Source organism: Palaemon carinicauda, chromosome 4 (assembly GCF_036898095.1).
Source record: "Palaemon carinicauda isolate YSFRI2023 chromosome 4, ASM3689809v2, whole genome shotgun sequence".
In the NCBI taxonomy this organism is placed as follows: domain Eukaryota; kingdom Metazoa; phylum Arthropoda; class Malacostraca; order Decapoda; family Palaemonidae; genus Palaemon; species Palaemon carinicauda.
Genome location: NC_090728.1, coordinates 50,039,013 through 50,111,101, shown reverse-complemented (window position 1 = coordinate 50,111,101; position 72,089 = coordinate 50,039,013). Strand labels below are relative to the sequence as shown.

At 36.3% G+C, this 72,089-nt stretch overlaps 2 protein-coding genes across 3 annotated transcripts; both read left to right on the top strand.

Annotated features, from left to right (window-relative positions):
- The first annotated feature begins 7,796 nt into the window (after positions 1 to 7,796).
- On the top strand, positions 7,797 to 22,605 carry LOC137639065 (techylectin-5A-like). 2 transcript variants are annotated; one of them, XM_068371385.1, is made up of 9 exons: positions 7,797 to 7,883; positions 9,116 to 9,225; positions 10,889 to 11,016; positions 12,073 to 12,120; positions 12,951 to 13,022; positions 14,746 to 14,936; positions 16,952 to 17,078; positions 18,511 to 18,620; positions 22,029 to 22,605. In XM_068371385.1, exons 2-9 carry the CDS (start codon positions 9,127 to 9,129, stop codon positions 22,295 to 22,297), a joined length of 1,044 nt encoding a protein of 347 aa, XP_068227486.1. In that variant the 5' UTR covers positions 7,797 to 7,883; positions 9,116 to 9,126; the 3' UTR covers positions 22,298 to 22,605. The 2 variants fall into 2 exon arrangements, with proteins under 2 accessions (XP_068227486.1, XP_068227487.1); XM_068371386.1 differs by having other exon boundaries at positions 7,883 to 7,945.
- Positions 22,606 to 32,034: 9,429 nt separating this feature from the next.
- LOC137639067 (microfibril-associated glycoprotein 4-like) lies at positions 32,035 to 38,568 on the top strand. The gene is made up of 9 exons (XM_068371387.1): positions 32,035 to 32,072; positions 33,331 to 33,427; positions 33,527 to 33,657; positions 34,144 to 34,191; positions 35,599 to 35,670; positions 36,833 to 37,014; positions 37,574 to 37,700; positions 37,924 to 38,039; positions 38,174 to 38,568. The coding sequence occupies exons 2-9, from the start codon at positions 33,341 to 33,343 to the stop codon at positions 38,407 to 38,409; spliced, it is 999 nt and encodes a 332-aa protein (XP_068227488.1). The 5' UTR covers positions 32,035 to 32,072; positions 33,331 to 33,340; the 3' UTR covers positions 38,410 to 38,568.
- Positions 38,569 to 72,089: the final 33,521 nt, after the last annotated feature.

The window sequence follows — 72,089 nt, the reverse complement described above, 5'->3', positions numbered from 1 at the left end:
TCGGGTTTCGAATTCTCTTTATCTCTTCTGTTTCTTGTTCTCTGTTCCTTTCTGAGGTTGTGCTCGAGATGGATATTCGTTGCATGGCTGCTCTTGAGTGGTTTGGGTTTTTGGTTGTGATGGTTGAGGAACTAATTGCATATTTGGCTCTCGGTTATCCATGACTAGTTGTTTTGCTTGAATAATTGTTATGGTAAATGTGTCAGCTGTATACTTGGTTGTTCCATAGAAATTGGTTCTTGATTAAAGGCATTTTCATCCGTACTTAGTCCATACTCTCTTTCTGTTTTACCTTAGAAGCGGCTCCTGAAAGGATTACGGAAAGTTTAATGAAAGGGCTACTGCGTATGAGTATCTCCCGAAGGTTACTGATCTCCATTTCGGGAATGCGCAGGCCATTACTGGATTCAACATTTTTTTAAATCTCTAAAAACAAGGTGTGATTTCATACATTGGCAAGGGTATTTAGAGTTTAGGAATAAAGTGACCAATGTGGGCGATACTGTCGCCTTGCTGACCTAGGTCAGAAGGTAATCTTTAAAGGGAGTGGTTAAATTCTGTTTCTCCTACTGATTGCCATGGCATAAGAGCTTTGGACTTTTTCTCTGAATCAAGATGTGAGCAAATCATAAGTGAAGCTACTCACAGGTCCGATAAATGCTTGGATATAGTATACACTGACTTCCTTGGCTATATAACAAGGTTGGTTCTCATACCTCAATTACCTCCACCAACGAAGTGGTAAGGAGGTTATGTTTTACCACCGTTAGTGTGTGTGTTTGTTTGTGAACAGCTTCCTAACCCCAATTCTAATTGTAGAGTATTGAAATGCAGGGATTAATTGTTATGTAAAAAGCTAGTAATGATTAAATTTTGGAAGGTCAAGGTCAAAGGTCACGGTCAAGCAAAATGTCCAATTCACATAATCAGCCATAAATTTAGATATTGTCACAGACTTCAAACTTGGTTCATATTTGAGTGTATGCGAATCCACGCTAATTAACACATGTTAAGTCGAAGGTCAAGGTCGAGCAAAAGGTCAAATTTCAGTCATCAATAATACGGCCACAACTTTGATCGTAAACTACTGAAACTTGAAGGGATTTTAAACTGCTATGTAAAGAGCTGGAAATTATTAAATTTTGGAATGTCAAACGTCAAGGTTAAGGATGAGCAAAACGTCTGTATCACATAATCAGCCATGAGTTTGGACATCTTTGTCACAGAAACTTGAAACTTGGTTCATACTTGAGTGCACGAAAATCCATGCCAACGAGAAATAAGCTGCCGTGGCGGAGGTCTGCACTCTATTGAGTCTGGTCTGGATAGATTGCCTTACCGTGTGTAAGACATGGGCTCTTGCCGTTGGGCAGCACGTAAATCTACTGAGTTGTTGTTGTTGGAGTATTATAGCCAACTCTTGTTGTTGGCACGGGCCTTTCCCTTGGTCGGCCCGTAGGGTCTACTGAGTGCCCCTCTAGTTTCTTTAGCATTGAAGACTGAGCAGCTTGTCTCTGGTGTGTCATACCTATGTAAGATTTATAGAAAATCTCAAGAAGATTGGAATGGCATTTTGAGTGATCTCTTAAACTCAAATTGGTCCCAATTGCAAAATAGTGTTGAACCTGTTGTTCTTCTGAATGAAAAACTGGTCAGTATAATTGATAGACGTATCCCGTCTCATGTGCTAAAGTACTGAGTAAAAGACAAACCTTGGTTTAACGATGAGTGTAGATGTGCTTATTTCGAGAAGCGGGAGACCTATCATCTTTGGAAGGGTAACAGATCAGATTTGACTTGGAATAACTATACTCAGCTAAAGAGCATTTGCTCAGAGTTTATGCCTCAACTGAAAAGGAATACAATTTAACTATAAAAAAAAAAAAACATTTTCTGGTACAAAAAGTGTTGAACCCAGGAACATGAGTGATGAGCTACCCTTAAATCTACACTCTGGTGTAGGTGTGACAGTTCATCCTTTACTTAAACCAGATGGCTCTGTCACTCACTGTCCAAAGGAAAAGGCAACCCTTTTGGCAGATGTGTTTGACAGTAAGCAGAGTAATGAGAAACTCGAACTACCCCCTTCCTGTTTTCATGAGGCTAAACTAACTAGTTTAGCTTTTCACTCTCGTGAAATTAAGGCTCTCTTGGTGGACCTTGATGCTCATGAAGGTGTAGACCCAAATGGTATTTTCCTTTTTTTTTTCTTTTTCTTATGGAGACTACAGATTTCTTAGCTCGAAATTTATTTGTTATTTTCTACAAATTAGCAAGAAAAGGTTTCTTTTGCACTTGTTGGAAATTGGTAATGTTACCTTATTATGTGAATGTGTTTGTAGTATCTCAAGTCCAGCTGATTACAGCCCAATTTTAATATTATTATTATTATTATTATCATTATTATTATTATTATTATTATTATTATTAGCTAAGATGCAACGCTAGTTGTAAAAGGCCAAGGAATAAAATAGCCCAGTGAGGAAAGGAAACAAGGAAATAAATAAACCACAAAAGAAGCAAAGAACAATAAAAAATACTTAGGAACAGTAATAACATTAAAACAGATATTCCATATAGGAAATATGAAAAGAGACTTATCTAAGGTTTTCTAATATCTTTTGGCAAAACGCCTAAATAGGTTTGCTGAAGGCAATCATCTGTTACCTAGTTTGGAATTTTGCTTTCGTAAAGGCCTTGGAGCATGTGATACTATTCTTACAATCTCCAATACTGTACAGAAATTAATTGATTGTGGTCAGGAAGTTCGTATGATTGGCCTTGATTTTAGTGCTCCCTTTGACACTGTTAATCATGAGGCCCTTGTTTTCAAACTCAAACAGTTGGGAGTGAGTGAGTCTTTTCTTAGCACCATTACTGTATTTTTAAGTCATAGATTGCGAATAGTTGTTGTTGATGGGCACCATACTGAGTATAAAAATGTAATATCTGGTGCTTCTCAGGGTAATGTTCTTGGCTTATTACTTTTCATATTGATCTATATACATATGACATGTGATTTGGCCTAGAAAACACGTTCGTTACAGATGCAGATGATGCTTCTCTCTTTGCAGATCTGTGGTTGCTGAATCCATTAATAAAGATCTAGTTAAAATTAGTGCATGGGGCAAATTATGAGGCATGAAGTTGAACCCTTACAAAACTCAAAGTATGATTGCAAGTAGCTCGAGAGCAGTGGCTCCTCAACATCCGGATCTCAACATTGACAATGTTTCTTTAACTCTGTATGACTCTTATAGAATTTTAGTTGTGATTCCTGATACCAAATTTACTTTTTAGAAACACATTGAGCCTGTCTCTTATTCAATTGCACAAAAAATGGCTCATTGAGAAAGTTTTTTTTCAAGATTTTCGGTGATCAACCTATTCTAAAGAAGTGTTTTAATTCTTTAATTCTGCCTTGTTTCGAGTATTGTTCTCCAGTATGGTCTTCAGCTGGCGAATCTCACCTTAATATGTTGGACAGAAACTTACGGTCTATTAGATTTCTTATTCTTGAACTAGATATCAATCTCTGTCACCGTCGTTCAGTTAGTTCATTATGCATGTTGCATAAGATTTTTCCTAATTCTGACCATCATTGGCATTCAAATCTTCCCGTAATACTAGATATGCAGTAAATTCTAATAGTGAATAGTCAATACTTTACAGTATTCTAGAAGTTTTATTCCTGCTGTGACCAAGTTTTGGAATGATCTTCCTAATCAGGTAGCTGAATTGGTGGAATTTCAAAAGTTCAAACTTGCATTAAGGGTTTTTATGTTGAACAGGCTGACATAAGACTTTTTATAGTCTATATATGAAAGATCTATTTTATTTATTGTTAATGTTTCTTAAAATATTTCATTTCAATTGTTTATTGCTTCTCTTGTAGTGTATTTATTGCCTTATTTCCTTTCCTTACTGGGCTATTTTTTTTCCTGTTGGGGCCCTTAGGCTTAAACCATCCTACTTTTCCAACTAGTGTTGTAGCTTAGCTATTAATTATAATAATAATATACTAACTATGAAGAAAGACTCATGTAAGCCTGTTCATCATAAAAAAAAACATTCACTGCAAAATTAAACTTCTGAAGTTCCACCGATTCATCGGCCCCATTAAGAAGATCATTCCACAATCTGGTAACTTCTAGAATACTGTGTAGTATTGAATCATATGATGGAAAAGACCAGACTGTTAGAACTAACAGCATCCTAATACCATGTACCATAATATACAGTCTGGGAAGATCCGAATGCAAAGGATGGTCAGAATTAAGAAAAATATTATGCAAAATACTTACAGAACTAATTAAACTACGCTACCAGAGATTAATATCTACTCGAGGAATAAGAAATTTAATAAACACCAAGTTTTTCTCAAACAGATTGAGGAGAGTCAGCAGCTGAAAACCAGACAGATCAATAATCGAAACAGGGTAGAATGAAAGAATTAAAATCTTAAAAGACTTTCTCAATAAGAGATATTTTGTGAAACTGAAGAAGAGACAGACCCAGTGTGTTTCTCAAAAGTAAATTTGCAATCAAGAATCACACCTAATTTTAAGAGCTGCACATAGTTGAAGAAACATTATCAATGCAGAGATCCGGATATTAAGGAGCCACTGTCCTCAATCTACTTACAATCATACTTTGAGTTTTGTTAAGGTTCAACATCATGCCTCATAATTTGCACCATGCACTAATTTTAGCTACATCTCTATTAAGGGATTCATCAGTGGCAGATCTACATTTAGGAGATGGATCTGATGCAAAGAGAGAAGATTCATTTGCATATGCAACGAGCTTGTTTTCTAGGCCAAACAACATAATTATGTATATATTCTATGAAAAGTAATGGGCCAAGAACACTACCCTGAGGAACACCAGAAAAATTTCTATACTCACTATGGTCCCCATCAACATTTATTTGTAATCTATTACTTAAAATTTTAATAATGATGTTTAAATTCAAAAGAAAGGGCCTCATGATTAACACGATCAAAGGCAGCACTAAAATCAAGACCAATCATACGAATTTCCTGATCACAATCAAGGGAATTCTGCACAGCACTGGAAATTGTAAAGAGTATCACATGCTACAAGGCCTTTGGAAAAAAAATTGTAAGCCAAGGAACAGATTATTACCTTCAGCATCCCTATATATAAATTTTCACAAAAGATGTTTAAAATCTTTAAATAACGTAAGAGTTATGGAAATTGGCCAGTAATCTGCAGGGCTACAGCTACCACAAATACATTTACCTAATAGGGTAGCATTGCCAATTCTCCAAAAAGTGCAAAATGAACCTCTTGATAACTTGTGGAAAATAACAGAAAACTTAGGAACTAAGAAATCAGTGGCCAAAGGAAAAATACCACTCGGGTTTACACCTCCATACGCATTAAGATCCATCAAGAGTTTGTAAATTTACAAGACCAAAAACCTAAACTAGTTAGTTTAGCCTCAGAAAAACAGGAATGAGGAAAATCGTTTCTCATTACTCTGCTTACTGTCAAACATATCAGGCAAATGGCTTGCTTTTTCATTTGGACAGTGAGTGATAGAGCTATCGGGTGTACGTAAAGGAGGAACTGTTAAGTCTACACGAAAGAGTGAAGATTTAATGGTAGCCCACCACTTATGTTCCTGTGTTGTACCAGAAAGGGTTTCTTTTTTGGGAAAGTTGTATTCCTTTTCCGTTGAAGCATAAACGCTTTGAGCAACAGCTACAAGCTGAGTATAGTCATTCCACATCAAATCCACTATGTTGTCCTTCCAAAGATGATAAGCCTCCTGTTTCTCCGAATAAGCACGTCTACAATCATCGCTGAACCGGGGTTTGTCTTTCACTCGTTATCCGAACACACAAGCAGGAATACGCCTATTATGTTGACCAGATTCTCAATCAAATGAACAGGAGGTTAGGCAGTATTATACAAATGTGACTAAATCAAGTTTAAAAGATCATTCAAAATGTCATTCCAGCCTGCTTGAGATTTTTATATAAATCTTACAAGAGTATGACACATCAGGGACAGGTTGCCCAGTCTTCACAACTAATGATATTAAGGCATGGTCAGATGTCCCAACTGAAGAACCAACTTTACTTGTTATAACACCAGGGAAGTCATTCTATACTAGGTCCAAGCAGTTACAAGACCTATGAGTAGTTTCACTTTTATGATTTGCTCACAGCCCAATTCAGAGGCAAAGTCCAAAGCCATGGCGATCAGTAGGAGAATAAGAATTTAATCACTCCCTGTGGTGAGTTTTGAAATAACCAACAATCATATAAGAAGCCTTACTATCATATTGTATCTTAGCCATAATGGTAAGAAGACAATCAAAGATAGAACTAGAACAGGCACTCGGTAGAGCACATACCTTCGCCAATGCCACGTTTGTTACCATTTGGCACTAGTTTCAAGCAAATCAGATAGAAATTGACCACAATATATCGTAAAGACGTTTTTGACCTTTTTGTGACCTTGGACTTTGACCCAATCAGTTCCCAAATCTAATACAATTGTCCTTGGATCATGACCAATCATCCCACCAAATTTCATGAGATTTGGTCAATTTTTTGAGTTATGCGAATCACAAACAAACTTACATTCAAACAGTCGGTAACAAACATACAAACATAAACTACAACGGGCACTCGATAGAGCACATACCTTCACTAACGCCACATCTCAAGATAGGCAATTGAATTATGCACGTTTTGGCACTAGTTTCATGTGAATTGGATAAAAAAAATTACCACGTAGCAAAAAGAAGTTTTCTATCTTTTCGTGACCTTGACCTTTGACCCAATCATTCTCCAAATCTAATAAAATTCTCCTGGGTCATGAGATTTGGTCAAATTGATTTTTGAGTTATGCGAATCACAAACAAACAAACATACAAACATACACGTCTAACAAAACATAACCTTCGCAGGAACCAAGTTTGCGAAGGTAATCCTCCGAATTGTATTATTATCATTATTATTATTATTATTATTTGTTAAGCTACAATCCTAGTTGAAAAAGCAGGATGCTATAAGCCCAGTGGCTCCAACAGGGAAAGTAGCCCAGTGAGGATAGGAAACAAGGAAAAATAAAATATTTTGAGAAATGTAACATTAAAATAAATATCTCATATATAAACTATAAAAAACTTTAACAAAACAAGAGGAAGAGAAATAAGATAAAATAGCGTGCCCAAGTGTACCCTCAAGCAAGAGAACTCAACCCCGAGATAATGACGGTTGAACGAAAAAAATTATATTTCAGGGTAAAGGCTGATAAACATAAACGTTTTAAATAAAGATTATAAATGATTTAATCTTATTTCAAATTCAACAGATCCACCGTTTAGCCATTTGATCATTTTGCAAGTTTCTTTTCATTTGCAAGCACGAGTTGAAATATTATTAAGCTGTCTTAAGTAAAACCAGGTAAGTTATTTTCAAAAAAATATCTAATTGTGAACCGGAATAATAAATATACATCCGCATATGTTAATGGTGCCACATAAATAATAATCAACCAGTCAAATCCACATATGTTTACTATCAACATTGCTATTCAAGAATCTATTTGGCATAAAATAATCAAAGAAATCCGTTAAACTTTAGGGTCTCATTACACCCCACTGACCTTTACGATCACACCAAATTGCGGCTTTTACTACCGTCATATTTCAGACATGACATTAAAATAAGTTTTCTGCAAAATTTCATGCTACTTCTATAAAATATTATTCTGATGAATTTAGTATTTCAGACTGACCTTTACTTTATGTTGATTTAATCTCTCGTCATTAGCGTCTTTGAAACATATATATGATCATTCAGCTACGTCGCTTCAGTAGATTGAATACCTCATCTCCATAGGTAAGAGTGGTCAGCCTTCGCTCTGGTAAAGGCATTTTCTACTATTCCTAGAGTCTTAAGTCGTAAGTGTAAAGAATTAGATTGTACAATTACATGTTTTCCTTCAAATATCTTTAAACTGAGCTCTTAGATATTCCCATCACATGATTTCCTTCAAATACATTTACATTTAAAGTGAGCTGTGAATTAGGTCTTTACAGACATGAGCAGGAAGTTTTTATAAAAGTTTCCATCCTTAAGCCTTAATTATTCTGTGGATTTCTGCCACCTTAACCTCTTTTGCACTTGCTCAAACTATGTGACTCTTCCGGATTCATTCCGTCTAAGATTTAATATACAAGCTTGTTCTATCAGTCCTACAGGAAGTTTTTATAGGAGTTTACATCCTTATGGATTTATTATTTAGAAAACTTCAGCCACTTTTCCTCTTTTGTACTTGCCTAAACTAGGCCTGTCTGAATCTTCCGAACTTATTCCGTCTGAATTTCAATACGCAAGCTTGTTCTGACAATCGTAGCCTACAGGAAGTTTTTTTATAGAAGTCTCCATCCTTGTGGATTTATTATTCAGAAAACTTCAGCCATTTTCCCCTCTTTCCTACTTGCTCAAACTAGTCCTATCTGACTCATCTGGACTTATTTCGCCTAAATTTCAATACGCAAGCTTGTTCTGTCAATCCTACAGTTCCCCAATTGTTATGTAGGATGGAAGGCCCTCCCAGTACCCTGTCATGCACTTATTCTGGATTGTCTATGGCCTCGGCACCCAAAAGAAACCTTGTATTTGGTCACTGACAAGAACTTTTCCCGAGAGTGAGGCACCTTGGAAAACTCTGTCCTCGTGATATGTTACCCTAAATGAGAGGCAATGTGTACGTTGTTTACAGGTTACAGATCACTCGTGGAACTTTAAAATGTGAGAGAGAGAGAGAGAGAGAGAGAGAGAGAGAGAGAGAGAGAGAGAGAGAGAGAGAGAGAGAGAGAGAGAGATAATGTTGGGGGGAAAAGTCTAAAAATGTTAAGCAAAACAAACACAAAAGACATGTCCGATTTTAAGGTAACTTTCATCTTCGAATTCTACTGATCCAAGGGTAGCATTTAACTACAGAATAAACCTTAAAATATTTCAAAATACTGTACAGTCTTTTCTCAGACCTTTAAAATATATGTCACCATACAGAAGCCTTCTCTGGGAACTTCATGGTTTTAAAAACGATTTATTTTTTTCCGCAGCAAACGCAACCATGGCCGGAGGTTTTCACGTCTTCGTAGTGGTGTCTCTGATAATGGGCGGATTTTCATCGCTCATACAAACAGACATTCAGGGAGGAGCTAATCGTCAAGTGAGTGTACTTTCAAACCAATTATATAAATTTCTTTTTTTCAGAGCAAACTAAAGTCTATAGTGTGTTAAAAATATAATAAAAGTCCACTTCTGTGGAGTCAAGTTGCGAAGGTTATGTTTAGATAGGCGTGTATTGTTTGTATGTCTGTTTGTATGTTTGTGATTCGCATAACTCGAAAACTATCTGACCGAATCTCATGAAATTTAGTTGGATGATTGGCCTTGATCCAAGGATAATTTGATTAGACTTTGGTAGTGATTGGATAAAAATCAAGGCCAGGATCACGAAAAGTTAAAAAAAACACATTTTCTACATATTATGGCCAATTTTTATCTGATTTGCATGAAACTAAAGCCAAACAGTGCACAATTCAATTAACTATCTTGTGATATACAATATGATATAGGCGAAGGTATGCGCTCTACCAAGTGTCCTTATTCTAGTTGACAATACTTTAACGGCTCTGACAGTTTTAACGCCACAGCTTGACAATGCAGTAGAACAGACGTGGGTCCAAAAAGTATATAGCTAATAACAGATCCCTATTATCACAGGAACATGATAGGCCACTTACTGATGACTTCAAACGTGAATACTTCATGGTTTTTAAACCAAGGTTCAATACAAATTTGCATGCATCGAGAAATTATGTAACCTAGCAAATGTAAATCTCATTTTGCAGGATTTTTTTTTTTTTTTGGGGGGGGGGCGCATTTGAGCTAAAACTCTGAGACCTGTAGCATAATATTCCTCCAGTTTTTTTCACGGTATTCTCATCTAGCTTATCATTATTTGCGTACTTCTGTCGTTTATAAATGCTAAGCAATTTCTTCAAAACAAATTGTAAAACGTTCAGCTGGACTCCACGAGGCACTAAAATAGTTAGAAGACCCAGGCCTACATGGCTGAGGACTAAGAAGCGCGATGTAGGAGATGATGAATGGAGAAGTATTGAATTAAAAGCTCAAGATAAAGACGACTCGCGAAATCTAACAGAGGCCCTTTGCGTCAATAGGCGTAGGAGGAGATGATGATGATGATGATCATGAAAATTAGCATTTATGATAACTAAGACCTAGAAAGATTTATTGCTAACAAAAATATAAATCCAAACTAAGTCTGTTGATCAGCTCTTCAGCAAACATAAATTAAAATGTCAAAAAACAGTAAAAACGTAAAGTATGAAATGTTAGTTGAGCTGAACATATTTTTATGGCATGATTGCTCTTTGTACTGTCTTTTAAAACATAATTTAAATATATGGACGTTATTTATCACGTGATAAATAGCCATTTAATAAGTATATTTGGTTGATTTGATTACCAGGTAAGTGGAAAGATCTTAATACGTGATGAAATAGGAAAAAAATACGTAATATCACCATGATTTAAAAAAAAAAAAAAAAAAAAAAAAAAAAAAAAAACGTAATATCACCATGATTATAAAAAAAACGTAATATCACCATGATTTACAAAAAAAATGAAGTATGATTTTTATATAAGATTATAAATTAAAAAGAAGCTATTGGCGACTCGGCAAATCTCGTATGAAAAGAACTTTGTTTCCCACACTAAAAGTTGCGACTAATACAAACCCTTTGTTAATAATAACGTTTATTTCTATATATTAATTTCTATCATCTTCTCCCCCATCACCACAGGAGGAGTACGCAGCCGCCCTAGCTAATTCACAATCCCAGCAGGAGGAATTGCAAGTACTCAGGAATCAAATCCAGCAACTGCAGGAGCGAAACCAGCGCCTTCTCAGCTCCGGTTCAGAAGCCAACAGATAGGCCTACCAACACAGATATCTATGGGCTTACCAAAAAATTATCGTAATCAATAAGTTAGCATGTAGAATAATACCCCTTTTAGGAACAAGTTTGTTCACTATTGAGATACTACCGCTAAAGTTATTGGGGCCTTTGAGTAGCTAGATAGTACTATATTGGACCCCTCTCTGGCTATGGCTCATTTCTCCCTTGCTTACACATACACCGAATAGTCTGGCCTATTCTTTATACATTCTCCTCTTTCTTCATACACCTGATAACAATAAGATAATCAAAAAAAGTTTTTTTCACTTGAGAGGTTAACTACTGCACTAATTTTGTTCAGTGGCCACTTTCCTCTTGGTAAGGGTAAAAGAGAATCTTTAGCTATGGTAAGCAGCTCTTCTAGCAGAAGGACACTCCAAAATCAAATCATTGTTCCCTAATCTTAGGTAGTGCCATAGCCTCTGTACCATGGTCTACCACTGTCTTGGAGTAGAATTCTCTTACTTGAGGGTACACTCGGGCACAATATTCTATCTTGTTTCTCTACCTCTTTTTTTTAACATTTTATAATTTATATATGAAAAATCTATTTTAAACATTGTTATATTCTATCTTATCTGTTCATTACTTCTCTTATAACTTATTTTTTCGTTGTTTCCTTTCCTCACTGGAGTATTTTTCGCAGTTGGAGCCTTGGGCTTATAGCATCATGCTTTTCCTACTAGGGTTGTAGCTTACCTAATAATAATAATAATAATAATAATAATAATAACAATAATAATAATAATAATAATAATAATAATAATAATAATAATAATAATAATAATAATAGAGCAAGAAGATTTTCTTATAAAAAATCAGTGACGATTACTTTATTAAATGGTGTGGTGGCTTTAACATGTCCAACAAATGACCTGATTTTTCTTCTAATTTTAATAAGACAGACAATCAATGGAACTGAGCCAGTTGAGAAGACTGAAACCCAACAAATATCCATAAAATCATTATTATCAATTAATCTTGTATACTACGCCAAAACTGATTTTGTTATCCTTTCTACCCAACAGGAAACTAGCTGTTGTTGAGAGGCAGACGAGAAATGGAACCTTATTAAGGTAATTCCTTTAGACCTATATATGATAGTCTACGTGAAAAACAATAAAAAGTCTCCTTAAGAGAAAAAAAATTAAAATTATTCAATACATCTCTACATACAATGTTGCTCATGCGCATAAGCATTAGTCTTAAATTTTATATTTTCCTATATCTGGTATTAGAATGCTTTAGATATACATTAAGTAAATTTCATTGCCAGACAATGCAACATTAATAGTTATAACGAGACTAATGATTTTCACACAGTACGGTACGATGTAGATGTATATATATATATATATATATATATATATATATATATATATATATATATATATATATATATATATATTACTTATCAGTCACAAAACTGCACGTGACAGATAATAAAGTGTAAAATCCACAGGAAACAGGAAAGGAAAAGACCAGATACCAAGCGCTTTCGTTTATTACGTACACTTCTTCAGGGTACAAAGTGTAAGTAATACACGAAAGCGCTTGGTACACCCTGGTCTTTTCCTTTCCTGTTTCCTGTGGATTTTACACTTTAATATATATATATATATATATATATATATATATATATATATATATATATATATATATATATATATATACTATTGAGACATTCTAAAAAAATAAACGGGGAAGATTATTATGGGCCTAAGCAAGAAAGAGATTGACTGCAACAGTTTGTTATGAAACGAAAATGCTGAGGTTGAATATAAAGATTTATTTCTATATACTATGAATATATATATATATATATATATATATATATATATATATATATATATATATATATATATATATATATATATAAAACTACTTTTCTTTTTTTCTATTTCAGGCCTACAGACTGCACCGACCTTCTCATATCTGGCGTGACCGATAGCGGTGTATATCAGATTTATCCTTTCCTGTAAGTGATAAATTTCAACTGTTAACGTGAACAAGGTCGCATGACAAATGTTCTTTTTTTTATCATGATTTCATATTCATCCATTTCTCTTTCTAACTTTTCACTTCTAATTTACTGGGAAATTATGGCGTTATTTTTTTTTTTTTTATCAAATATTCATCTTGCAAATTGCCATTTATCATTCAGCACGTAGTTTGTACATTATTTATCATAGATATCCAACTTGTAGTAGTCCTATGTAAGATCATAGTCTTACTCTCAGCAGTTTACATCTTTATATCTTGCCCTTCTTTCACAAAGTTAAAGAAGGGCACACTATTCTATCTTATTCCTCTTCCTCTTGTCTTGTTCAAGTTTCTATAGTTTATATAGGAAATATTTACTTTAATGTTGTTACTGTTCTTAAAATATTTTATTTTTCCTTGTTTCCTTTCCTCACTGGGCTATTTTCCTTATTGGGGACCCTGGGCTTATAGCATCCTGCTTTCCCACCTAGGCTTGTAGCTTAGCAATAATAATAATAATAATAATAATACGTTTGTAAGTTTCCATCTTAATACGATTTGATTGTTTCATTTGACACTCTTCTCTTTATTTCATAGCGGGATAGAACAAATGTCAGTGCATATTCTCTACGATACTTCATAGTTTAATATACAGTTCTCATCAAAATTGCTTCTTAACTTGCAAGTGATGGGGGGAAGTCGTTTAGCCTTTTATTGAACAATATCATCCTAACAAAGGAGACTTTTAAAAGTCTAAAGATGGGTGCAGTGCAAAAGTCTTATTTTGTCCTTTATACGAATCATTGCAACCGGATACAGTTTATCATGTACCACACAAAAGGCTAAAAAACATGTTGGAAACAGATTACAGAATTATCAAATCATTAATAAATGTATGAAGTTTTGTTTTGTACTTTTAATTACGTTAGTCATTTAATTTCTTACACACAGTCAATAGTGTTTGTTTCAAAGTGACAACAATGAACAAGTTATGATCAAAATATTAATTCAGAATGAAAAGTTGAAATGATAACGCATAACATTATCACGGAAAAGAAACTAGTCTCTCTCTCTCTCTCTCTCTCTCTCTCTCTCTCTCTCTCTCTCTCTCTCTCTCTCTCTCTCATACGGATATTAATATCTTGTCACTGTAAATGAAATGATAACGCATAACATTATCATAGAAAAGGAACTACTCTCTCTCTCTCTCTCTCTCTCTCTCTCTCTCTCTCTCTCTCTCTCTCTCTCTCTCTCTCTCTCTCTCTCATACGGATATTAATATCTTGTCACTGTAAATGAAATGATAACGCATAACATTATCATAGAAAAGGAACTACTCTCTCTCTCTCTCTCTCTCTCTCTCTCTCTCTCTCTCTCTCTCTCTCTCTCTCTCTCTCTCTCTCTCTCTCTCATACGGATATTAATATCTTGTCTCTGTAGATGAAATGATAACGCATAACATTATCATAAAAAAGGAACTACTCTCTCTCTCTCTCTCTCTCTCTCTCTCTCTCTCTCTCTCTCTCTCTCTCTCTCTCTCTCTCTCTCTCTCTCTCTCATAAGGATATTAAAATCTTGTCTCTGTAGATGAAATGATAACACATAACATTATCATAAAAAAGGAACTACACTCTCTCTCTCTCTCTCTCTCTCTCTCTCTCTCTCTCTCTCTCTCTCTCTCTCTCTCTCTCTCTCTCATTAATATCTTTCCTCGGTAGATGTTCCTGCACATCAGGCATCGACGTCTATTGCGACATGGAAACCGATGGAGGTGGATGGACAGTCATCCTAAACAGAGCAGCAGTTCCAGATTTGCAAACCTCCCGTATATCCGGGCAACTGAACTTCAATCAATCTTGGGAAGAATACAAAGCTGGTTTTGGTTCTGTTTATGGAGAATACTACCTTGGTAAGTATCTGGAGAGAACATATACTTTGATTGGATGGTGGTGAAGATAATTCATGACAAATCGGAAAAGGACGCCTGTTTTATCAAGCATTGGATTGGATATCTATGAAATTAGTCTATGTCGCCCAGCGCTTAGGGCTCGGCCAGACCAAGCGCGGCTAGCGGCGAGGCTAGCGGCAAGAGGTTATGGCGGCAAATTGAAACCTTAGGTATCTTATGTAGGTGGCCAGATAGGAGGCGCGAGGCTTGTATCTTATGTAGGTGGCCAGATAGGAGGCGCGAGGTTTCCCGCGCCTCCTATCTGGCCACCTACATAAGACACCTAAGGTTTCAATTTGCCGCCATAACCTCTTGCCGCTAACCTCGCCGCTAGCCGCGCTTGGTCTGGCCGGGCCCTGAGACAAATGACGCGATTTAGCGTCGGGGTGCAAGCGATGAAATATTTCTGAGATGTTAAGTACCAAGATGGAAGAAAGGAAGCGAGGGGGGGGGGGGTTAAAATAGAAGGATATAAAGTATAAGAATAGGAAGTATGAACAGCTAAGGGCACACAAAGGGACACGGCAAATGCCCTAAGGCCTAAGATATGCGTTCAGTTCACCGTGTGAGTTAGGCCTACGCTTATGCACTCCCTTAAGTTGTTTTCATTTAGCGATGTGCGAATTCATTGTGCAGTAGCGCTCATTAACTTGAAGGATTACAACATATCTTACCTGTATAATAAATTCCCCAACAATGTAATATCAGAATCTAAATCAATAACAGTACATTTCATAAGCAAAATGTAATTTTTGTCCAGTAACACGTTTACGATAATATAGGAACTTATCTGGGGACACAAATTTATGAAGAGTTCCAATTAATGGAACTTTAGTTCCTTTTGTTTATAATGTGTCAAGAGTTAAACTTGAGTGTTTTCTGAATGTATTTATCGTAGAATTCGAACATTTAAATGTTCCATGCAAAAGAAAGAGGACACTAGTCTATATCTAGATATTTAGGTACATTTTTTAAGTTTTCGTAAGGATTAATATCCTTTTACAATCGATTCTTACTACGGTAATAACTTGATAATAATAAAAAAACAATAAAGCTGTTGAACTGTTTTCACTTCAAATATTTCGAGCAGAAGATATTCCTTACTAAGAACTTTAAAGTGTAACTTATTTACTATACTAAAAAGAAGATAAAAACTATAAACATTGCTTAAAATTTGCATAAGTACTCAAAGAAATGAAATAACTGAATGATACTAATAATTATAAATATTTCGAGCAGAAGATATTCCTTACCAAGAAACTTTAAAATGTAACTTATTTCCAATACTAATAAAAAAGATAAAAAAAATAAACATTTCTTAAATTTTTTATAAGTACTCAAAGAAATTAAATAACTGAATGATAATAATAATTATAAATATTTCGAGCAGAAGATATTCCTTACTAAGAAACTTTAAAATGTAACTTTTTGCAATACTAAAAACAAAAAAAAGATAACAACAATAAACATTTCTTAAAATTTTCATAAGTACTCAAAGAAATTAAACAACTGAATGATAATAATAATTATAAATATTTTGAGCAGAAGATACTCTTTACTAAGAAACTTTAAAATGTAACTTATTTCCAATACTAAAAAAAAAGAAGATAAAAACTATAAACATTTCTTAAATTTTTCATAAGTACTCAAAGAAATTAAATAACTGAATGATACTAATAATTATAAATATTTCGAGCAGAAGATATTCCTTACCAAGAAACTTTAAAATGTATCTTATTTCCAATACTAAAATAAAAAAGATAAAAACTATAAGCATTGCTTGATTTTTTCATAAGTACTCAAAGAAATTAAATGACTGAATAATAATAATAATTATAAATATTTCGAGCAGAAGATATTCCTTACTAAGAAACTTTAAAATGCAACTTATTTCCATTACTAAAAAAAAAAGATAAAAACTATAAACATTACTCAAAGAAATTAAATGACTGATAATATTAATCATCCTTTTCTAGGAAATGAATATATTCACCGTATAACGAACAGTCGGGACTACACTTTCCGAATGGATATGCATCGTGTGAATGGCGAATTGAAAACACTTTCGTACGACAACTTCAGAGTGCAAAATGAACAAGCCAGGTAAACACAGTCGTTGTTAAAGGTATTAATTCTTTTTTAGTTATGCTTCTATAAGTTAATACCGCCGCCAACGAAGTTGGAAGGAGGTTATGTTTTACCATCTGTTCGAATGCTTGTTTGTGAACACCTTCCTGGCCGCATTTCTAATCGTTGAGTAATGAAGGTTGCAGGGATTAACTGTTATGTAAAAATCTGGAAATGATTAGATTTTGGACGGTCAAGGTCAAAGGTCAAGGTCACGACCAGGCAAAATGTCTAATTCACGTAATCAGCCATAAGTTTGTCACGGAGACGTCAAATTTGGTTCATATTTGTGTATGAAAATCTACGCTACGCCAATCAATACAAGTCAAGATCAAAGGCCAAGGTCAAGGTCGAGCAAAAGGTCGAAAAATAAGCTACTGCGGCAGAGGTCTGCGCTCTACTTTTTTTAAGTGTTCTTTGGCAGTCGTAAGATTAATAATTGTGTATCCCAACGTATCTTTCACCTGCTCAAGACGTAATTTGAAATTTGACATCAACTGAAAAGTGAAAATTCAGATGTATCTCAGATTTCTTGTTATCGATTTAGTTTAACATCAGCATAGGCCTATCTTCCAAATTAAACAAGCTACTCAGAAAAATTAGATTGTACATTGGTACTTTTTAAGCCTCGCCTAAACTTACGACCATCAGATTCCATATCGTAATGAAGAAGAAGAGGGAATGAAGGATCATTGGTACCGTGAATGAATCTAGACGTTAAAACCAATGGAAATTCGTTATATCACTGTAACTCATATTGATTTTGGTTCTGGGCATTAAATTGTCTAGGTTCTTTATTGAAAATGTTACAATAGGATCAAAATGATGTTCAAAATAACAATTATTGTCGTTAATAAGAAATAAAGAGAACAGCCAATTTTAGTAGATAACTCTAACAGAAACCCAACGACGAACGTTGCAGGAAGCCATAAATGAGAACATTATTCTAACAATATTCAAGGCAAAAGATCCAGACAAGCAAATGTGCCTGAGAACATAGACCTATGTCTAGTTTCCAAGTAAACGTTTTTGGGCTTCCCATGTCCTGCTAAATTCATGTAGCCTTGTAGGCTTAAAGTCTTTATTTTACAGAATCACATCTAATAATTGTACAGCAGAATTAATGAATCATCATTTTGTCAAGCCGGTTGCTTTTGAAAATATAGCTATCCTTTCTGTTGAACTCCCGTCATCTTTAAGGCTGGTGGTTCTTAACGTATATATTTTTTTTTCAATTGCTAATAAAATGCTTATCAGGATTTGCTTCTCAGTATCAAAGTTATATCAGTTGATATACGAATGTATATAAATGTGTTCTAAGGCCAAATCACCAATATGCAAATGTATCTTATTTATTTTGATGTTTTCTGCATATCAAATGTTCGAATTAATTTCTGTATTCCTTCAGGTATCGGCTTTCACTGGGGAACAGACAAAGTGAAAGCTCTACAACTTATGACTGTTACATATACAACAGGAATAGAGATTTCTCTACATACGACAGGGACTTTGACGCATGTAAGTTCTTCTATATGTACGTAGTAGGTTGGACATGGCACCAGCCACCCGTTGAGATACTACCGCTAGAGAGTTATGGGCCCTTCGACTGGCCAGACGGTACTACATTGGATCCTTCTCTCTGCTTACGGTTCATTTTTCCCTTTGCCTACACATATACCGAATTGTCTAGCCTATTCTTTAAATATTCTCCTCTGTCCTCATACACCTGACAACACTGAGATTACCAAACAATTGTTTTTCTCTCAAGGGGTTAACTACTGCAATGTAATTGTTTAGTGGCCACTTTCCTCTTGGTAAGGGTAAAAGAGACTCTTTAGCTATGGTAAGCAGCTCTTCTAGGAGAAGGACACTCCAAAATCAAACCATTGTTCTCTAGTCTTGGATAGCGCCTTAGCCTCTGTACCATGGACTTTCACTGTCTTGGATTAGAATTCTCTTGCTTGAGGGTACACTCGGACACACTATTCTATCTTACTTCTCTTCCTCTTGTTTTGTTAATTTTTTTGTAGTTTATTTAGGAATATTTATTGTAATGTTGTTACTAATCTTGAAATATTTCATTTTTCCTTGTTTCCTTTCCTCACTAGGCTATTTTACTTGTTGGAGCCCCTGATTTTCCAATTAGGTCATCTAAGGCACCGGAGGAAGCAGCAGGGCCTACCGGAACTGCGTCACAATCGCTCGCCATTCATTCCTATTTCTAGCACGCTCTCCTGCCTCTCTCACATCTATCCTCCTATCACCCAGAGCTTTCTTCACTCCATTCATCCACCCAAACCTTGGCCTTCCTATTGTACTTCTCCCATCAACTCTTGCATTCATCACCTTCTTTAGCAGACAGCCATTTTCCATTCTCTCAACATGGCCAAACCACCTCAACACATTCATATCCACTCTAGCTGCTAACTCATTTCTTACACCCGTTCTCACCCTCACTACTTCGTTCCTAACCCTATCTACTCGAGATACACTAGCCATACTCCTTTGACACTTCATCTCAAACACATTCAATTTGTGTCTCTCCGTCACTTTCATTCCCCACAACTCCGATCCATACATCACAGTTGGTACAATCACTTCCTCATACAGAACTCTCTTTACATTCATGCCCAACCCTCTATTTTTTACTACTCCCTTAACTGCCCCCAACACTTTGCATCATTCATTCACTCCCTGACGTACATCTGCTTCCACTCCACAATTTGCTACAACAACAGACCCCAACTACTTAAACTGATCTACCTCCTCAAGTAACTCTCCATTGAACATGACATTCAACCTCACACCACCTTCCCTTCTCGTACATCTCATAACCTTACTCTTACCCACATTAACTCTCAACTTCCTTCTCTCACACACCCTTCCAAATTCTGTCACTAATCGGCCAAGCTTCTCTACTACGTCTGAAACCAGACGTAAAGTAATAAAGATGATGACAAGTCTGATGAATTCCAAAAGGTATTGACAAATTTCCAATTAAATTGTAAAAGATGATATAATCAAGAACACAGCTTTTGATGATACCCGATATTCAAAGATTTCCTTATTTTCTTTGTAATTCAGCAGCGTTATAGAAATGGAATTAAACATATACATTGCCACAACAGGTGTCACAAAAAGTGTCTCCACAAATGAAATATTAACTCAGCGAAGATTATAGGCCGAACTGCCAGTTAGAAGGGTTTCCCTGTGGGCTGCTGGTTACAAAATGGTGCCCTGTTTTGAGATTGGCGCTACTCTTGTTTTATATAGGTACTCTAGTCTCTACCATTGCCCGTGCAGTTTTCTCTATATATACGGGAGACATTTTCTATAAGACTCAGAAAGTTCAGGGCGAAGTATATCATGTGATAAGTAAAGTTAGTGCGTTGGCAAATTACAAGAAATTTTCAGTCTTGTCTAGGATGCAATGACACCTTTGATTTACAAATCATTACATGGTTTTAATCTTAACATAACATTTAATGTTTCAAAATAAACCTTTATCACAAGTCTTATAACATAAAATATATAAATTTGATCTACTATACATATAACATACAAATATAAATATGTATATAGATAGATAAGTGGGAATGATAATTGAACTTGACGCTGAATCATGTGCTCTTGAAAACTGGAGCTCCGTCATGGGTATGAAAAAAAAAAGACAACCGGAGAAACTTTTAAAGATGGAAAATTACTATTTGATGTACATTGGAGTGTCAATGTTGAAAAAAAAAAAGAAAAAACTTCATGTAATACAAGTCTGAGGCTAATTTTACTCTGACGTTATATACAAGGCAGGAGCGAAAAGCCATTACCCTAATAGTATTTCTTCGACTAGTCCTGACAAACCGTAAGTCTTATGTTAGGCCCAGCCATGAATTAACACATGTCCTCTTTATGGGGCAACAAGGGGAGGGTGAGATTGTAAATATTAGCTAGCCAAGGCCAAAGGCTAGGAGTATATAGTTAGCCTAAGCCAAGACCAGGTAAGACCGGCATGCAATAAAGCGAATGTCTAACCTAGAATTATACCGCAATTGTAAAAGTATATATTAAACACACTTCAACAAGGCTAGCTAAGCAATTCATATAAAATACAGATTAATTTGAAAACGAGCTTCAGGCTTCATGCGGCGCCTGTGAGATAAAAATGGACGCATTGCGCAAAAAACAAGGGAGAGATGCGAAAATCTCCACCAAAAAAGGGTAAGGTACACAACTTAACAGATGAAGCAGAAGCAGAAGCATCCATTATTCCAATAATGCAATACAACTTGCAAAACAAGCAGAAAACTCCCAAAGCAACGCAATCAAGATGGCGCTGCAAGTAGGAACGGTAAACCAGCTAACATGTTTACAGTAACACATTGGGATCGGAGTTGTAACGGCTCTCCCACGTATCCAATCCAATTCCATATCCTTTGAGACAAGGATAGCCGTGGTTGTTTTAAACATGTCCCTGTTACATACACGATATCTTTCGGGATATTCGCTCCAGGGGTAAGAACCCTGTGATACCTCTACATGTAAAATTCTCAGGAATATCACTCGCAGGAAATAGCCCAAGTGGAAAGCTGCCTAGAAGAACTTCCATCATGACGACATGGCTATCTCGCCCAAAAATAGATTTTTCCTATGTCCAAATCCCTTTTCTATTTATTTCACACAAGTCGGCAATGAAAAGCATTTAGCTAAATAGTATTTCTTGACTAGTCCTAAAAAACAGCAAGTCTTAAGTTAGGCCCAGCCATGAATTAACACATATCCTCCCTTAGAACCTTTTTTACTTGACGTTTCAAACAAGTCAGCAACGCAAAGCACTTAGCCTAATGATATATATATCTTCGACTAGACATAAAAAACCGTAATTCTTAGGTTATGCCCAGCCACGAATTAACATGTCCTTTTCTCTTACAGCCACCACCAAAAACTGCGCCTCAAATCTTGGCGGTGGATTCTGGTATTACGACTGCAGCAGGCTTCCCTACTCTCCAACAGGTCCTATCGAGAATGGCTACATGAATATCTCTTGTTACTACAGCTATGAGAATTATGAATTAACTAAACTCCAGATCAAGATCCGACCCTCGCTCTGCGACGCCACCTATAAGAAGATCACCGTGGCTACCAACTGTGCCAGTGGCACTAGCCGAGGCTGCAGGGCTTCTTCATCTGTCCTTCCTTAAATACTACCATTTTATTTTTCAATTTATTCACCCCCAGGAAGGAAATATATAAGTATGCATATACAGAAATGCTCCATTCAGCTAAATCACTAAGGCTGTTTATATTCTACCATATATTGTCCTTTATATTTTGTTCTTTCCCATTTAACATTGATTGGAAGGCAGATTAAATTGCATCATATTTCAAAAAATGTTAATTTGATTGGATTGAAATTTGGAAAGTTTAAGATTATATATTTGATGTAATTTATCTATTGTGTAACTAAATTTCACAAATTTGTGTTTTCTTGAATAAAATTATATATCCAGTCAATCTTTGATTAATAATTTACATAATAACCACAATCAATAATTGCATAGAGGTATATCATAGGAGAGTGATTGAAAATATGTGTTTAGAGAGAAAACTGTGTTAATGATGGTATATGGGAGAACTGATATTTGCAAACCGAACAGGATTTAGTGACTGGGTAAGAGTTTAAAAGTTTAAAGGCCACTCATGAATGGCAGAGGCAAGGGACGGACAGTGACATCACCCTAGCAAGCAGAAAAATGCCCTAGAGACTGAACATATATAATCAGTTCCCAAGCCGTCTCTCCACCCAAGCTAGGACCAAGGAGGGTCAAGCAATGGCTGCTGATGACTCAGCAGATAGCCCTATAGGCTACCCCAAACACACCATCCTTAGCTCACAAGGATGGTGAGGTTGCAGTGACCAAAGGAACTAACGAGTTCATCAGTCAGGAACGTTACCACATCGGCCACCACAACCCAAGTGCGCTCTTATCTAGGTAATTTGATTATTCCGGGATAGTAATAATAACTATATGGGTTTGCATAAAACAAAACTGAAAAAATACCTCTAATAGTTATATTACTTTCGAATGCCAGACATCACAATACTTCAACCAGCTAATAGGAGCTATGAAAGCTCAGTTGTTATAAATGACCAGGAATCCATTTATATTAACATTATAGGTTTGGCATAAAACTTGCCCCCACACATAGGCCTCGACAGAAACTAGGAGTTGCGGTGGCCTATTTGGTAACGTCCAGAGTGGTAATCGCCAAACTTGGGTTCGAGTCCCGCTCAAACTTATTAGTTCTTTTAGTGGCTGTAACCTCCCCATCCTTGAGAGCTAAGGAAGGGGGGGAGCCCATAGGTCTACCTCCTGAGTCATCAGCAATCATTGCCTGGCCCTCCCTGGTCCTAGCTTGGGCGCTAATCATATGTATATATGGTCAGTCTCTATGGCATTGTCCTACTTGCCAGAGCAATGTCACTGTCCCTTGCCTCTGCCATTCATGAGTGGCCATTAAACCTTAAAACCTTTAAGCTCTAGATTCTAACAGCACACTAAGGTTAGAAGGATCTTCATCACTCTAAATCAATGCAGACTAAGATGCTAAAGGTATAATGAGTTTCTGTCATGAACATAGAAACGACATTTGTAACAATAAAGCTTCGAATATCAAGGATTCAAGTTACATCTTTATATCTGCTCAACGTCTATAAGTTGTACCAATTTTCCAAGACAGGAGATAATAAATTCCTTAAGCCTCTATGATACCTCATATACGGTGATAGATCAACTGCAAGACTGTAATATTATAAATGTATAAAACTTGTTCGCCTCTTTGATGTCCCACAGGAATACAAAATACAGGAGAGGGGGTTCCCAGCCCCCTTGTCCCGTCCCTTTTAAGTCACCTCTTAAGACACGCAGGGATACGTTGGGGCTATTCAAGGCCAATATAGAGGGGCTATTCTAATCGTTGTTATGACCCCCAAGGCTGAATCCCTCGTCAGGATTGGAGGAGCGGAGAGAGGAAATGTCCCCTTTTGATCATTTGTTTGATATCAGCTACCCAATAAAATTGGGGGAAGTGCCTTGGTAAATAGATAGATAAATAGATAAAACTTGTTCGTCCTACTGCGTGGGATTTAATCAACGACGTCAACTTATCTTTTAAAACAGAATGTTTATAGTTTTGAAATAATTATTATTACTAGACAAGCTACAGTCCTGGTTAGAAAAGCTTGATGCTATAAGCGCAAGGGCTCCAACAGGAAAAAGTGCCCAGTGAGGAAAGGAAATAAAGAAATAAATAAACTGAATGAGAAGTAAAGAATAATCAATATAAAAAGTTTAAAGAATAGCAGCAGCATTTAAATAGATATTTCATAGCATAAACTATAAAGAGAGTTTTATGTCAGTTATGTCAGCCTGTTCAACATAATATTCCCTGTAAGTTTGAACTTTTAAAGCTCTTAAGATTCACCCGCCTGATTAGGAAGATCGTTCTACAATCTAGTCATAGCTAGAATAAAATTTCTACAATACCAAGTAGTATTGAGCCTTATGGTGAAGGGATGACCATTAGAATTAACTGCATATCTAGTATTATGGGCAGTATGGTACTGTCTGGGAAGATCTGAATGCAAAAGATGGTCAGAATTCATGAAAATCTTATGCAACATACATAAAGTAATAACTAAACGATGGTGTCAGATTAATATCTACCTCAGGAATAAGAAATTTAATAGACCTCACGTTCTTGTCCAACAAATTAAGATGAGAATCGGCACCTGAAGATCAAACAGAGCAACACTAGAAACAAGGCAAAATGAAAGAATTAAAACACTTCTTCAGAATAGAATGACCACCGAAAAGCTTGAAAGACTTTCTTAATAAACCATTTTTGTGCAATTGAAGAAGAAATAGACCCGGTATGTTTCTCAAAAGTAAATTTTCTATCAGGAATCACACGTACAATTTCAAAAGCACTAGAAGAGTTGGAAGACCCAGGCCTACATGGCTGAGGACTAAGAAGCGTGAAGTAGGAGACGATGAAAGGCGAGGTACTGATCTAAAAGCTCAAGATAGAGACGACTGGCGAAATCTAACCAAGTACCCTTGTGTCAATAGGCGTAGGAGGAGATTAGGATGATGATGATAGTTACAAAAAAAAATTGTCAATGCTATGATTTTGATGTTGAGGAGCCAATACCCTCGACCTACTTACAATCATACTTTGAGTTTTGTTAGGGTTCAACTTCATGACCCATAATTTGTACCGTGTACTAATTTTAGCTAGATCTCCATTAAGGGATTCACCAATCCAAGATCTACATTTAGGAGATGGAATTGAAGCAAAGAGAGTAGCATCATCTGCACATGCAACAAGTTTGTTATCTAAGCCAAACCACATAGCATGCGTATATAGTATGAAACGTAATGGGCCATGAACACTACCCTGAGGAACACCAGCTATATTTATGAGTTCATTTCTATTAATAATGTGAACCAACGTTTACACCAACTCCGCCCTTTCCAAAACTTAATTATATAAAGAAAAACAAAATAAAGGTTTTTTTATTTAGTACCAACGATATACAGAAGCTAGACTTCAGAAACATTAGATGCAAGAAAATTCTACAGAATGAATCACAGCCCGTTTAAAGGCCACTTATGAATGGCAGAGGCAAGGGACAGTGACATTGCCCTATCGAGCAGGACAATGACCTAGAGACTGAACATATATACATATGATCAGCGCCCAAGCCCCCTCTCCACCCATGTTAGGACCAAGGAGGGCCAGGCAATGGCTGCTGATGACTCAGCAGATAGACCTATAGGCTCCCCCAAAATCCCCATCCTTAACTCACAAGGATGGTAAGGTTGCAGCAACCAAAGAAACTAACGAATTTGAGCGGGACTAGAATCCCAGCCTGGCGTTCACCAGTCAGGGACGTTACCACATCGGCCATCACAACACTACAGATGAGCCTAAAGGAAAATTTGTTGCCCATAAAAAACTTTAGTAAGCTGTATTATTATTATTATTATTATTATTATTATTATTATTATTATTATTACTTGCTAAGCCACAACCCTAGAACGAAAAGCAGGATGCTATAAGCCCAGGGGCCCCAACAGGGAAAATAGCCCAATCAGGAAAGGAAACAATTAAAAAATAAAATATTCTAAGAACTAATCTATATAAATGACCACATGGAGACCAGCTGGCACACCTTTTCACTAGTCATTTCCGAAGGACCAATAAGCTTGCTTTGATTTTGGTCGGCTATATCCAAGGGCCTGTGTACTTAGCGCATGAAAAGAAGGCTTCACTATTAATCACATCATTATTTACACGGGGGCAAAGGCAAATACTCCATTTGCCAGTAATGAATGGCCAACCCTGCCAATTACAAAATAATCACAGTGCTAATCTCACTTGGAAATATTTAGACCTTAAGTTCACTTGGATTAATATTGAGGTAGTGAGTCATTAATGTTATCCTAGGTTAGTGAGAGGCGGTGTCAACCCCCCCCCCCCCCCACACACACAGGTTTTACTCTCTCTCTCTCTCTCTCTCTCTCTCTCTCTCTCTCTCTCTCTCTCTCTCTCTCTCTCTCTCTCTCTCCCTCTCTCTCTCATATATATATATATATATATATATATATATATATATATATATATATATATATACTGTATATATATATATATATATATATATATACTGTATATATATATATATATATATATATATATATATATATATATATATATATATAATATACTGTATATATATATATATATATATATATATATATATATATATATATATATATCAATATCTTGACTCTCTTAAAAGAACAATAGGGAAGGATAAGGAAGTATTACTGTATTTTACACGCCCTGTTTCTAGTGATGGTCACTCTATATGACCCTTCTTACTATAACGCCACATCATTTTTTTTTTGCCAATATATTATTATTATTGTTATTATTATTATTTCTAGCTAGGCTACCATCCAGTTTTGAAAAACAGGATGCTATAAGCTAAAAGTCTCCAACATGGAAAAATAGCCCAATGAGGAGAGGAATAAATAAATTATAAATTACAAGTAATGAACAATTAATAGAAAATAATCTAAGAATTGCAACTAAAATACATCTTTCATATATAAACTATAAAGAAAGACTTAATTCGTTGCAAGTTTGAACTTTGGATGTTCCGCCTGATTACGAATGCTATGCTATTTTCACACCTCATCATACTGAACTAAATGCATAAGATCTATAGCTAGTTAAATAGCTTTTACAGCTGAATAATGTTCAAAGGAACATTACTTCTTGTAATCTATCATTTATTTATTCCTCTCCTCATTGGGCTATTTTTCCATGTTGGAGACTTTTGGCTTATAGCAACCTGTTTTTCAAAATAGGGTGGTAGCTTAGCTAGAAATAATAATAATAATAATAATAATAATAATAATAATAATAATAATAATAAGAATAATAATCCTCATTGGGCTATTTTTGCATGTTGGAGACTTTAGGCTTATAGCATCCTGTTTTTCAAAATAGGGTGGTAGCTTAGCTAGAAATAATAATAATAATAATAATAATAATAATAATAATAATAAGAATAATAATAATAATAATAATCCTCATTGGGCTATTTTTGCATGTTGGAGACTTTTGGTTTATAGCATCCTGTTTTTCAAAATAGGGTGGTAGCTTAGCTAGAAATAATGATAATAATAATAATAATAATAATATATTGGCAAAAAAATTATGTGGCGTTACAGTAAGAAGGGTCATATATAAGTAAAATCTTCCTGAATTAGAATTGTATGAGGGTTCTTTATTCGTGAGTAAAACTAATAAATAAACAAGAGGGAAGCAGATAGGTTACCTAAAAGCCAAATTCACAGAGGGGATTGAATAATGAGAAGACACTATGGAACAGTTATTTCATTAAGCTCGAATAGAAGCATTTAATAAAAAATAAATAATTAGGAGAATGGTACTTGAAGATTTGAGACCATGGTCTTGCATTAGCAAAAAAAAAAAAAAAAAAAAAAAAACATTTCATTGAGGTTGAATAGATATATTTAATAATAAAAAGAAATAATTAGGAGAATGGTACTCGAAGATTGGAGACCATGGTCTTGCATTTGCCAAAAAAAAAAAAAAAAAAAAAAAAAAAAATTCATTGAGGTTGAATAGAAATATTTGATAAAAATTAATATTAAGTAGAATGGTACTCAAAGATTGAAGACCATGGTCTTGCATTTGCAAAAAAAAAAAAAAAAAAAAAAAAAAAAAAAAGGAATAACATATGTTGCCAAAAAAAGTTACAAAGTACGGAGTCGTTAACCGAGTAGTAGGCTTGGCATTGTGAATGAAAATAAAAATATATTTAAACTGTAACTGACGTGCTTACATTTGCTTTTAATGTTTAGAACATCCTTGAAAATATAGGTTTAGACTTCAAAATTGTGACTATACGATGAAAATCCTTCAAATAGCAGCATTTTCCAGATTTTTGGCGGACATCTTGAAAAAGCGGCCATATTGGAAAGATATCAAATGGGTCTCTATCACATTTCAAAAGGTACATCTCAAGCTAACTTTGTGCAAAATTTGGTGCTTTTAACCAAATTTGAACGATTTTTGCTGAACCTACAGTGTTCGCAAATACGGAGACGCGGGGGTGTTTCAGAGAAAAAGAAAATAAATGAAAGAGCTCGAGGGTATTCAGTACAAGATAATTAGAGAAATGTTTGAACAAGTTGCATCTATACCTTATTGGGGGTTAATAGCGGAAACATACATAAGGCCCGTTGAGAATAGAATTAAGTTTACAACGAAGAGGCTTTTTCATAACCCTATTACATCAGAAAATAAAAAATTAGTTGGGAGAGGTAGTGGAAGACCAAATTAGGAAACCGTATGGGAAATGCTTGGGAAAATGTCTTTTACAAATATACAAAAATTATGATAATGAAATCGAAGAGAAAAAAGTATAGAAAGCAGGAACTCAAGAAAGAAATAACAGATAAAGTGGCAAATGAAATTCAAGGGAAAGTAAAAAATAAAGCAGAAATTACCAAGTTGAGGTTTGTAAATGGTAATGGTAGAAGAGATTACATAGGTGAACTTAACAATCTGTCATAAAGACAAGGTTGAATAAAATCAACTGAAACGAAAATTAAAGAAAGAGGAATTTTTAAAAATGATATGCTTTGTGAGTTCTACAAAATGAGGCAGATGATAAAACAGAGCAATTGTTAGCTGCAGAAAATTAAGAAAAATTAAGAAGCAGTAGCATAGAATTGAGGAAATCAAAATCGCCAGCCAAAGGAAGTTGCCCATTTTATTAGCCCTGGCAATGGAAGTTAAAATTAAAGGTAAGCAAGCTGTGCTACCTGTGTAAGAGGTAAAAAATGACAATGAACTTTCTGTAGATTGTAGTGCTTTGCGCCAGCAGCGTGGACACAATAATTGTGTTGTGGAATGAGCGACGAGGATCCTGGAACGTAGGTCTATAGAATACCTTTATAATGGCGTAAATGATACGGAATTTTATTATTATTATTATTATTATTGTTGTTTTTAGAAGCTAAGCTACAACCCTAGTCTGAAAAGCAGGATACTATAAGCCCAAGGGCTCCAATAGACAAAAATAGCCCAATGAGGAAAGGAAATAAGGAAATAAATAAACTACACTAGAAGTAACGAACAATCAAAAAATTATCTAAGAACAGTAACAATAATGAATTATATCTTTCATATATAAACTATAAAAAATTAAAAACAACAAGAGGAAGAGAAACAAGATAGAATAATGTACCCGAGTGTACCCTCAAGCGAGTGTGTGCTTTAACCCTTTCAATTCATAGATTTTACCTTTTCAATTAATTTTTCTTTTCCTAACTCATTATATATACTATTGTGACAATGAACATAATCATATCGAAAAAACTAAACGTATTTGGCTATCTAGGTCAATCAATACAATGGGAAAGGGGTTATTATTATTATTATTATTATTATTATTATTATTAGTATTATTATTATTATTATTATCACAAGCCAAGCTACAACCCTAGTTGGAAAAACAAACAAGATGCTATAAGCCCAAGGGCTCCAACAGGGAAAAATAGCCTAGTGAGGAAAGGAAATAAATAAACGATATAAGAAGTAATGAAAAATTGAAATAAAAGGTTTTAAAAAACGTTAACAACGTTAAAACCGATAATTTATGTATAAACATAAAAAGACTTAGGTCAGCCTGTTCAACATAAAAACATTTGCTGCAACTTGGAACTTTTGAAGTTTTACTGATTCAACTATCCGGTTAGGAAGATCATTCCACAACTTGGTCACAGCGGGAATAAAACTTCTAGAATACTGTGTGGTATTGAGCCTCATGGTGGAGAAGTCCTGACTATTAGAGTTGACTGTATGCCTAGTATTAGCAAGGCTTATTATCATTACTAGCTAAGCTACAACCCTCGTTGGAAAAGTAGGATGCTTTAAACCCAAGGACTCCAACAGGGAAAACTAGCCCAGTGAGTTTAGGAAATAAAGAAAAAAAATAAATTACAAGAGAATTAATGAACAATTAATGTAAAATATTTTAAGAACAGTAACAACATTAAAATAGAACTTTCATATTTAAACTAAAATGAAAGACTTATGTCAGATCTTGTTAGTCCTGTGGGGAACAGGGTTTCCATGTGTAATGGGACCAGGGAATCAGCCCTTGGAGTGAAGTGAAGTAAAGTGAATTAAAATAGAGTAAAGTGTTATTACGCAACACAATGGGTAGTTAACCATTCCTGTTTGCTTCAATATTTGCAGAAATCAAATTAAATTACACATTGGATCATTCCTAAAAATAGGTCACAAACAAAAAATTGACATCAGATAATTGATAAATATATCTTATGGATTTTATTAATTGTAGACCTTGATTTGTATACTGAATAGAACTCTAACCACAGGCATTGTCAAACCATGGTATAGATGATCTGGTATTACTCAAGACTAGAGAACAATGGTTTGATTCTGGAGTGTCCTCCTAGAAGAGCTGCTTATCATAGCTAAAGAGTCTCTTTTACCCTCACGAAAAGGAAAATAGTCACTGAACTCTATCTTCGGGCTGTCAGGAGTATGAGGAAAAAGGAGAATTTGTTAAGAATAGACCAATCTATGCTGTGTATGTGTAAGCAAAGGAAAATTAGCCGTTATCAGAACCGGTCGTCCAAAATATTTAAGAGAATTGCTACATATTGCGCAGCCAACAAATCGCGTCGACACGAGAATAATTACAGATGATTTCAAACTATTGGAACCTAGATATGTGTCTACTGTAGGCTCCAGAGCCTTTAAATATGCGGCCCCGAGACTATACAATAAGCGCCCACGAGACATCCGAATGATTGAAAACATTGAGGCCTTCAAGAGGAAACTGAAGACTTTCTTATTCCATGAGTCGTACGACAGTGACGATATAGCAGTAAATGAGCAATACGTGATATGAAACGATGAATACTCTGAACGAATAAGATATAACAACAGTGGGGGCCCTGTAGAGAGTGGGGTTCCCCTAATGAATGGGACGGAAAAGCAGCTATCAAAGTAAAGTAAAGTAAGTACCAAGAAAGGGATCCAATGTAGCACTATCTGGCCAGTCAAAGTATACTATAACTCTCTATCGATAGTATCTCAACGGGTGGCTGGTACCTTGGCTACCTTACGTCTCGGATCCTAACGAGATGACCAAAATACCGACGACACTTTAATGATTACCTTTATAATGAAAAGCCCATTACCAACATCTGCCTAATTATATTTGAACACGGTTCTTTCGTCGATTCAGTTCACCCAGGGGCTTATGTTTACCTAAATATAAATGGTAGGGGTAGGGAGCGAGTGGCCGCCTTCAGATTTCTCTTTTCGGCGACGCAGGTAAGAAGAAGAACTTGTGGTTCTCCGTTTCTTCAGCCGTTTCTGTTCTTTAGGAAGTTAAAAGTATGAAGGTGGCAGTGACCGTTTTATTGCATTTTCTCTGGTCATCTATGGATTGGGAAACAAATGAGTGTATATATGTGTGTGTATATATATATATATATATATATATATATATATATATATATATATATATATATATATATATATATACATACATATACATATATATACATACATTTATATATATATATATATATATATATATATATAAATATATATATATATATATATATATATATATATATATATATATATATACATACATATATATACACATATACATACATATACATACATACATATATATATATATATATATATATACATATATACATATACATACACACACACATATATATATATATATATATATATATATATATATATATATATATATATATATATTGATCCTTTTCTACAATCTAGTCATAAACATCACTCAATTTTGGGCTAAATCCACACGGAAGGTTGTTACTAATATTAGAGTTACCGACATATCAAGTTACAAAATCCTTCTTAATACCGAATTCACTTTACCCGGAGAATAATATGAAAGAGGAATCATACAATGATAGCTTTTTATATCAAAGTAAATGGATTTAATTCAAAATAAACACCACACCACCGTGTCACGTGAAATGAAACGAAAGATTTAATTTACTGGAAAAAAAATTACAGAAAAATCTTCTTTTGCAAAAATTTTAAAAAGTTTAAGTTTTGGTGTTGAAGTTGAGCTTGCAAAATTTAAAGAAATTCAAGTATTAGTGTTGACACTGGATTGCTAATTAATAGAATTTCCTTAATCCTGATGCGTATACTTAGTTATTTTTTTTTATACAGCTTTACTTATATTTTGTAAAAGAACAAGTTATAGATATGCCGCTATTATTTCCATTCGTTTAGATCATTTTTCTTATTACGGCTTTAAATAATACTAAAATATCCTAAAATATTCTTATCATCTGAGACGTGGTAGCAAAAATTGTCATCAATTTTCTTATCTATAATCTTTGTAAAACAGATTGAACGACTTAATATATATTGGTGTCTCAATAAATATGTTGGAAAAAATATATATGATAGAATTGTTAAGTATAGGAATCCGAAACATTTTATAACATAATAATACCAACATAACCCATGAATATAAGATATTAAAATGAAAAAATAACCAAATATTTTCCTTCCCAAACAGAGAATCAGCAATGAGACCTTTGCATTTTGCACTGACTCTAAACTTAGTGTTGTTGACGTCATCTGCCAACGCTGCAGAGAAGCTTCCAGTCCCTAACGTGAGTTGCCAATTCATATTTAAGTTGTGGGTTTTGTATATAATAATTCCTAATAAATTAGCCTCTTCTTAAATCGATTTCCTTTTCCGCCTTCGTCAGAATGACGCAAGTAAAGTGGACGCCCTTCGCATGGCCCAAACGAACCTCCTGGAGGAGATTAAGCAGCTGAAGAATGAAAATAGGAATCTCGCAGCGAATAATGCAGCCCTGAAGACTTTACATGAAGAACAGTAAGTTGGATTATTTACTTTAAAATCAAAGTGCTGATTGAAAGTACAAAAACAAAAAAAATATATAGGAGTAAGGATATGTCTATGTATGTATGTATGTATGTATGTACATATATATATATAATATATATATATATATATATATATATATATATATATATATATATATATATATATATATATTATACGTATATAATATATTATATATGTATATAAAATATCATATATATATATATATATATATATATATATATATATATATATATATATATTATACGTATATAATATATTATATATGTATATAAAATATCATATATATATATATATATATATATATATATATATATATATATATATATATATATATATATATATATATATATATATATATATATATAATGTGTGTGCTTGTGTGTGCATGAGCGTATTGTATTGTTTACGAATTAAACTTATTCCTTCAACTCTTCCTTTTTTTCTCCAACTCAGGACAGCCGTTGAGAGATCAGTCAGGAAGATGAATCTAAGCGATGCACGGTAAGCAAAAGTTGATTTCATTAATCACTGATCTTAAGAAGGGTAATTGTTTACAACACCACGCTCTCAATTTACTCCAACATAATGCAATCCTGCAGTTCTCATCTTCTTGCACAGTAATTAGGTGGTTATTTAAATTCTGGGAAAGCAATAATTAGCAAGATATGTTGAGAAAGCGGGGAAGGGGTTATAAAAAGAAAATAGCTCGGTTTCCTCACTAAACGACTTGGAACTCGCTTGTCAACATAGTCAACCAAACAGAATTTGTGATGCCAGCGTACATAAACAGAAGTTCGTGATGCCAGTGTACATTTGATATACTGTGTATTCAAAATATACTTAATAAAAAATGGATTAATTACTCAAGTGTCCAAAAAGTATGCAATTTACAAATAGTGACACTTTTGAGTAATCACTCAATTTTTTATTAAGTATATTTTGAATATACAGTATATCAAATGTACCCTGGCATCACGAACTTCTGTTTATGTATGCTGGCAACACGAATTCTGTTTGGTTGACTATGTTGACATGTCAGTTCCAAGTCGTTTAGTGAGGAAACCGATAAATTTTCTTTTTATAACCCCTTCCCCAACATATCTTGCTAATTATTTCTTTCCCAGAATTTAAATAACCACCTAATTACTGTGCAAGAAGATGAGAAACGCAGGATTGCATTATTTTGGAGTAAAACGAGAGCGTGGTGTTGTAAACAATTACATTAAAATGAGAGCAAAAGTGGAATACGAAACCGAAGAAATAGGTTGACTGAATGCAAAAAAAAAAAAAAAAAAAAAAGAAAAAAAGGAGAATGACCTTGAAGTTAAATTTGAAAGTGGAAGCAACTAACTCAAAAGATTGACCATACAAAACCTTAAATTCTTAAAGTATATAAAAAAAAATTATCCCTGAATAAAACAAAATTAACTAATATTACTATTCATAAAACGCACTAAACCGCATTAATATTTTCTTTAGGAATATGAAATATTAAACTAAAAAACTAACAGGTTATGAAAAAAAATATATATGAATAATCAAGAAAAACGAACAAGTACAAGAGATTTTACAGATTTCATAGTAATCCTTTAAAACCAATTACTTAAACCTGTTGTATCTTTGAAAAAATAGACATCTCAACTTAGTTTCAAGAGAGTAAATGATTATTTTTTCAAATCTCTTATGTGTTTTGTTGTTATTTCAAAATCGTAAATAATTACTTTTCACATCTCATATACAGTATGTTTTGTTCAGAAAGTTACTTAATCAATTTTAAATTCACGAGAGAGAGAGAGAGAGAGAGAGAGAGAGAGAGAGAGAGAGAGAGAGAGAGAGAGAGAGAGAGAGAGAGAGAGATATCACTCCAATAAAAGACATAACATCTAAACCTTTCTCAATTCTACTCAGACCGTCCGACTGCGCTGATCTGTTAATGCTTGGAGTGAGGCAAAGCGGAGAGTACTACATCTACCCATTTTCGTAAGTCTATATTGAGTGCCATAAATCGTCCTTAAGCTGACTTAAATATTCTTATTCTTTATGTTTGCGTCATATATAACCATAGAGGCATTTACACATAGTATGTGTATAAGTAGGCCTATACTTGACTTGATCACAAACTTCAATTGAATAAGCTATTCCATTGTTGCTCCTTATATTTTCCTATATTTCTGATTTATAAACAAAAACTTCTCTTAAAAATTTAAAACAATTCAGTAACATTTGAGAAAATTAGGCTACATAGAGTTGAAGTTATATTTATGTATTACACCAAAGGATATAATTAAGATAAACTTGAAATTAATTCGTTTCTCTGAGCACTAAGAACGCCAAGTATTTGATCTGTAAAAAGAAAGAACTTTTCAAATATTTTTATCTGTATTTTTTAAGACAAGCATTTTGCAGCCCACATACTGTAGGCATACTGTGTAACGCATCCATATGAAAGTCATTCTTACTTCCTCACTAATATATTGAGAAGTAAAGCAAGAGAAATTCTTTGTCAATTGCTTACTACGCTGAAAATAGATTAGCTCCTGACTGAACGTAGTGAAGGTTAATATTTTGCAGTCTTGCACGGCGTCAATGACCTTAGATGTCAGGATGCCAGAAAACTTTAAATCAATCAATCAATTTGCACCTAATTCCTCTCAATATTGAGGAACTGGGGAGAACACGACAAAGCAGTTGATAACTTAATTACGTTTTCTTTTTAATTGACTTGGAATAGCATTTAATATGGTATGACATTAAATTTCAAAAAGCTATTGTCACCATTCTATGATAATTTGCTGATAATACCCGATTTGAAAAACAAAATACAGTAACAATTGTTCATTATATTAACACATTGCCGCATAGCAATGTAAAAACTTTACGAACCTATAGCTTTAGCGGTGCCTCATTTGCCAATTAAAACTTTATCAACCTGAAGCCCATGTTGGTCAGCTTTTAAAATAGCGAATGGCGCACAGCGCTTCATTCGCAATTTTATAAACCTACCAAACTATATCGTATCATTTATTCATTTGCAATTAAAAAACTATACGAGTCTAAAACCTACGCGAATCATTTAGAGGCAAAACCATGTGCTAATTAAACTTTATTAAAAGAGAACAGTTTCATCATCTTAATGTAAAAGTGTGGCCCGATGCAACAGCTGTGGTTGTGAGCCTCCGATCAAAGTCTACTGTGACATGGTAACCGATGGAGGTGGATGGACGGTGATCATGAGCAGAAAGAAGCAGAAGAACCAACTGGATTTTAACAAAACTTGGGACGAATACAAGGAAGGCTTCGGAGGAGTGACGGAACAATGGCTGGGTATGATATATTTAAAGTCAGATATTTTATATATTTAGGATTGCAAAGGTCCTTATAAAATTAGGCTAATGAAATGGGGGAGATGGGTATGTTGAAGAATCTGAGCAGTGATTTTGGGAATACATAAGACAGACAATGGGACGAATAGGCTTATAAAATATAATTTCATTTCACGTTACTAAAGCAAGAACAAGGTATTTTACAAATAGAGTTGGGAATTAACGCTCCTTGACAGAGTAAAATACCTTTTTAATCTAAAACCAAAAGATCGCTTTACTATAATTACTTGGGCGACAATGTAATAAAACACAAATGTAATTAAAACAAGTTAATAGAAAAATTATACTGGAAAAAAATCTGCCATGAAATACAGTTGTGTGTATACCATTGAACCTGTCCTTAAATCAACCGTGGAAAAGAAAATAATATCGCAAAAATTATGTAGGGGTATTTTCATACCTCATATTTCAGGTCTCGAAAACATGCACCTGTCGATATAATCAACCATGAACAAAATATCGCAAAAAATATGTATAGATACTTTCATACCTCATTCCAGGTCTCGAAAACATGCACAAGATGACGTATAGTCGAACATATTCCCTCAGGATGGACATTGATAAAGTGGATGGCGACTCTAAATTTCTGGTTTACCCAACTTTCCAAGTGGATGACGAGGACAACAGGTAAGATAGTAATGTGTATATTTCCTGAACTTATGCCTAACTATTAAGTTGTCCAGAAAGGTTTTCATGGGTTATTCAAACTCGATATTATTTCAACAGTCATATCTTCCCTCTGACCATTCTGCGAAATAATAACCCTATTTGTTCACTCTTTAATAAATATAACAGAGCTAAGAAAATTAAATTTAGATACTGAAAATTACGTCTTTTTAACACCTGGCAGGTACAAACTCGACCTCGGTGGCAGGTCACAAGAAAGCACAAATGAATTTGACTGTTTATACCACAACAGAAAACGTTACTTTACCACGCACGACAAGGATTTTGACAACAACAAGAGTAAGTCCTTGGTATAATCCGTCCTGTGAGTCCTTGATATAATCCACTCTGTTCTATTTGTAGTGGTGAAGAGATTATCTTAAGGAAAACGTAACAGAGACAGATTTCAAGGTGTATCACTTGTTTGTTTCCAGGCGACAACTGCGCCATTTTGGCTGGTGGCGGCTTCTGGTACTACGACTGCAGGACACATTTCCCACCAACAGGTGAATTCAATAACTCCATGAACTTAAGTTGCTATGGTGACAAAGTTTATGAAGTAGCTCGATTACAAATGAAGATCCGTCCGACTATATGCCAGTCTACATACAAGAGGATCAATATATTCAATGCAGCGTGTACTGCTTGCGATACTGTTATAGAGCAGTAGTCTGATCTTGACGGAGGAAGATTTACTTAGGACACTGGCTAATGATTTTTAGCTGATAATTGACATAATTCAACTAATTCAATGTGCTTTGTTCATTTATCTACACATTGTGTTGATATTTCTTCTAACTATTAGAATCCAATGTAATTATTTTTGTTTGAACAAATCCCAAAAAGATTTTCATGACAAGGCTTGAATAATTAATATCTAATGATTTAAAATAAATTGAATTTGTTTTTGCCTATTTGTTTTTTCCTTAACTTTCCCAAAGCCGCATAATTTTAAAACTTTATGTGACTGTAGACATTTTTTTCAACTAACGATGTAATTTACCTAAAATATGAACATGTCATGGAATGGTATAGTAGTCCAATATATTGTAACATTTGAGAAAATTTTTTCATGCCCTAAGTTAGTTGACAAACAAAAGTAATTGCTATACAAAATTAACTTGTTTAAACTGCAATTATTTTTATATCACACGTAATAACAAAGTAGACCTACATTTAAACTTGTAAATCATGAAATCATTTTGCACACATTAATGTACACTGCCAAGATAATAATTATTGTAAAATTCATGCCAAAGGAATTTGGATCAACTCTCGGCTTAGCTGGCATGATGTAACTACAGTATATGTTTAACTATGTTTCAGAGTGATGGATGTAGAGGTGCCGATTTAAAAGGTATTGAAGAATAGCGAAATCTAACCGAATCCCTTGCGTCAAAGGGCGTAGATGATGATTCTATCAAAGTAAGGCGTCTTGCAAACTGCTAAAATTGTTTGCCTTTTAAATAGTCACACATAATATATTTTTCTTTTTTTTTTTAGATTTATAAGAATATCGTCTAGACGTCAACGGAAAGTAACTATTTAGGAGAAAAATATTAATGCAAAATGAAAATCCCAACTGTGTAATAGAAATATGATTATCAAAATTATTTTCTATCTAAATCTAAGTTGCTTACTATCAACTCTTCACTTTCAACATATGGTATCCCAGGACACTTTGAGCATTTTATATCTCCAGAACATTATTTAACAATCCCGAAGATTTGATCGAAATAGAATTGACAATAGAATATCGATTAGAAATTTGACTTTAAATCCCCATTTCTAGTTCTATGCTAAAAATTAAATTTGATACTCCTGAATTACTATATCTAGGATCCTATTATGAAAACTCTTGCATTACATTTACAATAGTTATTCAAGCGAGACAACAAAACAAATATAATAGAGAATATTTCATTCCTAATTGACTTATCATCCAATACTTGCAAAACCACGTTTTTATTTTTTTTTTTTTTATCAATCTGAAAATTCAATGTGCAACTTTGTAAGGAAGGCCATGACGTCATTTAGGCCTACACAAAGGCATCCTCTCAGTAGGAAGCAAATTTGATTCTACAAATTCAGTTATTTTTCTCTTTGCTTGAAACATTCCAACGGATAAGTTTTCCACCCGTTCCTTTATGTAGCCTTTACTTAATGACCTTGTCTTCATTACCTTCAAGTTTGTAGTCTTAGAGCTTGCAAAAGCAGCAGAGTAAGGAAGAGAAGACAATGGATTGACGAGCTAAAAAAATAAAATAATAAAATGGTATGGAAAGACCACTGATATGGGCGCACACAGATTCAATCACTTCCCATCACTGCCCCATCTCACATGGGTATGACTACTCCCTCTCCCCTCTACCTAAGAGACCGAGCCACTGAGTGTGACAGGAAACTAATATATATATATATATATATATATATATATATATATATATATATATATATATATATATATACATATATATATAAATTATATAGCCAGGCACATTGCTTTTTATTACATAGGGGGTATACATACATACATTCATACACTGTGTGTGCATATATATATGTATGTATATATATATATATATATATATATATATATATATATATATATATATATATATATATATATATATATATATATATATATATATATACTTTTACACTTTGATTAGGTATCATGGAAATACAGTTAAAAAAGGAAACATTTTAATTACAAATGCAGTACATTGCACATTTATACATACTATCAGTATCCACCTCCCATAAATCCACACATAAGCATTTCTTCTTGTATACATCTAATATGGTATGCACTATATAAAATAGATACTATCTACTATGTACAAATAAAATATTCTACCAGGGATGAAGCTGGTGCTACAGCTCCAAGCTTAGTAGCAGATATTCACAAGGTTGTTATATCACACAAGTTCAGTCACATTCATAACTTTTATTTATGTGTATATTTTATTCTATATTAAGCCATTACCCATAGAGTTGACTTCAGGTAAACACAGCATAGTATACTACATGCATTCTTAGCCTGCAAAATCTGGGATGAGACCCTTATACCAAATCACTTTCACAGCATTAGCTGGTTTACACACCTACACCGATGGCTCGTCAGCAGAAAGCTATTCATCGACCACTTGCAGGCACTTACGTGCTTTCAAAATTCTATATCATTACCTTTTCAATATTTCTGACAATGCCATTTGTCTATTTTGAGGGTCTACCTTTCCTCCTTCCCTCTAACACTTTAAAAAGATATAACCTTTTCAGTTTTCACCAACCTGTTGTACTCCATTTTCTATGTTTGGCAAGACTCTCTTAAAATCCCACAAGCCATCCTTCAATCTACTCTAATCTTGCTTTTATGTTTCACCCCATGTCTCCCTCTTTCAATTCTTCCTTAAAAACTATTCATCTTGATTGGCTCAAGCTTTCTTCTCTCATTTGCATTCATCACGAACACACTGTTTACATAAAGGAGAGTTAGTTCAACAATCCTTCATATATATTCCAACCTTCCCTTCCGTTGAAAACTCAGAGTGTGTCTCTAATATTTTGCCCCCACACATTTAACTTTTTTTTTCACATACTCTATATCTCACTTGTCTCCTCTCGCCATCCTACATTTCACTTACTCCCAGATACCTTCATAAATCAGCAGCTTATATTCTTCCGTAATCTTTACTGACATTCATAGCTCCATCTTCACGATTTCCATTTGCAATCATAACCACTGATTATTCAATTTTGTTCTAATCTTTCACCTCTTGCAAACATTATCAAACTCTTTTTTCTAGATTCTTCAGTCACCATCCCTAAGCAGTACAGTGCTATATCTGAAAACATCATCCATTCCTGACACCATTCATGACCTATGTTCTTTTCTCACAACTCTGTACCTATGTCTACTTATATCTATATTTTATGTATGTATATATATATATATACATATATATATACTGTATATATACATACATATATATATATATATATATATATATATATATATATATATATATATATATATATATATATATATATATATATATATATAATTACATGTGAGTGTGTGCTACACATTAACTACGTACTAAATGCAATTAAAACTTACTTAAAAATAATAAATCTCTTCAATTATATATGTATGTACAGGTATATAGAAAACTTGTCTATGACCAATAAAATTTCCACACATCTTTACATTTTAAATAACTTGATCCTATAAAACAATCTGTATATAAATATAAATCACAAGAAAATCACTAAAATAAATTGTTCACAAGACATAACAATAAAAATCTATATTATCTACAGTGAGACTAGGAGACACAAATCATGCAATGCCCTTATTTGAAGTGCATCTACCCAGCTATATCTCTTCAGTAAAATATCGTATGTATTCCATAAGTATGTTAATGAATATACATACCTATGCTCTACTTGGAATGTATCATATACTAAACATCATCATATTTTTTTTCTTAGTCCTTTAAGGGTTAGACACATATGTATTATGTACTGCATATGCATACTTGTTTGGCAATGCACATACTGTTTACAAAATGGGGTACCTTTTACACAATTAAAAATATATAGAGATGCCTGCGCGGTCTAACCCATAAAGGAAAAACTTGACATTTACATTAATTACTATGACTATGGGGTTGAAAAACATATGCCAATAATGGATGAAATTAAATGAAATTTACAAGAAAAATATTAACCAATGCAGTTAACTTAAAAATAAAATCTTAGATATAGTGAGCCTCCAAATGATACAGTATTTAGTAGTTTAAAACTATTTTTCTTTTAAGGTAAACAGCTAACATGGCTATGTACTTTACCAAATCATGAATCAATACAGTGAACAGAGGTCAAACTTTATTTTTAATAGTTTTGAAACATATTAATAACATTTGCTCTACCGATCTACAGTGGTGGGCATTAAATTTGAAAAATCATACTACACCCCAGATTATGGATGCAATAAAATTATCCTAATTCTGACATACTGTATTCATATATCTACACTGTCAGCCTGTAACAGAGCCCATATTATATCAAAATAAATTTGCAATCCCAGATCCAAACCATTCATTGCGGGAGAAGAAACTCTTGGGAATGATTTTTTCAGTTCATCTTAAAACCATTCATCAACCGGAAAACAAGAAAACTTTCGTGACTTAAAACCATTTGCCAACCAGAAAACAAGAAAACTTTCGTGTCTTAAAACCATTTGTCAACCAGAAAACAAGAAAACTTTCGTGTCTTAAAACCATTTGTCAACCAGAAAACAAGAAAACTTTCGTGTCTTAAAACCATTTGTCAACCAGAACATGAAAAACTTGTTTGTTGATTACAATCACCCAATGAATATCCATAGATTAAGTATCCAAGTTTTAGTTACAGTAATGTAAAGTTCTCTCTTTCAAAACTCATTGGAATATGCCATTAGATTTAAATCATGGGAATGAAACAACGGCTCCCTAGAATTACTCTATACGTCTACCTTTTCAGTATATTCTTACCCAAAACAAAGTAAAGGCTTCTAATTTATTCATGTTTATAAAAAACATGGGAGTTATGGGATCCTTTGACTGGTTAGACAGTACTACATTGGATCCTTCTCTCTGGTTACGGTTCTTTCCCTTTGCCTACTCATACACCGAATAGTCTGGTATATTCTTTACATTCTCCTCTGTCCTCACACCTAGCAACACTAAGATTACCAAACAATTCTTCTTCACTTAAGAGGTTAACTACTGCACTGTAATTGTTCAGTGCCCACTTTCCTCTTGGTAAGGGTAGAGGAGACTCTTCAGCTATGGTAAGCAGCTCAAGTAGGAGAAGGACACTCCAAAATCAAACCATTGTTCTTTAGTCTTGGATAGTACTTTAGCCTCTGTACCATGGTCTTCCACTGTCTTGGGTTAGAGTTTTCTTGCTTGAGGGTACACTCGGGCACATTATTCTATGTAATTTCTCTTCCTCATATTTTGTTAAAGTATTTATAGTTTATATAGGAAATTTTTATTTTAATGTAATTAGTCCTTAAAAATTTTTATTTTTCCTTATTTCCTTTCCTCACGAGGCTATTTTCCCTGTTGGGGCCACTGGGCTTATAGCATCCTGCTTTTCCAACTGGGGTTGTAGCTTAGCAATTAATAATAATAATATGAGTGGGGCATTCAGTCATCAAATGCCTTTTGTCAGGCAGTGTAACTTGGACTGAAGTTTGTATAGGTAAGAAAAATACAAATGACTGAAAATTTGTGATTTCTTCCTACACATATAAAAACCATCATCTTTTAAACAGTTAAACATATCCACGGATGACCCTGCTGCTTTCGTACTGTCACAATATTTACCATCAAAGTATTCTTATGAATTTTCTTTATTTTCTCTAAAAAAATAGTGGAAAGTATTTTGTTAATAGACAAGGTAGTTACCGATTATTATAACTTCTACATAAATTCTAATTTCCTTACTTTTCTTCACTGAAATAACAGCTCTTCCAATAGAAAATTATTCAAGCATACGAGAGAGAGAGAGAGAGAGAGAGAGAGAGAGAGAGAGAGAGAGAGAGAGAGAGAGAGAGAGAGAGAGAGAGAGCGATTCTTTTCTTATAACTGTATATATTACTTGAAAATACTGTATGTAAAAATCTCTTTTAATCATTTTTACTATTATGCATAGAGTTTATCTTTGGTACAAAACATTCAGAGGGTTCTCTAATTCTGGAGAAGGTGCACCTTCCAAATGTTAAATGCAAATAGTATTACCTGGTTAAAATATGTAAAGAATGTTTAATGGTTTAGTTAATTGTGTGGGGCATTGATGTCAAATGTGACACAATTTCTAGTGTGCTGATGAGCTACTGGGGAGGAATATAATGATCATGGGTCTAGTATATAAATAATAATGTTTATTTAAATTTTATCTTATTTTTTATCATCATAACTTCATCCGACTGTATATTGCTTTACTCATCAGGCATTTAATTTTCTCATACTTTTCTTTCAGGATTGTGCAATGCCCTATACCCAGTAAGGAACCATTTGACAGTACTGTAGCTCATAAACTGACTGAAGCTGTTATCCGTATTTTGAACACAAGTTGCAAACACAGAACTTAACATAGCTACTTTGTGCTCAATTAAAACGCAAATATAAACTATTCTTTTCTACATATTGCGATCACCCGTACCTGAGGTTTGCTTTAACTCTTCAAGATTCATAGCTAATGTAGTGGTACATAATAGATAGTAGACTCTCTTCAACTTGAGTTAAGTGGTACATACTACACAGACTGAGTGTATTATGATTTTAGGTGCTCTTTTTGCATAAGCATTTGTGATTAATAAAGTAATAGGCCTATACTTTAAGGGCTGGTTTTCTGGTCCTATACAGCAGGGGAACCCTCCTCTCAACAGGACCTCCACAGTCATTTTATCATGTTCGTTCAAAACCATTCAACATTTTACACCAAATTTTATTGTCAAATCCACACTACCGGACCACTTGGAGAACAAGAGTCTTAATTTTTCTATTGTAAGCCTTCATATCTTCAGTCTTTCGGATGTCTAGTGGGATGTCTCGGGGCTGCATATTTAAAGGCTCTGAGCCTACAGTAGACATATATCTAGGTTCCAATAATTTGAAACCATCTGTAACTATTCTTGTGTCAACACGATTTGTTGGCTGCACAATATGTAGCAATTTTCTTGGATATTTTGGACGTCCAGTTTCTGATAACATGATGGGTTATTGTACATATTCTAAAAAAAAATTCTCGCTTCAATAGGCAGCCAGTGTAAATCAATTAGTAGAGGAGTGATTCTTTCTAGGGGTTGGACACCTTTTATCAGTCTTGCTCCTCTGTTTATTATGTTTTGTAATTTCTTAAGTTTCACTTTTGGTAAATTGTAGAAGATGGAGTTATAGTAGTCAATCCTGGTAATAATGGTAAAATGTATTAATATACTGTATAACAAGTTTGGTCTTCATGGATTTAAGGGTATTCTAGTTTTCCCTTTTTTATCTTTACAAAAGGAAAATTGCTAATGTAACTGTTGATGTGTAACCATCAGATTATTTTCAAGTGTGCTTAGTTCATATAAGAGTTCAGTGCACCAATGTTTCTTTTCACTATGAGTCAACTCTCGGCACTTAATCCTCCTGGTAGGAGATGAAGCTCAGGTAAAAGGTGTGTGAACACTCAAACCAAGTATCCAGACACCTATCAATTGTTGTGTTTGCCAATGTTTATTTCCGGGTATGAAATAATTCTCAGCACTCACTCAAGAAAGGAGGCTCCTTGTACAGAAATGTCTCTCCCACGAGGAGAGAAACGGTAGGAATTACTATTGATTGGTCTTTCTAAATTCTTTGATGACATGTACTTAATCTTCTCCTCAAAGTTGCAGCAAAGACTAAATGAAGCAAAAGCAGGGTTGAAGGAAGTACTTGCAGTTTATCTTCTCTTGAGTGATATACAGTAGGCCGATGATGACACACCCATGGGGAAAGAACCCCAAAAGCACAACCTGGTAAAACGTCCTTAGTGCCTTTTGGTATTGGCAGACACTGAAGGAAACAAGAAAGGTAGTGCCCCTCCCCTTCACACTCACGGCAGCAGAACTCTTCCTCTGACAGGGTACCAGTGATGTATAAGGAAAATTAACTCCCTTGGGTTCCATTGCCATTGTCGTTTAACGCTCAACAAAAAAAGGATATAACAGAAACAGCCACGCCGACCGACAGGAACAAGTACGTCGGTTAACAGCAGGTAGCATAGAAAAGTGTCTCAAAATCACATTTATCACAAAATCCAGTATATCCTCGGCTTTTCCATTAATATCCCTCAAACGTAAAGAGCTGCCAGTATATTTATTCAATCTGAAGGAGAAAGCATAAGATTAAAAGAGCCACAATAAGAGGCAGAAGAGCAGTACGCCTTTAATGAACTGTAGTTGGAGTCAAAATGAAGGTTCCTCTGCATGGTGAATGGCTGGAGCTTATTCTCCACCCACCAGCTACTATTACAACCTTGTTAAAAGTTTGAACTGCTGTTTCCTATTAAAGGATAATGGTTTGTATCCGTGGAGGAATAAATGTAAGATTCAATGCAATGCCTTGCCTAATAGAAATAAATTTCTATCTCACATTGGGATTGAACCAATAAGCCATCACGCTAAAAGTGTGAGCCTAAGTACTTCTGTATTCCTGTTCTCTCTTTCCAAAAGCCTACTCTTGCTATGTGTACATATAGAATCTTGTAAAAATAATATATGTAATCATAATGAAAATTATACAATAATACTATTTATAAAATTAATAACAATAACAACAACGATACAGTGACATGGTCATAATATTCCAAGCAACTCTTGGTACTCACAATCTTCCGTTCTTCCTCAATAATGTAATGACCCATGATGATAATGGCAATAATATACTGTAATGCCTCTGTCAATGAAATTAGGTTGAATTACATAATAGGTATTGCATTGTAAAGGCAATTTAGGCTACTGATTTTCTTATGAAATGCTCGAGGTGATCATTTGAATAATTTTCCATTGATAATTCTACACAAATTTCCTTTTTCTATCAAATAAATGATTTTGCCCTTCTCCACAAGAGAAAACACTGAGACAGGAATCACTCACAATGTGTTTTATGGCCACATTCAGTACGGTATCAGGATTTCCTTCGTTTACGTAGTTCTACACTTTTACAGACAAAATAAAAAATAACACCGAGATAGATTCCACGTAACATGAAAATATCTAGATGTTGAGTATAAGGGATGACTCACTGGACTACGGCTATGGACATGTTCATAGCCAAGGCCTGAATAAGCATATTAGTAACAATTGGTGTGTAAATCGATTTTTTTTTTTTTAGATTGGACCCAAGGATATGTGGACTGCTGCAGACCGTTTTCTACAATGGTCCCTTAAGGATGACAGTGGATACATGGACTCATGGATAAGGAGGACTTACAGTATATACAAGTATATATGTATATACAATATAGATAGATAAATTAAAATACAGTTGAGAATGAACGCTATATATAATCAATAATATGAACATTATTTTTATTTTGCACTGCCAGCATGCAAAACTACTACCAAGTCCCCATAAGATAGAAGAAAGACAACAAAAAGAACAGAGATTTTACATAACTGGGCTAACTACCACCATACTTAAGCATTACCATTTAATAGCTGATATTTCTGCAGAAAACAAGTGGAAGAAGACTGACAATCTTAAGTGCCTGTTTGCATTGATCAAATAATATAAAGTATAACTTAAATCCTTAAGCTGAAATTCTAGACTTAAAGGATTTTAATTCATAACCAGACAATAGTTCATACAATAAAGTATAACCACTGCCAAATACATATTACTTGACCGATGCTATTAATTGTGATACCAATTGTGTGAAGATACAAAATAGTTGCTGTTCACTATATAACAAACATTTTTGTGCAATCTCTCTAAAAAACATCCCTTACAGGAAGAATCACCGATATGAAAAGAAATCGTACCTATCTACCATTATCAAAATATAAAATTTTTTTTTAAACCAATTTTTATTTTTCCTAGCTATGCAAACCAGAGTCCTTTACAATAGAGAATGTCTTCGGAAAGTCGGAATGGCCTTTAAAATCATTAACGAGGTAGTTAACAACAGGTGACTATTAAAGCTAGTACTGAAGTCCCATCCACTACTCGCATGTCAGAGACTCTTCAATTTTAATCTATGGCTCTGGACTGAGAGGGGTGTTTGAGATGGGAAGCTTAACTTTGAAGGGCAGAGGTTTATAAACCTAGGAAAAATACAAATTATTTTTAAAAACTGTAATTTGTTCATACACGTCAACAAATATTTCATCCTTTAAAATAGGGAGAATCCTTTACTGGTGGGTAGGAAGTCTCTCTACACCAAAGTGGTTGGTTCTTTTTCTTCCCTGGAAATACCAATCTCCTGGGTCCCATACAGAAGTGAAGATGACTTCAGCAATTTCCTGTTAGCCCAGCATAGGAATGAGTAAGCTGATAGGGCATGGCCAGTATATGTACTTGGTTGGTATAAGAATCTTCTCCCCCAAAGTGGATATTTAGTCTGACTCTGGCACAAAAAAATCTCCACTGCCAGGAATGCATGTGGCAAGGCTAGTAGTCTACCTAGAAGCAAGAGAGAAACCTGATCCACAGGTCTGATCATCAACTTGAACTAGGACCTACTAGCAAGATCTGATGAAGCAGCTGCAGAGAAGGCCTCGACCTAGACTGACACCAAAGTGCCAATTAATGACCAAGGCCATCCTAAAGAGGGAGCCATCGTCAACTCAACCAGTCCAATGTACTTAAAAAGTGAAAAAAAAAAAAACGTCCAAAATGAAAAAATTGGTCTCAAGATTATCTGCTCCCACCATTGTTGATCTAAGGTCTGGTATCTGTGGAGCAAAAGAGACTGGGTACCTTTATACTATGTATGGGTAGGGGTCAGACAGGCTACTTTGAAGATCCACTCTCCCCACAAAAATTAGTGCTTCGACCAAAGAGTAACTGGGGACTGTTAATATCATCAGTACAATTACTATATTGAATGGGATGAGATTAATGAATAATCGTCTCACTTTTAATAATAACAGTCCCTCATTACATTGCAGCATTGCAGATTCTGTCTTTGTGACTGAAGCTAGACCAAGCTGGTAGTCCTCAGGAAGGGAAGGATCTCTAGCACTGATTAAGGCAGAGACAAAAGGAGTACCCCAGTACACTTACTGACCCTCATACCAAATGCAGGGGCTGGGGTCACAGGCAGAGGAAGAAGGAGGGAGCCAAAGGGCAGGGATGACAGACACAAGGAATCCGAAGGGTGACAAACATAGGGGAATGGAACTGAAGCTAATCACAGGAGACGGCACCGGGACTTACTAACAGGTTTACTGGCCACGGAGCCTTCTACATCTCTCCCTTAGGTGTGATTCCCTATGAAGATCACCACTGGGGTCACTGGGTTACTAACACTGCTAGCACTGGGATCTGTGTGTGTCACCATTGGTGCTAGCACTAGGAACACCGGAGAGAAGTAGCCTTAGCTACCTGCTCCTTAAAGACATTGAGGGCCTCACACTTCAAAAACCTAAAATCTCCCCAATATAGATCTGAGTTCTCCCTGTTCCTGGGGCATCAAGGTACTTCAGGGACTTTTCCAGGGTCATATACCCATACTCTTCAGCTACAATGACCTCGATGAGGATCGCAAGTGAAAAAGTCTCTCAAGCAATTCATTGGCTTTCCCAGAATAACACAGGGTCTTCTCGCCCCTCAACGCAATTGCCTGCCTACAGAATCCCACTAATTACACTTGGTAAAAAGGGTATAATCATAAAGAATCATGCCCTTCAGTAGTAATTGGATTTATAGCCGCTTTATCATTAACTGTAGCAGTGTAAAATATCCACTCTAAATTAGGCTTTGTTACATTATTATAGAAAGAATTTCCCCATTCATACTAAAAAGTATAAAAAAATTATTAAAGAGCCTTGGGTAGGATGCAACAGTATGTCTGTACTCATTGCGGCTAAAGACAAAAGTGAAATGTCTTTGGCAGTGGGTGGGCAGGGCTACTCATCCATAATCATTACCTGTTGTTAGCAAGCTCATTAATGATCTCAATGGCCATTCCAACTCCACTTATAACATTCCCTACTTTAAAGGACAAAAGGTTTGTATACGCGTAGGAACAAGTAATATCTACAAACAATAATACAGTAACTCCTCTGATTGAAGTCTGTCTCTTGAATGTGCATGAAGCATAATTGTTCCTTATATTTGTGCTCTAGTGCTTGTCTATTACAGATCTATACACATCCTTATCTGCTAGATTTACACATGGAAACTGAGAAATGGGTCACGGAACCTACAAACAAAACTTTAATTCCTTCACCTTGCTACAGTTCGTAGTATCACTATATACTATGTAATATGAAATTTGTGTACACACAAGGAAACTCATATTTTACTCAAAAGACAAAATTCAATTCTAAACGATAATTTTTCCTACAACTTCTGAATGGTATTTACAGACAAATCTTTATTTGGAAAGATGAAAAGAATAATGAAGGAATGCACAACTGGCCATGACTCTCCCACACCAACTTCCATCTAGTATTAGGAAATTAAAATTTGAATTATGCTAATTCAATTCTTAACAGAGCCTTGTTTATCTAGTAAATATCTGAAGTACAGGCATAACTAAAAGAAAATTTTGTTAAGTATAAATAAGGTTACAATAATATTTCATACATGAAAATGAAAAAGAAGTACTACTATAAACTCCATCCCTTATTGTAACATATGTACTGGAATACAATATTAACCTTGTCTTTTGAAAGGCTAATGAAGAAAGCTGCAATATTAGAATCTTCACATCTACAAAGCTACTTTGAAAAGTTGAACATGATTTTTGTAATTATGGATATGCACAATTAAAATTAATTTCAGTTGATGGAGACCAATATCTTCTTATATAATCAAATACAGAGTACACCAAATTACTTATAATTGCCATTTCAAATTATCTTAATCAAAAGATAAAATAAATGCAAGACAAGTTTCCTCCTCACTAAGGAACATCTTACATAAGGTTAACTAACTCTGCTCAATACAAGTAGCATTTCGTCTCATTGCTACTTCCTTTGACTAAGCAAAGTGCATCAATAAAATTATTATGTTTGTACTTTGTATAAACAAATAATTGACATATTCTAGACCTGCTAGTTCTAAAATAAATATGGACACTTAATATTATTGATTTTTATAACCAAGTTGTAGACACCAGAAAATGTCTATATCCATTAATAAGAAATAAATAATCACAGAAAACTTTAGGAAACTGCAAAATCATCACAGATGACAGTAAAGGAAATCACAATAAAAATGCAATATACAGTAGAGGAATAAAACACCAAATCATCTCTCCCAAGGCAAGAGGATTTAAAGAATAGTAAACCAGGCAGTTGCATGTATTTCAGGTCAACTAAGAACAAGCTGAAAAGTAAATATTTTCTTATATCATTCAATACGCAAAACTTGGGAAAATATAATAAACAAAAAAAGGGATTAAAAATACATAACAAAATTTTTTTGGTGAATAATGAAAGTCTATTCAATATTACACCAACAAAAAAATAAGCAAACTTTCATTATAACTCCATCAATCATTTTGCTGATGCTTTTCAGCAATTACAAAGAACAGACTTGAGAAAACAATGAAAAAAAGAATATGTATGTATTTAAAGGGACCGTGAAAACCTTAAAGATACACTTACATGCCACCCAGATTCCAAACTGCATGTCAGAAGAGATACTGTAATCATCCATGGTTAGAAGATAGGGAACTCTGGCTATGGATATTTCCCATCCCTTGATAAAGAAAGATATTTCATATATTAATATAGTAATGCAAGACAAAGTTGGGATACTTTATAAAAGCAGCACTATTTCATGATCTAGAGGTCTGGTTAAATTAAATATCAATGATAGTATAAATGTAATAATGATATTATATAACAGTAACAAAAAACTAAAGACGTACGACACTTAAGTCCGGGGTGTGATCTTGATGTGAGATAGAAATCTATTTAATGGCAATCATTACTTCTCAGAAAAAAACTTGATAGCCTTGGGAATCACAGAAGGGTCTTTATATGTGATGAACCTAGCATGAGCTTACAATAAATCAATTATTTAAATTAAATTAAATAGTCAAACATATCCCATCAAGGAGAGGCAAAGCAATGAACTTCAGGAAGATTCAACGACATAATAACTTCAAAGCATAATCTTACCTACCATCATAATTCAACTTTTACGATTTGTTGTTTCCTTATACTGTTTTAGTGTGTGTGTATGTGTGATGTACTTTATAAATAGCCTTTACCCAAATTCTGTTCTGGAACTCGGTAAGTTTTCAATGATTTAACAATAAATAGAGTATGGCTTGGACTTATGCTTACAAGCATAGTTTAGGATTATAATCATTATTGGTAGCCATAACAATCTCATTCACTATCATGTTCATTTTCGTGACATTATGTCGGCAATTCATACACATACCACACTTACTTTTTTCAAGTTATGCATTTTTTCTCTTTTATTGTACGATTAACTTATTTATTTATGGTTTACATATTGGATAAATTGATGCTCATATTATTGAAGGAGCATAATTTGGAAGGTTATTTTCTTACATTTTTGGTTTAAGCCGCAATTTGACGAAAAATTTTTACCCGTAACTGTTGAAGAGAAAATTCCTATGATGTGAATTTCACTTTGTACTGTAATGTGCAGAACTGCATGAAAGCCGACTTACATGATTTAATCTAAATAATGACAACAGGTCAACAGTTTTCTAATTTTCAAGATCATTATTCAGAGGCTTTTTGGTGTTAGCTTCAGCAAACTCTATTGATAAGAAATGTAGTTTAAATTATGTTATCTACCTTACAAGGTTCACCCACAGTTTTGCAATCAATATTTACTTGCTAGTAATGGCTCATTTAATAAGAGACATTGCTGATGAAAAGGTAAAACTTAGAAGGAACAACACAGTAAAGAAATTGAAAAAAAATAAACGGGACACAAAAATTTTATTAAAATTAAACAATTATTTTGAAAAAATAAAAGTGCTATGAGAAAATTGTCAAAAAAAAAAATAATGGACAATCAACACAAAAGACAATGACTTCAGTTTAAGTAATAATGGAAGCATGGCATGGCATATGACATTACAAATCACATTTCAGTAAAATCAATATTTTTTCCACATCAATCTAAAAATAAAATTATGACCTTAAACTATAAAATTACGCTTTCAAAAAAGAGCATTTATATACTGACCATATATGGCACAGTTGTATAAAACAACCAAGCTTATCAATTAAAAAGTGTCTTCTTACCTATCATCTTTTAGGCAAGTAATCTATCAAGAACATACACTAATCTAGAGGTACTTGAGATGGAATGTAATATGCTTCAATCACTTCAGGAAATTGAATTTCCTATAAAACTTAATATGTCTACAGACGGTTAAATCAGTAATCTTGCCAGGCTCCTCTGTTTTCCTTACAACTTGATAATAGTTTCCTTTCAAATAAAATACAGAGCAATCACACCAATTTGCTTCAATTATCTCTTACCACAGTTGCTCTGTAAAACAAACTGATATGTTATAGTTTTTAAAAGCATCACTTATTCCAAAATTTATTTTCCTTTCTGCTCATGAAAATAATAACTGCTGCCGTTTAGCTTGAAAGAGGTATAATAATTAACCTTGAAACAGTAAATGCATTCTTAACTTTCAATTTATTTGGGAATAGAAAAACTGGAGTATGACACACACATGGGAATGAAGGCAAATGAAATCTGCCAGCAGATTACGCAATTAATTGGGATGGCAAGGCTACATAGGATGGAAGCAACTATGAGTAGTTTTTTTTTATATCTAGTACCTGCAAAGCAATCTTTGCAAGGAGTCTTTAAATGCCTTTTTTTGCAAACATGCACCCTGTCTTGTATAAAGTATTTACAACATCAAATCTTCATTTCCTATATAAGGAAAAAACTAGACTAAAAAGTCTAATACAGTACAAAATAAACTAGTCTTTGAATGTTGTTTAACTTATGTGACTAGATAAATTCTTTAAGATCTTTCTTCCAACTTTGAAACTTTGAATATATTTCAAAGATATATATACTTCATACCATTACCATGTGATATATTTAACACTACTGTACCATACTTCACAGACATATATTTACAATATGCACAGCTATAAACACTAACAACACTTCCTTTTAGTATCATAATTCACAATATGGATTTCTGATGACTAGCCACAGCACTAGAGTACAACTGGCGCACATAATTCACCCCAAAAGAGAGTATGAGGCAGCGGACAAATTGAAGGTGGTCACGAATTCCAACTCAATTTCTTACATCTCTAATACAGTTCCTGCAGTGCTGTTGAAAATATATCACAAATTTCTCACCACGACTCCAATCCTCAATTTTCCAAAATCTTTGGGTTCACCATCTGTCACTTTTGGTGGTGACAGCATTCATTGTAGGATATAACCATCTGAAAGTTGTCAAAAGATTAATTAGCTCTACATTATTATACAATTTTACTGGATCTACTCCAGCTAAATTTAATAGAATCAGGAATTATTTGATGCTTCACATCGTTATCCTAATTGTATTTCTGAATATTTATCTTTGAAATTGCTTGGAATCAATGTCATAGTAATGGCTCTCAAAGTTTCTAGGTTTGCATTTGCAGATGATTCATATTTTTTTCAGTATTAGAGAATATATCCAAGTCTAGTTGGCCATAAATGCATATAATATATACATATATATTTCATAATTACAATACATATATCTATAGCAAAATGTTCAAAATGTTAAAAACAAAGCTTACAAATCAGAGACAATGCAGTCAAATATAAGATAAACAGAAGTGAAGATGTTCCATATACTAATCTTATAAAAATTGTTTTTATACTGTAGTAAGCTTAATAAAGGGATTTTGACGTAGGAAAAATCTATTTCTGGGCGAGGGACCTGTGCCGCCCAGTGAATAAGCTCCTATTAGCACTTATTCTTAGGTAATTTACTGCTAAATATACCAGAGAAAAAATGTAAAGGAGTGCTAGGTTAACTAGCTCGCTCACCTATTGGTGTCGGTATAGAATTGGGCGTATAATCCAGAGGTCCCGCACTATTTAGATTCATCCACGACAAAGACCCCAATAGAGGAGAGCCGTTCAACCTCACTCGGCACCACCAACTCTGCATCCGCTCAGAACCCAACTCCTTAGCACCCAAAGTTTGGGGACTCCAAGGGAGAGGAGCTGGGAGGGTTCACTGGGCGGCACAGGTCCCTCGCCCAGAAATAGATTTTTCCTACGTCAAAATCCCTTTTCTGGGCTTGAACCTGCGCCGGCCAGTGAATATATACAAGAGAAATGTCACCAAACTTGCAAAATAAAGGAAAAAATATAAACATAAGGAAAATACAAGTTACTTTAATCAGAGATGAGTGCCAAAAACAGCTATAAGGGTATCTTACAAAGAACATAAATCCACTTGGTAGAACAATTGACAAAAAAGGTAAGGTATAATAATGCCGTGAGTGATGATATATACAGATACTCAGGAGTCAAAAATTTACAAATATAGTAATAGTAATCAGGTGCGAAACCAACGAATACAAATAGGGTATAAATGAGGCAGGTAAGGGGGAGAGATAAAATGACAAGGAATTAACATGTGAGTTACCTGGGGGTAACTACGCTCCCTGCAGCTACTGTAGGAAATTTAAGGGCTTCCAAATGTTTAAGATAGTGTTTCTTGAACACTGACGGTGACTTCCACCCTGTATACCTGGAAAGATCCGTAAAATTCATGTGGTGAAAAAAGTTCACCGAAGTAGCAACCGCTCTGATATCATGTGCACGAGGAAAAGAGTCAGGGCTAGCTTGTTTAATAAAATACAAAATTTGTTGCCTGATCCCTTTAATGGTAATGGTACCGCCTTGTTCTCTAACGAATAGAGGCCCGGAGGAGTTAGAGGAGGTCCGGGATAAATAAGACTTAAGAGTAGTAACAGGGCACAGAGACGGATCTTGCGTGAGGGGAACAATTTTCCAGGAGGACCATCTGTTCTGAGGGTCTTCGTTCTTAGCTAAAAAGAATTTGTTAGGTGAAAGAAGGACCTCTCCCGAAGGAAGGAACTCAATATGACCCGGGTCTCTTGACAAAGCTGCCAGTTCAGAAATTCTTGCCCCGGAAGCCAAACTCACCAGGAAAAGTGTTTTCCTGAGAAGGGGAATGTAATCACAAGAACTGTTAATGGTATCAGAAGCCAATTTGAGTACATCATTAAGGAACCAGGTAACCGGGGTAGGACGAGTAACCGGTTTCAGTCTGGCACAGGCTTTCGGAATTGAGGCTAACAAAGAGTCGGTTAAGTCTATGTTAAAACCCACTAGGAAGATCTTTTTCAAGGCAGATTTAATAGTGGTGATAGTATTGGCTGCCAGACCTGATTCTAATAAAGTTCTAAAGAAAGTGACTGTAAGGTTCAAGTTCATACAGTGTACGTCTGAGTCTATCAAAAATTTAGCCAACTTTTTAACCGCAGAATCATATTGGCGGATGGTGGAATCCCGTTTATCTGATTCTAGGAACAGGGTGTTTTGAGGATCGATATTGGCACCATGCATGGCCGCAAACTTCATGAAGTCCATAAAGTTAGGGCGCTCTGAATGTTTGAGAAAGCGTACACAACGCGTGTTTGTACTATCTGAGACAGAACCGGATTGGGTATCGGGTGAGGATGTAGTCTCAACTCTCGCAGGAGAGGGTACCAATTGCTCTTGGGCCAGTTGGGTGCGACCAAGGCTACTCGGCCCTTGAAGGATCTCAGTTTGTCTAGGACTTTCAGTAAAAGATTCACCGGGGGAAAGAGATAAATCCTTTCCCAGATGTCCCAATTCTGTGACATGGCGTCTGTGGCGTAGGCCTGAGGGTCTAGATTGGGAGCCACATATACTCTCAATTTGTGGTTGGACTCCGTGGCGAAGAGGTCCACTTGGAGACCCGGAACCCGAGAGAGAATCCACCGGAATGACTTTAGATCGAGTGACCATTCCGATTCTAGAGGGGAGGTCCGGGACAAGGCGTCTGCAACTACGTTCCGGACTCCCGCCAGCTGGACAGCTGAAAGATGCCAACGGTTCGAGGCTGCTAGGGAGAATATGGCTACTAGAACATGGTTCAGAGGCCCTGATTTTGATCCGCAGCGGACCACCACTTCGCTGTCGAGAACCAGACGAAGGTGTTGTCTCTTGGATGGAGCGAGACGTTTCAGGGTTAGAAGAACTGCCATGGCCTCCAGCACATTGATGTGAAATTGGCGGAATAAGGGAGACCAAAGACCTTGAACTTTCCTGAGCTGAGAATAGCCTCCCCAACCTGATAGGGATGCGTCCGTGTGAATGATTAACTTCGGAGGCGGAAATCGAAGGGGAACTGACTTTGACAGATTGTTGGCCCTTGTCCAAGGTAGAAGTCTTTCCCGGAGAATGGGAGGAAGGCGGACTTTCCTGTCCCGGAGCTTCCGGTTCGCCCTCGAACGCCAGACACGATTGATATCTTTCAATTTTGCTTTCAGAAGTAGATCCGTCACTGAAGCAAATTGAAGGGACCCTAGGATCCTCTCTTGGAGTCGTCTGGAACTTACTTTGTCTTTGAGAAAGCGTTTGGTGTTCATTGCAATCTCTAACCTCTTGGGTTTGGGAAGACACAGAGTGTGAGATATAAGATCCCATTGCAGGCCGAGCCATTGGAACTTTGATTTCGGAAGAAGACGGGACTTCTTGAAGTTGATCTGGAAGCCTAGAGATTGAAGGTATTGGATGACTCTGTGAGTGGCTTTTAGGCAATTTTGGGAGGTGTCTGACCAAATGAGCCAGTCGTCCAGATAGGCTACTACTTGAATCCCTTGATTTCTGAGTTCCTGAACAGAAACTTCTGCTAACTTTGTGAAGATCCTTGGGGCGATGTTGAGCCCGAAAGGCATCACCTTGAAGGAGTAATTTTTGTTTCCTAGGCGGAAGCCTAGATACGGACGGAAGTGTCTCGCTATCGGGACGTGATAATAGGCGTCTGTAAGATCGATAGAGGTGGTGCCGGCCCCACGGGGAAGTAAGGTCCGCACCTGCGAGACGGTAAGCATTCGAAACTTGTCGCATTGAATGGACAAGTTGAGAAGGGATAGGTCTAGAATCACTCTTCTCTTGTCCGAATCCTTCTTCGGGACACTGAACAGCCGACCCTGAAACTTCAGGTGTTTCGTTTCTTGTATGGCGTTCTTTTGTAACAGGTCCTGGACAAATTCGACTAGGTCCGGAGTGGAATGCTGATGAAATCTGTTCGGTGGAGGAGGTCCTTGAATCCAACTCCACCCCAGTCCCTTGGAGATGATACTGAAAGCCCAGGGACTGAACCTCCATTTGTTGCGGAAGGCATAAAGCCTCCCCCCTACCCGCTGCACCTCAGTATTGGCTTGAGGAGTTGCCTCCACGTCCGCCTCGGAAGTTCTTTCCCTTGCGAAAGAATCTACCTCTACCTCTGTTCTGGTATGAACCACGGTGGTAGCCTCTACCTCTGTTATAACCCTGGGAAGAGCCTTGAGCCTCATAAGATTGGTTAAAGGCTGGAGAGGTGGTGGAGGCACCGGGAAGCTGGCTCTTAGGGAGCAGAACGGTGACGTAGTCGTCCGAGGAAGGAGCCTGAGAGGTGGAAGGCTGTGCAGGAACAGCAGGAGATGGAGGAAGAGGCTGCCGGAAAACGGACGAGCTACTCTGCTGTTGCCGGAACTGAGTGGAGGTATACGGGCGGAGCTTCTTCCTACCCCGGGCTTGGTAACTTGCGGGATCATATTTCTGCTTAGGAGTCAAACCCCAACGGGCTTTAAGGCTCTGATTAACTCTAGTAGCCTCTGCCAAGACTTCCTCCACAAGATCCTCAGGGAAAAGATTTGGGCCCCAACAAGAGGACCGGATAAGTTTATTCGGCTCGTGCCTAATAGTCGCCTCAGCCAGGACGTGTTTGCGGCACCTACGTTTAGCAAGAGCAAAGTCATATAAATCAAAATATAAGGACTGCAAAGTAGCCTTATTGAGAGACTTAAAGATACTCTCAGTATCATAAGTTAAGGCTATCGACTCCGTGGACGTGGCCAAGTTCAAAGTTCGACCAACACGTAGGCGGGAATCATACTCCTGTTTAATAAGGGAATCCGGGAGACGGGGAAGCCGTTCACTAAACATTACTGACGCACAGTCCGCTGTTAGCTTGCCAGAAGTAAAGGTGGTATGGACATTGTCCCAACACTCATTACCTGAAGGAAGAAGGAGGGAGATCGGATCTACCTCTCGGATGGGAGGCAAGGGCTTCTCCTCCAGAGCATATTGAAAAGCAAGCTCTGCAATCTTATTGACGCATGGAGTCACGGTATTCTTGTCCATTAAGAACATTGTGAAAGAACTTTTATGAGGCGTCAACATGGTATTGGTGCAACCTATATCATTCAGAAACCTAGCCCAAACAGATTGGGCTTGTTCCTTTGGAAAAATGACAGTCTCTTTGGGGACCTTATCCAGCCGAACCAGAGCTTCCTCGGTAAGCCTGGCATAACCATGAAATGGAAATGCGAGACCAGGAGGAAAGAATTCAAAATCCTCTAGTGGACGAGTACCAAGACCTTCCAACGTTAACATCCCATCTGAGAATGGGGAATGAAGAGCCATGCGCCAAGGGTTATTCTTGGTAAACGGCGGAAGCTTAGAGGCATCCGGGATGAGAGAGCTTTGAACTCGCTCCGGAGCACCATGCTCTAATGCCCCAAGTCTCTGACCAATGTTGGAAAACATCGTGTCCATCTTGGCCTGCATTTCTGACACAATCTTGGATTGCATCTCCGACACAATGCGAAGCATGGCTGATTCGGAAAGGCCCGGGTTAGGAGCCGAAGTGGCGGATTGTACTCCCGGGTCGTGAGACTTAGAGGAGGAGCCGGAAGTCTTAGATGATGGGTTTATATTTGGTTTAGAACCATGGGAAGCCTTGTGGGGCTTACGAGCTTTCGGCAAAGTTCTGGGTTTAGATTTCTCTTTGGGGGGAACCGGGTGAGATCGGTGAGACGAATCGCGGTCCCCAGAAAAACCATGGAAAGAAGAGACATCAGATGAAGAAGAAAGAGCGGGGCTGAGGATAGGAATCTCGGCGCCGGTAACACCTGCCTCACTTACCACCCTACCTGCATCCGGATCATCCAACAACATAGGTTCCACATCCAAGTTCAAGGAGGCAACATTGTCTTCCAGATCTCCGGGGGCATCCAACGGATCTTGTTCCTGGTCAATGAATCCCGAAATAGTGGCATCAATGTCGGCAATGATGGGTGCCGCAACATGCCTAGCCACAGTGGCTGAAGACTTGGCATTAGGGTAGATCATAGCACAGTAGTCTTCAGAAAGGACGTAAGGCTGTTTTGCTTTCACGTTTCGGGCAAATCCCCCGACCCACACTTTCAGTGTGGCCCGAGCCGCAGTCTTCTGCTCCGGGGATGCCTGAAATAATAGTGGGAATTACAGAAAGGGAGATTCCCGGAGGTCCTTCAAGACCATAGAAATCTTATTAAATAGTGTATGTATACCAATTAAAGGTAAAATAATTAGAAAGGCAACATAGCCAACGGGACTCACCGAATCAGATCCAAGGGTGGTGATGAGGTCAAAACAGACCATACAATTATCAGGGTGCCAGACTACGATGTCTTCCAGCTGAACTCCGCAGAGGGCGTGAGACCTACACACAGTATGGCCACAAGGCTGGTGAAGAACAGCCGCACAGGCCGTCGTCTGACAATGCACCATCTATAAAAAGAATAGTATATGAGAAACTGTAATTCTCTTAAGTAGGGGCGGGTCCGGAGGACCCGGGACTAAACATAAGTCTAACTTAAGACTAGAGCTTAACTGTAATACTCTTAAGTAGGGGCGGGTCCGGAGGACCCGGGCCTAAACATAAGTCTAACTTAAGACTAGAGTATAACTATCCATTCCGGTCGAGCCGGGATCATAAAGAAGGATGCAACAAAGAATTAACACACATGGTGTCTGATTTCCCGGAGCGAGGTTAAGCCCCGGACCGGGATATAAAAGTACATCCATAAACTAATACATATAGGAACTCCGGGATAGTGATCTGTCATATATAATCATAGTAACTGTTATAAATTAAGAGGGGGGCGGAACCGTAGATAAGAACCACCAACCGAACCCGGAGGGTTTCGTATAACATAATAAAAGTGTGATAGGTGAATATAAAATAGGGTGCACCGGGATCCTACTCTGTTGACCGGTGGCCAACCCGTCTAGACAGAGACGAGACCGCCGGGACACCCGGAGGACAAAGTCCATAAACACTGAACTACCCCCTCTAAAAGGAGGGAAGGCAATGGTCCCCTAGGGGAGGGGGGAGAGAAGCCTAGCCACCAACCTAGCGAGAGGGGGAGCTTGGGGGAGGATCACGTGATACGGAGCAGCAGGGCTACCAACTGACGATCCCCAAACACTACCAAAACAGATCATACGGAGTAATAAGCACAAATATTCATTATAAAAGTAATAGCGTTGAAAAATATATAAATATACACATAAAAAATTAGGGCAAGGCATGCGAAATAATGAATAAATCCCAAAGGACAACAACCTGATGGCTTATATAATAAAAATTGCCGCCCAGTAACGAAGGTCGGCAAGCCATCTACGATACGTAATCTGATATCGGCCCTAAATATGAACCACAAGGGTTCTAAACGCTAAATAATGAATATCCACAAAAAACATATAAAAATTTAAACTAATAATAAAAATAATACACTTAGTAACACCGCGAGTGAAACTAAAAGCTCTCAAAACAGGAGTACCAACCGTAAGCGGAATCGAGCAAGACCGAGATGATCGAAGAGAATAAACTCCCATAATTTAAATATTAAACGATCTAGATTGCTCAAAACACAGCAAAACATAGCTTGGTACTTAACTTAGACGGTGTCTCCTGGGAAACCGATGTAGAAGCCATAATCCAGCGAAAAATAAGGCAAAATCACGAGAGCACAAACAAGCGGGTTACCACACAGGCGTGCTAAAAAGGAGTTGGGTTCTGAGCGGATGCAGAGTTGGTGGTGCCGAGTGAGGTTGAACGGCTCTCCTCTATTGGGGTCTTTGTCGTGGATGAATCTAAATAGTGCGGGACCTCTGGATTATACGCCCAATTCTATACCGACACCAATAGGTGAGCGAGCTAGTTAACCTAGCACTCCTTTACATTTTTTCTCTGGTATATTTAGCAGTAAATTACCTAAGAATAAGTGCTAATAGGAGCTTATTCACTGGCCGGCACAGGTTCAAGCCCAGAAAGAAAATTTTTAAAAATAGTTTGCATTTCTCCCAAACAAGTAAAGTTATGGAACCTTGGTAACAAGGAATTAATTATTGGCAGGTAGTTGAGGGGTAAGGGAACTGCCCACTCAAATTCCTGCAAACAACACTTATCAGGCTACATGGACAAATGCACAGTAATTGAGAGTGAGAATAAACTATAAAAACCCAGCTACTCATCAAGTAATTTGACACTCATGCTCCACACCCTGTTTTTAGACATTTTTCTTAACTCATTTCAGAACAAAAAACTATTTTAAGGATACAACCTTAGAACATTTGTCATCATCTAGCTATATAAATTTTCTTTCCATTGATATATAATTTTGCATACTTTATCAAATATTCATATACATACATAAAAAATACAAAAATGAGGAAAGACTTGGTAGTAACTAGACGTAAAATATGTCCAACAGCGTCTCATGAAGTATAAAAATCGGACGTAAAATACGTCCTCAATGGTAAAAGGATTAAATGTTGAGATTGTGAGTGACCTACGATCTTGTAATTATGAGACTAACTTGCGACTAAGATCGTCTTCAGGAAGAAGAGTGCTGAGATCATGATAACCTTCGATCTCGTCATTATGAGTGATTAACACGTGATTGTGATCATTTTCATGACGATGAGCGTCGAGATCGAGAGTGACCTACGATCTCGTGATTATGAGTGCTTAACTTGTGATCATGATCGTCTTCAAGAAGAAGAGCTTCGAGATCGTGATCATGAACGTTTTCCAGAAGAAGAGCGTCGAGATTGTGAGTAACCTTTTATCTCTGTGGCGATCACTTGATCGTCAAGAAAGACGTCCTGACGGGAGTCGTCAGTCAGGAAGAGAAAATAATCGGTTGTTCTGGGGATTGGCGAGCAGGCCATAGATTGACAATTGTTTGTAGTCTTGGAATCCTCAGCAAGCAAATGTTGTATACTCGAGCTGAAACTTTGCCTATGGGGAGAGAAAGAGAGATTGTGATCATTGCGAAAGGACAGATTGGCTCGTCATCAACAGGAGGACGTCGGAAGGGAGAGGCAAGGAGGACCTCATAGACAGCCGAGGCGTCAGCCCGCACTCTGACGCTAGAGAAAAGAACAAAAAGAAAATTAAGAAAGGATGAGTGCAAAGCAAAAGAATAAATGGCTAAGCCTTGAGGAGGAGAGAGCGGAGACGTCCGTTCTCTACCAGCCAAAAGCAAAAAGTGACGCGGTTCATTGAACCGTGAGTAGATATAGGTGGTTGGGTACCCTGCAGCCAGCCCTTACCTACCCACTGTAAGTGGTTAGGTATGGTTGCCACCTCGCACTTTAAATCTAATTGCTGCCTTCCAGCCCTGCCGAAAGTGTATCCAGAATAAATAACGTAAGGTCTGTTACTATGAGAACAAATAGCAGATTTTAAGACAAAACCATTGAGAGTCCACTCAGAGGACATAGGGTCAGTAGGGGTGGTTTCAAGCCCACATATAGCTGGCAAGTAAAAGAAGATGTATTGACAACATGAGGCACAAATTTTTTGGTGATTATATTTCCGATTCCTTAGGAATATGAATCGGGTAAAGCCTTCCCAGGTAGGAAACAATCCCTACTTAAAACTAGAAAAGCATTATGAGAGTGCAGACCTCAGCAATGGCAGCTTATTTCTAGAATACAGCTTGCCTTTCCCAGAATCAATTTAGATCACAGGCACATTTGAAGTCTGTGTGACAACCATGTGCAAACTTCAGGTTAATGTTAGGGTTAATTCGGTCGACCTTTTGCTCAACCTTGACCTTGACCTTTGACCTAGGACTTTCAATATTGAATCACTTCCACAACTCAACATAACGATTAATCCTTGAAAGATTTACAACCCTAAGAGTAAAATCGTGACATGGAAGTTGTTCACAAATAAACTAACAGACAAACGGGAGAAAACATACCTCCTACCAACTTCGTTGGCAGAGGTAACTAACAAGAGGATTGAGAGCCATGGTAGTCATAGTTAAAGGCAAGGATGAACTGAAAGAACAATGACTAATCATCTACTTCGATGGTGGAGCTGAAGTAGTCTTAGGAGATAATTGCTAGATTATATGATAAAATTTCTCATCTCTTTCTGAGTAATGTCGGGAATATAATATCATCAAGAAAACTAAGATAGAATCCTATGGAAAAGCATCAATTCATTAAAAAAATGCTCATCAGGGTAGAAAATGCTGGTACAAAAGAGCCTCTGTCCTACAAAGATACAAAGAAATCTAATACATATCATCACATTATATAAAAATCCCATAACTTATAACTAGCTGAAAGATTTCAACTCTCAAAGTATTTTGACTAAAGCAGGGATTGAGGCTATCGCTGAAGGGGTGTGAGTTGAACATAGTAAAATTGTTACTGTACACCTACATTTGAATATGGTCACTACATATCACCCGGTTCTACAAAATCTGTCAAGTGAGCCCAAATGTTTATCTATTACAAGCCAAAAATAAAGTATAAGACAAGTGAGCCCAAATGTTTATCTATTACAAAGTTATTGTATAGCCAAAAATAAAGTATAAGACAAGTGAGCCCAAAATGTTTATCTATTACAAAGTTATTGTATAGCCAAAAATAAAGTATAAGACAAGTGAGCCCAAATGTTTATCTATTACAAAGTTATTGTATAGCCAAAAATAAAGTATAAGACAAGTGAGCCCAAATGTTTATCTATTACAAAGTTATTGTATAGCCAAAAATAAAGTATAAGACAAAATGGAAGATGGTGAACAGAAAAACAATGCAACTTATAAGACCCTCCAAATAGTTTGCAGTGTAAAAATGCTTTTATGAACTTTTATACCTTGAACAGTATTACAATTACATAGTCAAAGCCTTCTATAAGTAATTTTCCTATATCAATTAATATAAAGTAACTTAACCAGGGTGTAACTCCAAAAGAAAGCTACAAACTGTATTTAATTACTTACTAATCCAGCTGATGCTAAAGAGGCACCAATGGCAGGTCCTTCAAGGAGTCAAAGGTGAGATGGGAAGGAGTTGTATGACTATCAAGTCGAGAATGTGTAATACCAGATCTATCGTCATTGCAGGATGCTGAATGGCGCTTACCATTCTCATTACCGCGTGCCTCATAACTTCCTCACCTGCCATAACATGGACCACTCCTGTTAAAAGGAAAATACTGTAATTAGACTCAAAGAAATTATTGAAGAACACCGAAAGAATTATAATCCTTAAACAAAATTACAAAGCTTGTTATGTTTGAATACTTTATCCAGAATTATTATAATTACTATTGCCTACCACATCTAACATTATTCTGATAATAGAATATTATCTAACTATATTGAGATTATACCAAGGAAATTCACATAAAAAGTACATATTATAACAATTTAATCTTAATTTTTTAAACACAGTTATCCCTCAATAATGAGATAACCAAACACTTCTTTACCCATGGGGTTCATCACTGTACTGTAATTATTCAGTGTACTCTCCTCTTGGTAAGGGTAGAAGAGACTTTAACTATGGTAAGCAGCTCTTCTAGGAGAAGGACACTCCAAAATTAAACTATTGTTCTCTAGTCTTGGGTAGTGCCATGGCCTCTGTGCCATGGTCTTCCACTGTCTTGGGTTAGAGTTCTCTTGCTTGAGGGTACACTCGGGCCCACAATTCTATCTTATTTTTTTTCTCTTCCTCTTGTTTATGTTGAAATGGTGCGTTGGGCAGGCTTAATAGATGGGCCATGGATGCATGGTGGTTTATCAAGAGGTTTCTTTTCCATATCTGATTCTTTTTCTTCTCAAAAGCATCCTTACTGTCCTCCCTTCAGTTGAAGTGGCTATCCTGGAGGGTATTTAGCCTTGCATGGTGTATCGGCACCTCCATGTTGACCAGTTTTTCCGACTTTTTTCTATAGTCTATGGATTTGATCAATCACTTTATCTCTTTTTTATTATCATTAATTCTTATGCTGTCTGGAGACATTGAGCGAAATCCGGGACCAGTAAGTCCTGGATTTCATCAATGTCGTCTACTGTATTGCAATATTTGTGGTCTTCATGCAAATATTCAAGACCTTACAGTTGCATCCAGACAGTTGGATATTCTTTTGTGCTCAGAAACTTTGGTTTCTAATATGAGGCACTCATCTGAGCTCCTTATAACTGGTTTTAAGAAGCCAATAATGTTGAAACGTGATGCCATCCCTAGGGCCAGGGGAATGGCGGTGTATATCAGGACTGAGTACCCTGCTTCTCATAAGTCCTGCTATGAATGTGGATATCATGAGATTCAGGTAATAAAAGTTTGTGGCAGGCATAACAAGTTTTATTTGTGTTCGATCTACCGGAATCCAGACATGGATGATTCTGTCTTCGATTGTCTCCTTACCATTATGACTAAGATACAAAAAGATGATAGAAAGGCTTCTTTTGTCTTTGTTGGTGATTTCAATGCTCACAATAGGGAGTGGTTAAGTTCTATCTCTCCCGCCAATCGCCATGGCTTAAGAGCTTTAGACTTTGCCTCTGAATTAGGCTGTGAGGAAATCGAAAGTGAAGCTACTCACATCACAGGTCTGGTAATTGCTTGTACTTCGTATACACCGACTCCCCTGGCGTTATAACAAGTAAGGTTGGTTCTCCAGCCGGGACATCTGATCATGCCTTGGTTTCATTAGTAGTGAAGACTGAGCAGCCTGTCCCTGATGTATCATACTCTTGTAAAATTTATATGAAATCTCAAGCAGACTGGAATGGGATTTTGGATGATCTTATGTGCTTGAATTGGTCACAATTATATAGTAGTGTTGATCCTGTTGTCCCTTTGAATGAGAATCTAGTCAACATAATTGGTAGGCGTATCCCTTCTTGTGTGCTAAGGTACCGAGTGAAGGACAAACCGTGGTTCAATGATGATTGCAGACGTGCTTATTTGGAGAAGCAGGAGGCCTATCATCTTTGGAATGGTAACTGATCAGATTTGACCTGGAATAACTATATTCAGCTTAGAGGTTTTGCTCAGAGAGTTTATGCTTCAACTGAAAAGAAATACAATTCAACTATAAAAGAAACCCTTTCTGGTACAACTCAAGAACAAAAATGGTGGTCTACCCTTAAATCTGCACTCTTTGGTGTAGATGCATCAGTTCCTCCTTTACTTTTGGCTGATGTTTTTGACAGTAAACAGAGTAATGAAAAATTTGAACTTCCTCATTCCTGTTTTCCTGAGGCTAAAGTAACTAGTTTAGCTTTTCAATCTCGTGAAATTAAAGCTCTGTTGGTGGACCTTGATGCTTATGGAGGTGTAGACCCAAATGGTATTTTTCCCTTGTTTTTTATGAAGACTGCAGATTTCTTAGCTCCAAAGTTATCTGTTATTTTGGGCAAGTTAGCAAGAAGAGGAGCTTTTAGAACTTGTTGGAGAATTGGTAATGTTACTCCTCTATGTAAATGTGTTTGTGATAGCTCAAGTCTAACTGATTACTGCCCAATTTCCATAACTCCTATATTATCTAAAGTTTTTGAACGTCTTCTGGCAAAACGTCTTGATAGGTTTGCTAAAGGTAATCATCTATTTTCTAGTTTGCAATTTGATTTTCGTAAAGGCCTTGGAGCAAGTGATGCCCTTCTTACAATCTCCAATGCTGTACGGATATCCCTTGATTGTGGTCAGGAACTTCATATGATTGGCCTTGATTTTGTTGCGGCCTTAGACCGTGTTAATCATGAGGACCTTGTTTTCAAACTCAAACAGTTGGGAGTGGGAGGGTCGTTTCTTAGCATTATCATTGATTTTTTAAGTAATAGATCTCAAAGAGCTATTTTCCCTGTTGGAGCCCCTGGGCTTATAGCATACTGCTTTTCCAACTAGGGTTGTAGCTTAGTAAGTAATAATAATAATAATAATAGTGTTCTTGGCCCATTACCTTCCAGTACATCTGTTCTTAAGAATCCAAAATACAGTAATTAAATAATTGATCATAGTTAACCACCAGGAAACCTATGATAACAAATACCTTTGTGCAAACCTATTTGAATTGGAAGTTAGTATTTTTTTCTCTCTTTTCTTAACGGAATGGAGTGTCTTAGCCTTTATGCATATACATGAGTTATTAAAATGATATTTTAATTATAAAATAAATTTTTGAATATACTTACCCGGTGAATATATAATAGCTGCTGCTCCAGCGGCTCGACAGAAAACACACACAAAAACTCGCGAGCGATCGCTATGAAGGTTGCGGGTGTGCCCACCAGCGCCAACTATCGGCCAGATACCACATATACATGTAAACAGACCCAATTTTTTCTCATCCCGCTGGGTCTCTATCGGGGAGGAAGGGGGGGCCTTTAATTTATATATTCACCGGGTAAGTATATTCAAAAATTTATTTTATAATTAAAATATCATTTTTAAATATTTAACTTAGCCGGTGAATATATAATAGCTGATTCACACCCATGGTGGTGGGTAGAGACCAGAGTTAATTAAGTTTACAGCGTATATGCTAAGAGTTTTTGACAGTTATATCATAACAAAACCCAAATATATAAAGGTACCTGGTAAGGAAGTTGACTTAGACGATTACTCTGCCTTATTAGTCTGTCTTCCTCACAAAGCCCAGCGATCCTCTTAGGATGCTGAAAGACTCCCAGGAGCTGAAGTATTAAGGGCTGCAACCCATACAACAAGACCTCATCAAACCCCTAACCTGGGCACTCTCAAGAAATGACTTTGACCACCCGCCAAATCAACCAGGATGCGAAAGGCTTCTTAGCCTTCCGTACAACCCAAAAAACAATATTAATAACATTTCAAGAGACAGATTAAAAAGGATATTGGAATTAGGGTAATGTAGTGGTAGAACCCTCACCCACTACTGCACTCGCTGCAACGAATGGACCCAATGTGTAGCAGTCCTCGTAAAGAGTCTGGACATCTTTTAATTAAAATGACGCGAACACTGACTTGCTTCTCCAAAAAGTCGCGTCCATAAAACTTTGCAGAGATTTATTTTGCTTGAAGGCCACGGAGGTTGCTATAGCTCTAACTTCGTGCGTCTTAACCTTAAGCAAACATCGGTCTTTCTCATTCAAGTGAGAATGAGCTTCTCGTATTAAAAATCTGATAAAAAATGACAAAGCATTCTTTGACATAGGCAATGATGGTTTCTTAACTGAGCACCATAATGCCTCAGATTTACCTCGTAATGACTTAGTACGAGCTAAATAGAACTTAAGAGCTCTAACAGGACATAATACTCTTTCCAGTTCGTTGCCTACGATCTCTGATAAGCAAGGAATATCAAAAGATTTAGGCCAAGGACGAGAAGGCAGTTCATTTTTGGCCAGGAAACCAAGTTGAAGTGAACAAGTGGCTTTTTCTGTAGAAAAGCCGATGTTCTTACTGAAGGCATGAAGTTCACTGACCCTTTTAGCCGAAGCCAAGCACACTAGGAAAAGTGTCTTGAGGGTGAGATCCTTCAGGGAGGCTGAATGTAATGGCTCAAACCAGTCTGACATGAGGAACCTTAGGACCACGTCTAAGTTCCATCTAGGAGTTGCCAAACGACGTTCCTTAGAGGTCTCGAAAGACTTAAGGAGATCTTGGAGATCTTTATTGTTGGAAAGATCTAAGCCTCTATGTCGAAAGACCGAAGCCAACATGCTCCTGTAGCCCTTAATCGTGGGAGCTGAAAGGGAGCGAACCTTTCTCAGATGTAAAAGAAAATCTGCGATTTGGGCTACAGAGGTACTGGACGAGGACACAGATGCTGACTTGCACCAGTCTCGAAAGACTTCCCACTTCGACTGGTATACTCTAATGGTAGAAGCTCTCCTCGCTCTTGCAATCGCACTGGCTGCCTCCTTCGAAAAGCCTCGAGCTCTTGAGAGTCTTTCGATAGTCTGAAGGAAGTCAGACGAAGAGCGGGGAGGCTTTGATGGACATTCTTTACGTGGGGCTGACGTAACAGATCTACCCTTAGAGGAAGACTTCTTGGAAAGTCTACCAGCCATTGAAGTACCTCGGTGAACCACTCTCTCGCGGGCCAGAGGGTAGCAACCAACGTCAACCTTGTCCCTTCGTGAGAGGCGAACTTCTGCAGTACCTTGTTGACTATCTTGAATGGTGGGAATGCATATAAGTCCAGAAGAGACCAATCCAGTAGAAACGCGTCTATGTGGATTGCTTCTGTATCTAGGACTGGAGAGCAATAGATTGGTAACCTTTTGGTCAACGAGGAGGCAAAGAGGTCTATGGTGGGTTGACCCCAAGTAGCCCAAAGACTCTTGCCCACGTCCTTGTGGAGGGTCCATTCCGTGGGTATCACCTGACCCCTCCGACTGAGACAGTCTGCCAAGACGTTCAAGTCCCCCTGGATGAATCTCGTCAACAGGGAGATGCCTCGATTTCTTGACCATATGAGAAGGTCCCTTGCGATCTCGAGCAGCGTGAAGGAGTGTGTGCCTCCTTGCTTGGAGATGTACGCCAAAGCTGTGGTGTTGTCTGAGTTGACCTCTACCACTTAGTTTCGAAGAAGCTTTCGAATATCATCAAGGCCAAGTGGACTGCTAATAGCTCCTTGCCATTGATGTGCATGCTCTTCTGACTTGAGGTCCACAGACCCGAGCATTCCCGACCGTCTAGGGTCGCACCCAAACCCAAATCCGACGCATCTGAGAACAACACGTGGTTTGGGTTCTTGACTGCTAGGGATAGTCCCTCTCTCAGACTGATATTGCTGTCCCACCATTTCAGGCATGCCTTTACTGGTTCGGAGACTGGGAATGATACCGTCTCTAACGTCTTGTCCTAGTTCCAGTGAGGGGCTAGATGGAACCGGAGAGGCAGAAGGTGTAGTCTCCCTAGTGAGACAAACTGCTCCAGGGATGAGAGAGTCCCTACGAGACTGTTCCAACTCCTGACTGAACAAACGTTTTCTTTTCAGCATTAGTTGGACTTCGAGCAGGGCTTGTTCTATTCGGTGGCAGACGGAAAAGCCCGAAAAAAAAACTGGACTGCGAATCTCCATCCCCAAATATAGAATAATCTGGGATGGGATCAGTTGGGACTTTTAGGTTGACCAAAAGTCCCAACTCCCTGGCCAGACTCAACGTCCAATGTAGATCCTGCAGACAGCGAAGACTGGACGATGCTCTGAGAAGCCAGTCGTCCAAGTACAGGGAGGCTCGGATCCCCGACAGATGGAGGGATTTTGCCACATTCCTCATGAGCCTCGTAAACACGA

Bases quoted from the DNA above. Each gene is read 5' to 3' on its own strand.
- LOC137639065 (XM_068371385.1), top strand. From the start codon at position 9,127: ATGGCCGGAGGTTTTCACGTCTTCGTAGTGGTGTCTCTGATAATGGGC. The intron at 9,226-10,888 runs GTGAGTGTACTT...CCATCACCACAG, and splicing joins AGGGAGGAGCTAATCGTCAA to GAGGAGTACGCAGCCGCCCT. The intron at 13,023-14,745 runs GTAAGTGATAAA...TTTCCTCGGTAG, and splicing joins TATCAGATTTATCCTTTCCT to ATGTTCCTGCACATCAGGCA.
- LOC137639067 (XM_068371387.1), top strand. From the start codon at position 33,341: ATGAGACCTTTGCATTTTGCACTGACTCTAAACTTAGTGTTGTTGACG. The intron at 33,658-34,143 runs GTAAGTTGGATT...TCTCCAACTCAG, and splicing joins AAGACTTTACATGAAGAACA to GACAGCCGTTGAGAGATCAG. The intron at 37,701-37,923 runs GTAAGATAGTAA...AACACCTGGCAG, and splicing joins GTGGATGACGAGGACAACAG to GTACAAACTCGACCTCGGTG.